Source organism: Pleurodeles waltl, chromosome 11 (genome assembly GCF_031143425.1).
Source record: "Pleurodeles waltl isolate 20211129_DDA chromosome 11, aPleWal1.hap1.20221129, whole genome shotgun sequence".
NCBI classification, from domain to species: Eukaryota; Metazoa; Chordata; class Amphibia; order Caudata; family Salamandridae; genus Pleurodeles; species Pleurodeles waltl.
Window position 1 is genome coordinate 456,169,574 of NC_090450.1, and position 72,089 is coordinate 456,241,662.

Here is a 72,089-nt window from a genome sequence, read left to right on the forward strand (position 1 = left end):
AAGTTCAGTTCGTTTTGCGGTGACTATGGTCTGGAACTTAACCATAGCAAAACTAAACTCATGACTTTGGGTTGTGGCCCCACTAAGAGATATTCAATATTTTACAATGGAACGCCCCTAGGCTTGGTAAGCTCTATAGATTACTTGGGGGTGAGAATTAGCAACAATCTGCATTGGGGGGCCCAAATCGACAAAAGTTTGGCTCGCCTGGTACAGTCATCTGGAGCCATTCTTCGTTTTCATAAGTCTACTTCTGAGAGAGTGATTACTCCAATTATTAAAATTTATAGAGCAAAGGCACAAAGTGCTGCGGTCTATGGGGCAGAAATTTGGGGGTCCTCAAACACTGGCAGGCTTGCAGTGGGGGAAAACAATTTCGTGAGGTCTACTTTGGCCTGCCCTCGCAGTACCCCACTGCTGCCATTGTTCTGGGACCTTGGCCTTTCACGCATCACAGATGTAGTTGCCCTACGACCTCTGCTTTTTTGGGTCCGTGTTTGGTCCACCCCTGAGTTATCTACATACAAGGAGTCTATCCAAGACATCTTGGATAGACCAAATGTACTCACCATTCCCTGGTTTAATCACATCTCTAAATGGTTTCACAAATTGGGTCTTAGTGAGCTATGGAGTCATCCAGAAAGTATAAGGAAGGAGCAGAAGAATCATTTGAAAACTGTATACTGGACTTACGTCAGGGAAAACTATCTGCTGTGCCCTACTCACGGCAGATTGACCTCACAATTTTTTGATTTTAAATGGTATCCGTCTTTTGAATCTTTTATGGATATAATTCTTGACCCATTAAGTAAGAGTTTATATATCCAGTTCAGATATGGTTGTCTGCCTCTCAAATCATATGGCAGTAAGTGGAGTGCAACTACAAGATCTGATTTATGTCCGAGCTGTACCCATAATCCAGAATCCATTGTACATTTTATGTTTTTATGTCCTGCCTATTTGATTGCGCGTCGAAAGTGGTTACGGCCAGTGTGTAGAAATATGGGGGTAAGACATTGTATTGTTGCCTTAAGAATTCTGATGAGGGAAAGTTCCCCCCCCTTGCCCTGTGCGGTTAGTAAGTACATTACAGCTGCCTGGCATGTACGCATTAATCGCTTGGGGAAAGTTGCTGATGCGGAACTTACTTCCAAATAAGGACAACATGAAAAACTGACAATGGAATGTTTTAGTCATCAAATTTTAACCACACACCTAGACTGGAACAAAACCCCATGATTAATTTAAATGACAGTCAGTAGGAGATTAGGTGTTTGGTTTTTATGTGTTTTAAGGCCGTAAAGAATGTTCTTTTTTATTCCTCTTATTTCCTTTTTAACTTAATTTTTACTCATCTTTCATCTTTCTACCGGTGGTTGTTTTGCTTTTATGGTTGAAAGTAACCGAATAAAGCTATGTATGTACAATAGCTCTCAACCACATTTTGCCACCATCATCTTCCAGGTGCTTTTTGGCTGCTTGTCTACTTTGGTTGCCATTATAGTTCTAATTTAGTTTACCTCCTTTGTATTTATTTATGTTTTTAAAGCACTGTAAAAAACCTCGAGGTAGCCTTGGAGTGCCATGGATCAAAAACACAAAAGATTGAAAAGGTATTAAATTATTGGATCATCTGATCTGAGCATCTTTTGAAGTGGTATTATGAACTGAAGGAACAAATCAATCATATCTACAGACAGAAAGAGATATGGCCTTGGTGAAGAGGCCACAGGACGAAGAGACAGAAACCGTTTTTTGCTTTGTGACTCCTGGGAAAATAGGAACAACAGAGGCTGGACTGGAGAGAGCTAAATAGGGGACTGGCTAGCCAGATGTCTGCTAAAAAATATTGATTTTAGCAGACTCCTAAATTTGAGAAAAAGTTAGATTCCAAGTGTAGAAACAGTTGAACAGATGAAGAGAGCTCCACAAAGATGAGCCTTGCGTAGGAATAGTTACTCCTCTGAATTTCTTGTAGCAAGACAAAGGGATAAACAGTAACATTTGGCAAATTCATCACTCCAGCAATAAGTGTCTGAATAGAGTCAGAAACTAATGTACTGGAAGAACGTGTGTGTGCAGCAGCTTTAGTCAATTGGTTGTCAGTTGGTTTATTTTCAAGTTATAACTGCACCACCTTCCACAGGACCTCAGATATGACATGATGCAGATTGCTGCATACCTTGTAAAATACACTATATATGTTGCTCTGTGTGCCCTGTGCAATCTGCCATTGCATGAGCGGGATTGGCTACTAATGCCTTCTAGACTATACTTAAAGTTGCTTACAATACCAGCCCTCACGCAGCCACAAAACTGTCCTACCACACCACAAAACTGGCCCCTATATCATAAGAAAACCAACTGCCACACTGCCCTATTACACTGATCTATCTGGCATTGCCAGATTGTGTTATAGGCCAGTCCAATCAAGTACAAAGATGCATTTTCATTGCTTATGTATCTATGCACACAAGCCAGTGAAAATGGTTCAGTCAGCTAAATGGTCTCCGGTGATGTCTGCTGTGATCTGCAGGTCACAAATTCAAATCCTAGTGGCACCAACTCAGCTTTGCATCTTTCTAAAGTCAGATTCTCAAGAGCACCATTAACTTAATTAGTAATGATATCTAAAAATACAATACCAAGAATGTTAGAAGCAGAATATTTACTTATTTTAAAAACACATATATACCCCAAGGCTTCAATTAACCTGAAAAAAGGAGAGGCTATGTCATCAATATTTCACACAGATTCAGACTGGAGCTATGCACAATTTAATAAAATCATAATTTTTTTATAGTGCTTGATGCACATGTACTAACTCAAAAAGTTCGATAGTTGTTGAAATCAGAATTTAGAAATATAGATCTACTGTCACTAGGATAGCTTTGCTATCTTCAGTTAATTTTTAATTTTAATTTTGGTGAGTTTTAGAAATTGAGTTTCTGGTTGGCAGAGGTATGTACCTTGTCCAAGTATGAACCACAATCCTACTCAGGGTAAATCAGATACACACCATCAATTAACCTGTGCTCCCTCTCTGGTAGCTTGGCAAAGGGCAGACAGGCTTAACTTAGGAGGCAACATGTGTGTACACACCTACAACAGTAAAACAGTGAAAACACCACACAAAAATAATGCACAACAGGTTAGAAAAATAGAGCGTAATTTGAAAAACAAAACAAGACCAAAATGAGAAAAATCCATGAAGTGCAAGTAGAGCTATGAATGTTTGAATAATAAACTTAGTTGTTGTGCTTAGAGGCATAGAGTGCTAACCAGGACTATCTGGTCACAATAAACCGGGTCAAATCAGAAAATTCAGGCCAACAGCGATAGAGTGTGGGTCAGATACAGGGACCAGCCTTGGCCCACTGGAAACAGTACCTTTGTTCGGGTTTGCATTGTCGCTGAGGGATGATGAGTTCATGTGTCATCGTTGATCCTGAGAATGTAGGTGATGCATTGGTTCTGAACTGTGCAATCAAGGATGCGTTGCAGGCGAACCCCTTAGGTGTAGGTGATGCGCAAGTCGGCAATGTGATGTCTCCTGAAGTGTGGATGCATCGGCATTGAAGGAAATGCAGTGGTTCTGGCCAGATCTATGAGGGAAATGCATGGATTTCTGCAGAAACAGCTGAAGAACCCACTTTTAAAGGCCAAGGGCTGGACTGGCACCACTTTGCAGGGCAGGACTCACAGCTGGCAGAGTCCAAATCCTGTAGCAGGGTTGAGTGAAGTCTTTGATGTCCCTGAGACTTCAAAACAAGAGGCAAGCCAGCAAGCCCTTGAAGTCACTTTGGTTCCGGGGATATAGAGATGAAGTTCCAATCTTTCTCACTGCCAGGGAAGGAGGGCACCAGGCAGCAGGGTGGTCACAGCAGAGCAGGAGTCCAGCAAAGCCTGGCAGAGTTCAGCAGAGTGTCAGTCTGTTTAGCAGTACAGCAGTCCTTTTTTCTGGCACAATGTCCTCAGGTCCAGAAGTGTACTGAAGTGTTGGTGTCTGAGGTTCAATACTTGAGCCTTTAAAATGGGAGGAACTTCAAAGAGAGGCCTTTGAAGTGCACAAAGTTCCTGCCATTCCTGCTCTGGCTCCAGACTCACTACAGAGGCATATGCAGCTCTTTGTGTGGAGACGGGAACAGCCCATTTAGGTGCAAGTGTCAGCTCCTCCCTGTATTCTGAGACAGGCAGACCCACAGAATGCTTAGAGTAAGAAAGTGCCAACTTTCTAAAAGTGGCATTTTCAGAATAACAATTTAAAATCCGATTTTACCATAAATTGTGACTTTAAACTGATTCCAGAAACACCAAACTTGGGGGCCCCATCTCTTTCCAATTCCAATTGGAAATTAAACTTACAAAATGTAATAAGGTAATCCCAATGTTAACATAAGGGAGAGAAAGGCCTTGCAATAGTGAAAAATGAATTTAGGAGTTTTTCACTACCTGGACATGAAAAAAGTAAAAAGTACATGTCCAACTTTTTAATTGTACTGCACCCTGTCCTTCGGGCTGTCCAAGCCCTACCTTAGGGGTGACCTATATGTAATAAAAAGGAAGGTGTGGGCCTGGCAAGAGGGTTAAATTGCTAGGTCAACATGGCAGTTTAAAACTGTACACACAGGCTCTACAATGGCAGGGCTGAGCAATGTCTGGGGGGCTACTACAGTGGGAGGCACAATCAGTGCTGCAGCCCACTTCTAGCATTTAATTTACAGTCCCTGCACATAGATAGTACACTTTACCAGGGGCCCATAAGTAAATTAAATATTCAAAATATGGATAGGCCGATATTATCATGTTTTAGGGACGGAGCACATGCACTTTAGCAGTGGTCAGCAGTAGTAAAGTGCTCAGAGTCCCAATGTCAGCAAAAGTCAAGTCAGCAAAACAGGAGGTCTGAAGGTCAAAGGTCAAAGGTCAGGGGAAAACACAGCAAGGATGCCAGGTCCAAGATATAAAAAATAAATAAAACTAAAATATATCAACATAATCAATTAGTATGGCTATTAAAACATGGGTCAATCATCACTTTGATTATTTAAGCTCCAAATTTCCTCCTCAATGTTATACAAAAGGAGAGGGTACTGTTTAAGTAAATACTGCAGATTGCCAATGGAATTTAGCTCATACTTCCCTGTCTATTTCCTCCCCTCCTGCGTCCAATTTTGTATATCAGAGATTAAATCTTAAATATAGAGCACATGACTGCCACCAATATGTATATCTGAACAGCATGTGATACACCCAGTGCTTAGCAAATATTAAACTGGCTCTGTCTTGCTACAAAGCATAACCCTAGGCAATTGGCTGGAATTTTAGACCTTGGTGTCTCATTTGTATCATTTGCTAACAGTATAAGGGATATCGGGGGTAATATCCATAGTCAGCATCTTAGATTATCTTGTTGCTAGTGCCCACAAGAATTCCCTGAACTTCATACAAGTAACAAGCATATGTACATAATTAGCGATCTTCATCGGACATCTGGGGCAGATTTCATTTGCCAGGAATGTCCATGCATGTAGTCTACTCGGTGTATGTTATAACCTGGGAACAGTCTTATATTGCTGAGTCTGAAGGCTGGCAGTAGGTTTCTGTTTGCTCCTTAAAACTGTGTTCTACCATCTCGACTATAAACTGGGTATTCACTTCCTTGGACCATGCGTCAGCTAACTGTGCATTATAATTCAATAATTGCCCACTGAAAACTAAATACATGTTTTGTATGGTAGAAGTTTTAGGTTTACTAAGTACTTCTAGTAAGTCATTTTTGTCCAAATGTATATCTCTTTGCCTCAAAGAATCTCTAATTTGAGTTATTTGTAACCCTCCAACCTTTGGGAATCCGATACTGCTCCCAAATAACTTCATGCGTTCTGATTATTTGCGTTTCATAAGGAATTCTGAGATGTTTTATATCATATTGTGCCCACCTCTAAGCAGTGCTATCATAATTCAAGTAATATTGTATTTTTTACAGTTGGACAGTATCTATGTGTTGGTGATATATTAAGAGTTTATTCTCCACTGCTGCCACAGTTTCGTACCATCCTCTAAGACCTTAAACCGCAACCTTTTGTAATATTCTTGAGAAAACAGCCAAAGGCCTAGATTCCGAAACGAAATTCATGGATACTCGTCCCCTCTTCTTTACATTGATAGCTTATCATTATAGCTAACCTCCTTTTCTCGGCAGCACAATACATAATATAGATGTAGGTATAGCAGTGTAGAGTCAGTTTGGCCCATATTTATACTTTTTGACGCACAACTGCGCCAACGCAATTGTGCGTCAAATATTTTACCGCCGGCTAACGCCATTCCAATGCACCATGCGGGCGCCTTATTTATGGAATGACGTTAGCCGGTGCTGCGGACTGGTGTGCGTAAAAAAAAATGACTCACACCAGGCAGCGTCGGCGTATGGGAAAATGGGGGTTGTGCGTCAAAAAATGGGGCAGGTCAGGTCTGAGGCAAAATTCAGGCCTCAAACCGGATTTGCGGCATTTCTTTTGACGCCCAACCTCCATTGACATGACTCCTGTCTTAGCAAAGACAGGAGTCATGCCCCTTTGCCCAATGGCCATGCCCAGGGGACTTATGTCCCCTGGGCATGGTCATTGGGCATAGTGGCATGTGGGGGGGCCCAAATCAGGCCCCCCTATGACACAGAAAAAATCAGAAAAAAATACTTACCCGAACTTACCTTTACTTCCCTGGGATGGGTCCCTCCATCCTTGGGTGTCCTCCTGGGGTGGGCAAGGGTGGCAGGGGGTGTCCCTGGGGGCAGGGGAGGGCACCTCTGGGCTCCTTCCGAGCCCACAGGTCCCTTAACGCCTGCTCTGACCCAGGCGTTAAAAAACGGCGTCCATCAGGCTGTGTGTCATTTTTTAAGGCCCACCCCCTCCTGTGCGTCAAAATGACATCAGAGTATAAATATGGGGAACAGGCCTTAAAGTCATTTTTTGGAAGGGAACGCCTACCTTGCATATAATTAACGCAAGGCTGGTTCCCCCTTCCAAAAAATGACGCACATGGTGGAATTTTGACGCCCGCGGGGTCGGACGTCAAAGTATAAATATGGGGCAGGGTTTGCGCCGATTGTGAGTCAAAATTTTTGACGCACTTTCGGCGCAAACAGAGTATAAATATGCCCCCTTGTGTCTGTGGTATTTTGCGAAATTTGGCAGCTCGACTGACTTTTTTATAGCCTCACATAAACGCAGATATAGCCACCTCTAGCTGCTATTTTTTTTTTTTTTTTTACAAAAACAACATGATGTAAACTTAAATTGACAGGAATAAATATAAACATTTCGGTAAAATATTCAGGGCTACCACGTTCCATCTTCCAGCTAATATAGTAGGTAATATGTCCCATTGGTACATTAGTGTTATTGACTTTGTTAGAAGTAGGTTATAATTTGACTCAAAGATCTTATGTGGGTTACTTCTTATATTTACATACCAGGTAGTTGACCATTGACTTAATTTTACAATGCATGCGGCTGATTTAATAATTACTGATTACCTCTGTAGGAAAGTACCATCTTGCCTGGCAGGTTTTTGGATGCTGCTGTGGCCCAGGAGGGACCAGGATGTCGCCACTTGGATGGGGAGACAGAGGGGGCGCCCAGCAAGTCAGGAAGCCCTCACAGAAGCAGGCAGCACCCGCAGAAGTACCAGAACAGGCACTTAGAAGAGGAGTGAACCGGAGTCCACCCGAAGTCACAAAAGGGAGTCCAATGATGCCAGAGGAAAACTCAGAAGGTTGTGCACTGCAGGTTAGAGTGTCGGGGACCCAGGCTTGGCTGTGCACGAAGGAAATCCTGGAAGAGTGCACAGGAGCCGGAGCAGCTGCAAATCACGCGGTACCCAGCAATGCAGTCTAGCGTGGGGAGGACAGGACTTACCTCCACCAAACTTGGACTGAAGAGTCACTGGACTGTGGGAGTCACTTGCACAGAGTTGCTGAGTTCCAGGGACCACGCTCGTCGTGCTGAGAGGGGACCCAGAGGACCAGTGATGCAGTCTTTTGTTGCCTGTGGTTGCAGGGGGAAGATTCCGTCGACCCACTGGAGATTTCTTCAGAGCTCCTGGTGCAGAAAGGAGGCAGGCTACCCCCAGAGCATGCACCACCTGGAAACAGTCGAGAAAGCCGGCAGGATGAGCAATACATTGCTAGTAGTCGTCTTTGCTACTTTGTTGCGGTTTTGCAGGCGTACTGAGCAGTCAGCGGTCGATCCTTTGGCAGAAGGTGAAGAGGGAGATGCAGAGGAACTCTGGTGAGCTTTTGCATTCGGTATCTGAAGAATTCCCCAAAGCAGAGACCCTAAATAGCCAGAAAAGGAGGTTTGGCTACCTAGGAAGGAGGAGAGGCTAGTAAGAAAGGTAAGAGCCTATCAGAAGGAGTCTCTGACGTCACCTGATGGCACTGGCCACTCAGAGCAGTCCAGTGTGCCAGCAACACCTCTGTTTCCAAGATGGCAGAGGTCTGGGGCACACTGGAGGAGCTCTGGGCACCTCCCCTGGGAGGTGCAGGTCAGGGGAGTGGTCACTCCCCTTTCCTTTGTCCAATTTCGCGCCAGAGTCCGGCCTTGCTAAATGGTGCCAAATCTAGTCCCTGGGACCTTAGAAATGGAAGCTGGTACCCTCAGTGAAAATACACGCATCGTAGCCATTGCAGTGGAAAAATCAATAAAGCGCCTGTACCGTGGCTGAAAAATCGATGCAGCGCCTGTTCAGCTGCTGCAAAATTGATGCATCGCCTGCTTCAGAGAGAATCCATTGTTGCCGTGCATCTGGATTTTCCATGCGTTGTCCGTGGCCGTCAAGTCTTCAACACCACCACAGGGACCCAAGGCTGCATGTCTGGAAATCGATGCATCGTCCTCCTGTGGGGAAAGAAACAACGCATCATCTTCCAGACGGGGAAAGAATTGATGCACGCCTCACTTGCAAGTAAGGAATCGACTCATCACTTGTCTTTCTGATGCATCACGTGCCTTACGGCTTTATTTTTGATGGTTACCAGGTACTTTGTGCTAAAACAACATAACCATTGACTGTTATGGATTAAGACTCTTTTAACTTTAAAAAAATTTATATCTTTTCTTGTGTAGGTTAGATCTTTGTCGTTTTGGCCTTGTTTGATTTATATAAATATTGGCTATTTTTCTAAACTGGTGTGGAGTCCGTTTGTGGTGTTTTCACTGTGGTGCTATGTGTGTATGTACAAATGCTTTGCACATTGCCTCAGAGATAAGCCTTGCTGTTTGTGCCAAGCTACCAAGGGGGTGAGCAGGGGTTATCTTAGGTGTGTGACTCCCTTACCCTGACTAGAGTGAGGGTCCCTACGTGGCGGGGTGTAAACTGACTGCCAACTGGAGACCCCATTTCTGACATTCGCACACACTTGAAACAGTATTCACCTGCCAACTGAATGTAATAACCTCTCAATTACTTACATTAAGGTTTCCAATCCCTCAGATGCACAGACTCTACACTGTTAAACAACAGGAAAGAAATACTCAGTACCTGATGCAAAGGCGTACTCTGAGTCTTGCCTTTATTAATAGCTCTCAACCACATTTTGCCACCATCATCTTCCAGGTGCTTTTTGGCTGCTTGTCTACTTTGGTTGCCATTATAGTTCTAATTTAGTTTACCTCCTTTGTATTTATTTATGTTTTTAAAGCACTGTAAAAAACCTCGAGGTAGCCTTGGAGTGCCATGGATCAAAAACACAAAAGATTGAAAAGGTATTAAATTATTGGATCATCTGATCTGAGCATCTTTTGAAGTGGTATTATGAACTGAAGGAACAAATCAATCATATCTGCAGACAGAAAGAGATATGGCCTTGGTGAAGAGGCCACAGGACGAAGAGACAGAAACCGTTTTTTGCTTTGTGACTCCTGGGAAAATAGGAACAACAGAGGCTGGACTGGAGAGAGCTAAATAGGGGACTGGCTAGCCAGATGTCTGCTAAAAAATATTGATTTTAGCAGACTCCTAAATTTGAGAAAAAGTTAGATTCCAAGTGTAGAAACAGTTGAACAGATGAAGAGAGCTCCACAAAGATGAGCCTTGCGTAGGAATAGTTACTCCTCTGAATTTCTTGTAGCAATACAGAGGGATAAACAGTAACATTTGGCAAATTCATCACTCAAGCAATAAGTGTCTGAATAGAGTCAGAAACTAATGTACTGGAAGAACGTGTGTGTGCAGCAGCTTTAGTCAATTGGTTGTCAGTTGGTTTATTTTCAAGTTATAACTGCACCACCTTCCACAGGACCTCAGATATGACATGATGCAGATTGCTGCATACCTTGTAAAATACACTATATATGTTGCTCTGTGTGCCCTGTGCAATCTGCCATTGCATGAGCGGGATTGGCTACTAATGCCTTCTAGACTATACTTAAAGTTGCTTACAATACCAGCCCTCACGCAGCCACAAAACTGTCCTACCACACCACAAAACTGGCCCCTATATCATAAGAAAACCAACTGCCACACTGCCCTATTACACTGATCTATCTGGCATTGCCAGATTGTGTTATAGGCCAGTCCAATCAAGTACAAAGATGCATTATTATTGCTTATGTATCTATGCACACAAGCCAGTGAAAATGGTTCAGTCAGCTAAATGGTCTCCGGTGATCTCTGCTGTGATCTGCAGGTCACAAATTCAATTCCTAGTGGCACCAACTCAGCTTTGCATCTTTCTAAAGTCAGATTCTCAAGAGCACCATTAACTTAATTAGTAATGATATCTAAAAATACAATACCAAGAATGTTAGAAGCAGAATATTTACTTATTTTAAAAACACATATATACCCCAAGGCTTCAATTAACCTGAAAAAAGGAGAGGCTATATCATCAATATTTCACACAGATTCAGACTGGAGCTATGAACAATTTAATAAAATCATAATTTTTTTATAGTGCTTGATGCACATGTACTAACTCAAAAAGTTCAATAGTTGTTGAAATCAGAATTTAGAAATATAGATCTACTGTCACTAGGATAGCTTTGCTATCTTCAGTTAATTTTTAATTTTAATTTTGGTGAGTGTTAGAAATTGAGTTTCTGGTTGGCAGAGGTATGTACCTTGTCCAAGTATGAACCACAATCCTACTCAGGGTAAATCAGATACACACCATAAATTAACCTGTGCTCCCTCTCTGGTAGCTTGGCAAAGGGCAGACAGGCTTAACTTAGGAGGCAACATGTGTGTACACACCTACAACAGTAAAACAGTGAAAACACCACACAAAAATAATGCACAACAGGTTAGAAAAATAGAGCGTAATTTGAGAAACAAAACAAGACCAAAATGAGAAAAATCCATGAAGTGCAAGTAGAGCTATGAATGTTTGAATAATAAACTTAGTTGTTGTGCTTAGAGGCATAGAGTGCTAACCAGGACTATCTGGTCACAATAAACCGGGTCAAATCAGAAAATTCAGGCCAACAGCGATAGAGTGTGGGTCAGATACAGGGACCAGCCTTGGCCCACTGGAAACAGTACCTTTGTTCGGGTTTGCATTGTCGCTGAGGGATGATGAGTTCATGTGTCATCGTTGATCCTGAGAATGTAGGTGATGCATTGGTTCTGAACTGTGCAATCAAGGATGCGTTGCAGGCGAACCCCTTAGGTGTAGGTGATGCGCAAGTCGGCAATGTGATGTCTCCTGAAGTGTGGATGCATCGGCATTGAAGGAAATGCAGTGGTTCTGGCCAGATCTATGAGGGAGATGCATGGATTTCTGCAGAAACAGCTGAAGAACCCACTTTTAAAGGCCAAGGGCTGGACTGGCACCACTTTGCAGGGCAGGACTCACAGCTGGCAGAGTCCAAATCCTGTAGCAGGGTTGAGTGAAGTCTTTGATGTCCCTGAGACTTCAAAACAAGAGGCAAGCCAGCAAGCCCTTGAAGTCACTTTGGTTCCGGGGATATAGAGATGAAGTTCCAATCTTTCTCACTGCCAGGGAAGGAGGGCACCAGGCAGCAGGGTGGTCACAGCAGAGCAGGAGTCCAGCAAAGCCTGGCAGAGTTCAGCAGAGTGTCAGTCTGTTTAGCAGTACAGCAGTCCTTTTTTCTGGCACAATGTCCTCAGGTCCAGAAGTGTACTGAAGTGTTGGTGTCTGAGGTTCAATACTTGAGCCTTTAAAATGGGAGGAACTTCAAAGAGAGGCCTTTGAAGTGCACAAAGTTCCTGCCATTCCTGCTCTGGCTCCAGACTCACTACAGAGGCATATGCAGCTCTTTGTGTGGAGACGGGAACAGCCCATTTAGGTGCAAGTGTCAGCTCCTCCCTGTATTCTGAGACAGGCAGACCCACAGAATGCTTAGAGTAAGAAAGTGCCAACTTTCTAAAAGTGGCATTTTCAGAATAACAATTTAAAATCCGATTTTACCATAAATTGTGACTTTAAACTGATTCCAGAAACACCAAACTTGGAGGCCCCAATTCCAATTGGAAATTAAACTTACAAAATGTAATAAGGTAATCCCAATGTTAACATAAGGGAGAGAAAGGCCTTGCAATAGTGAAAAATGAATTTAGGAGTTTTTCACTACCTGGACATGAAAAAAGTAAAAAGTACATGTCCAACTTTTTAATTGTACTGCACCCTGTCCTTCGGGCTGTCCAAGCCCTACCTTAGGGGTGACCTATATGTAATAAAAAGGAAGGTGTGGGCCTGGCAAGAGGGTTAAATTGCTAGGTCAACATGGCAGTTTAAAACTGTACACACAGGCTCTACAATGGCAGGGCTGAGAAATGTCTGGGGGGCTACTACAGTGGGAGGCACAATCAGTGCTGCAGCCCACTTCTAGCATTTAATTTACAGTCCCTGCACATAGATAGTACACTTTACCAGGGGCCCATAAGTAAATTAAATATTCAAAATATGGATAGGCCGATATTATCATGTTTTAGGGACGGAGCACATGCACTTTAGCAGTGGTCAGCAGTAGTAAAGTGCTCAGAGTCCCAATGTCAGCAAAAGTCAAGTCAGCAAAACAGGAGGTCTGAAGGTCAAAGGTCAGGGGAAAACACAGCAAGGATGCCAGGTCCAAGATATAAAAAATAAATAAAACTAAAATATATCAACATAATCAATTAGTATGGCTATTAAAACATGGGTCAATCATCACTTTGATTATTTAAGCTCCAAATTTCCTCCTCAATGTTATACAAAAGGAGAGGGTACTGTTTAAGTAAATACTGCAGATTGCCAATGGAATTTAGCTCATACTTCCCTGTCTATTTCCTCCCCTCCTGCGTCCAATTTTGTATATCGGAGATTAAATCTTGAATATAGAGCACATGACTGCCACCAATATGTATATCTGAACAGCATGTGATACACCCAGTGCTTAGCAAATATTAAACTGGCTCTGTCTTGCTACAAAGCATAACCCTAGGCAATTGGCTGGAATTTTAGACCTTGGTGTCTCATTTGTATCATTTGCTAACAGTATAAGGGATATCGGGGGTAATATCCATAGTCAGCATCTTAGATTATCTTGTTGCTAGTGCCCACAAGAATTCCCTGAACTTCATACAAGTAACAAGCATATGTACATAATTAGCGATCTTCATCGGACATCTGGGGCAGATTTCATTTGCCAGGAATGTCCATACATGTAGTCTACTCGGTGTATGTTATAACCTGGGAACAGTCTTATATTGCTGAGTCTGAAGGCTGGCAGTAGGTTTCTGTTTGCTCCTTAAAACTGTGTTCTACCATCTCGACTATAAACTGGGTATTCACTTCCTTGGACCATGCGTCAGCTAACTGTGCATTATAATTCAATAATTGCCCACTGAAAACTAAATACATGTTTTGTATGGTAGAAGTTTTAGGTTTACTAAGTACTTCTAGTAAGTCATTTTTGTCCAAATGTATATCTCTTTGCCTCAAAGAATCTCTAATTTGAGTTATTTGTAACCCTCCAACCTTTGGGAATCCGATACTGCTCCCAAATAACTTCATGCGTTCTGATTATTTGAGTTTCATAAGGAATTCTGAGATGTTTTATATCATATTGTGCCCACCTCTAAGCAGTGCTATCATAATTCAAGTAATATTGTATTTTTTACAGTTGGACAGAATCTATGTGTTGGTGATATATTAAGAGTTTATTCTCCACTGCTGCCACAGTTTCGTACCATCCTCTAAGACCTTAAACCGCAACCTTTTGTAATATTCTTGAGAAAACAGCCAAAGGCCTAGATTCCGAAACGAAATTCATGGAAACTCGTCCCCTCTTCTTTACATTGATAGCTTATCATTATAGCTAACCTCCTTTTCTCGGCAGCACAATACATAATATAGATGTAGGTATAGTAGTGTAGAGTCACTTTGGCCCATATTTATACTTTTTGACGCACAACTGCGCCAACGCAATTGTGCGTCAAATATTTTACCGCCGGCTAACGCCATTCCAATGCACCATGCGGGCGCCTTATTTATGGAATGACGTTAGCCGGTGCTGCGGACTGGTGTGCGTAAAAAAAAATGACTCACACCAGGCAGCGCCGGCGTATGGGAAAATGGGGGTTGTGCGTCAAAAAATGGGGCAGGTCAGGTCTGAGGCAAAATTCAGGCCTCAAACCGGATTTGCGCCATTTCTTTTGACGCCCAACCTCCATTGACATGACTCCTGTCTTAGCAAAGACAGGAGTCATGCCCCTTTGCCCAATGGCCATGCCCAGGGGACTTATGTCCCCTGGGCATGGTCATTGGGCATAGTGGCATGTGGGGGGGCCCAAATCAGGCCCCCCTATGACACAGAAAAAATCAGAAAAAAATACTTACCCGAACTTACCTTTACTTCCCTGGGATGGGTCCCTCCATCCTTGGGTGTCCTCCTGGGGTGGGCAAGGGTGGCAGGGGGTGTCCCTGGGGGCAGGGGAGGGCACCTCTGGGCTCCTTCCGAGCCCACAGGTCCCTTAACGCCTGCTCTGACCCAGGCGTTAAAAAACGGCGCCCATCAGGCTGTCCGTCATTTTTTAAGGCCCACCCCCTCCTGTGCGTCAAAATGACATCAGAGTATAAATATGGGGCACAGGCCTTAAAGTCATTTTTTGGAAGGGAACGCCTACCTTGCATATAATTAACGCAAGGCTGGTTCCCCCTTCCAAAAAATGACGCACATGGTGGAATTTTGACGCCCGCGGGGTCGGACGTCAAAGTATAAATATGGGGCAGGGTTTGCGCCGATTGTGAGTCCAAATTTTTGACGCACTTTCGGCGCAAACAGAGTATAAATATGCCCCCTTGTGTCTGTGGTATTTTGCGAAATTTGGCAGCTCGACTGACTTTTTTATAGCCTCACATAAACGCAGATATAGCCACCTCTAGCTGCTATTTTTTTTTTTTTTTTACAAAAACAACATGATGTAAACTTAAATTGACAGGAATAAATATAAACATTTCGGTAAAATATTCAAGGCTACCACGTTCCATCTTCCAGCTAATATAGTAGGTAATATGTCCCATTGGTACATTAGTGTTATTGACTTTGTTAGAAGTAGGTTATAATTTGACTCAAAGATCTTATGTGGGTTACTTCTTATATTTACATACCAGGTAGTTGACCATTGACTTAATTTTACAATGCATGCGGCTGATTTAATAATTACTGATTACCTCTGTAGGAAAGTACCATCTTGCCTGGCATGTTACCCCCATATTACACTGTATATATGGTGTTTTAGTCTATGTGTCACTGGGACCCTGTCAGGCAGGGCCCCAGTGCTCATAAGTGTGCCCTGTATGTGTTCCCTGTGTGATGACTAACTGTCTCACTGAGGCTCTGCTAACCAGAACCTCAGTGGTTATGCTCTCTCTGCTTTCCAAATTGTCACTAACAGGCTAGTGACCAATTTCACCAATTCACATTGGCATACTGGAACACCCTTATAATTCCCTAGTATATGGTACTGAGGTACCCAGGGTATTGGGGTTCCAGGAGATCCCTATGGGCTGCAGCATTTCTTTTGCCACCCATGGGGAGTTCTGACTATTCTTACACAGGCCTGCCAGTGCAGCCTGAGTGAAATAAAGTCCACGTTATTACACAGCCATTTACCACTGCACTTAAGTAACTTACAAGTCACCTATATTTCTAACCTTCACCTGGTGAAGGTTGGGTGCAAAGTTACTTAGTGTGTGGGCACCCTGGCACTAGCCAAGGTGCCCCCACATCGTTCAGGGCAAATTCCCCGGACTTTTTGAGTGCAGGGACACCATTACATGCATGCACTATACATAGGTCACTACCTATGTATGGCATCACAATGGTAACTCCGAACATGGCCATGTAACATGTCTAAGATCATGGAATTGTCACCCCAATGCCAATCTGGCATTGGGGAGACAATTCCATGATCCCCCGGGTCTCCAGCTCAGAACCCGGGTACTACCAAACTGCCTTTCCGGGGTCTCCACTGCAGCTGTTGCTGCCAACCCCTCAGACAGGTTTCTGCTCTCCTGGGGTCCAGGCAGCCCTGGCCCAGGAAGGCAGAACAAAGGATTTCCTCTGAGAGAGGGTGTGACACCCTCTCCCTTTTGAAATAGGTGTGATGGCTGGGGAGGAGTAGCATCACCCAGCCTCTGGAAATGCTTTGATGGGCACAGATGCTGCCCATCTCTGCATAAGCCAGTCTACACCGGTTTAGGGATCCCCCAGCCCTGCTCTGGCGCGAAATTGGACAAAGGAAAGGGGAGTGACCACTCCCCTGACCTGCACCTCCCAGGGGAGGTGCCCAGAGCTCCTCCAGTGTGCCCCAGACCACTGCCATCTTGGAAACAGAGGTGTTGCTGGCACACTGGACTGCTCTGAGTGGCCAGTGCCATCAGGTGACGTCAGAGACTCCTTCTGATAGGCTCTTACCTTTCTTACTAGCCTCTCCTCCTTCCTAGGTAGCCAAACCTCCTTTTCTGGCTATTTAGGGTCTCTGCTTTGGGGAATTCTTCAGATACCGAATGCAAGAGCTCACCAGAGTTCCTCTGCATCTCCCTCTTCACCTTCTGCCAAAGGATCGACCGCTGACTGCTCAGTACGCCTGCAAAACCGCAACAAAGTAGCAAAGACGACTACTAGCAATGTATCGCTCATCCTGCCGGCTTTCTCGACTGTTTCCAGGTGGTGCATGCTCTGGGGGTAGCCTGCCTCCTTTCTGCACCAGGAGCTCTGAAGAAATCTCCAGTGGGTCGACGGAATCTTCCCCCTGCAACCACAGGCAACAAAAGACTGCATCACTGTTCCTCTGCGTCCCCTCTCAGCACGACGAGCGTGGTCCCTGGAACTCAGCAACTCTGTGCAAGTGACTCCCACAGTCCAGTGACTCTTCAGTCCAAGTTTGGTGGAGGTAAGTCCTGTCCTCCCCACGCTAGACTGCATTGCTGGGTACCGCGTGATTTGCAGCTGCTCCGGCTCCTGTGCACTCTTGCAGGATTTCCTTCGTGCACAGCCAAGCCTGGGTCCCCGACACTCTAACCTGCAGTGCACAACCTTCTGAGTTTTCCTCTGGCGTCATTGGACTCCCTTTTGTGACTTCGGGTGGACTCCGGTTCACTCCTCTTCTAAGTGCCTGTTCTGGTACTTCTGCGGGTGCTGCCTGCTTCTATGAGGGCTTCCTGACTTGCTGGGCGCCCCCTCTGTCTCCTCATCCAAGTGGCGACATCCTGGTCCCTCCTGGGCCACAGCAGCATCCAAAAACCCTAACCGTGACCTTGCAGCTAGCAAGGCTTCGTTGTGGTCTTTCTGCATGGGAACACATCTGCAAGCTTCTTCACGATGTGGGACATCCATCCTCCAAAGGGGAAGTTCCTAGTCCTCTTCGTTCTTGCAAAACACCAAGCTTCTTCCATCCGGTGGCAGCTTCCTTGCACCCTCATCTGGCATTTCCTGGGCTCCTGCCCACTCTCGACACTGTCATGACTCTTGGACTTGGTCCCCTTGTCTTACAGGTACTCAGGTCCGGAAATCCACTGTTGTTGCATTGCTGGTGTTTGTTTTCCTTGCAGAATCCCCCTATCACGACTTCTGTGCTCTCTGGGGGTTGTACGTGCACTTTACACCTACCTTACAGGGTCTTGGGGTGGGCTATTTTTCTAACCCTCACTGTTTTCTTACAGTCCCAGCGACCCTCTACAAGCTCACATAGGTTTGGGGTCCATTCGTGGTTCGTATTCCACTTTTGGAGTATATGGTTTGTGTTGCCCCTATACCTATGTGCTCCTATTGCAATCTATTGTAACTTTACACTGCTTGCATTACTTCCTTTTGCTATTACTGCACATTTTTGGTATTGTGTACATATATCTTGTGTATATTTGGCATCCTCATACTGAGGGTACTCACTGAGATACTTTTGGCACATTGGGGGTCATTCCGACCTCCGCGGGCGGCGGAAGCCGCCCGCCTGGCGGGAACCGCCAGAAGACCGTACTGCGGTCGAAAGACCGTACTGCGGTCGAAAGACCGCAGCGGTCATTTTGAGTTTCCCGTTGGGCTGGCGGGCGACCGCCAGAAGGCCGCCCGCCAGCCCAGCGGGAAACCCCCTTCCATGAGGATGCCGGCTCCGAATGGAGCCGGCGGAGTGGAAGGGGTGCGACGGGTGCAGTTGCACCCGTCGCGATTTTCAGTGTCTGCTTGGCAGACAGTGAAAATCTTGGTGGGGGCCTGTTAGGGGGCCCCTGCAGTGCCCATGCCATTGGCATGGGCACTGTAGGGGCCCCCAGGGGCCCCACGACACCCGTTCCCGCCAGCCAGGTTCTGGTGGTCAAAACCGCCAGAGCCAGGCTGGCGGTAAGGGGGTCGGAATCCCCATGGCGGCGCTACCTGCAGCGCCGCCATGGAGGATTCCCTTGGGCAGCGGGAAACCGGCGGGAATGCCCATGGGAGCACCGCCAGCCTGTTGGCGGTGCTCCCGCGGTCGTTGGCATGGACCGCCAGGGTCAGAATGACCCCCATTGTCATAAAAATAAAGGGCCTTATTTATACTTTTTGGTGCAAAACTGCACTAAGGCTGTTTTGCCCCAAAAAGTTTTGCCCCGCCTTGCACCATTTTTTAGCACCAGTTGGGCACCATATTTATGGAATGGTGCAAGCCGGTGCAAAGGGTAGGCTAGCTTAAAAAAAAATGATGTTAGGCAGTTTTGAGTCAAAATAAATGATTCTGACCAGATTAGCATCATTTTTTGACGCTAAGGGGCATATTTATACTCTGTTTGCACTGAATCAGCGTAATTTGTTTTTTACTCTAATTCAGTGCAAAACTAACTCCATATTTATACTTTGGTGCTAGACCCGTCTAGCACCAAATTTATGGAGTTAAAGTCATTTTTTGGAAGTGGAAACCTACCTTGCCTTAATGAGATGCAAGGTAGGCGTTCCCGTGCAAAAAAATGACTCTATGACCTTAACACCATATTTATACTCCCATGTAAAAATGGTGCAAGGGAGGGAGGAGGGGTCAAAAAATGTGGCAAAGCTTGCTTTGCCCCATTTTTTAAGACCAGGGTCAGGGCAGGCGTTAGGGGACCTGTGGCCCTATTTCCATGGTGGAACACCATGGAATAAGCACAGAGGTGCCCTCCCTAGGCCCTAGGGGCACCCCCACCCACACTAGAGGGACTGCAAGGATGGGGGACCTCATCCCAGGTAAGTACAGGTAAGTGCATTTTATTTTTTAAAGTGCCATAGGGGGCCCTGAAATGGGCCCCCATACATGGCACAGGGTGCAATGGCCATGCCCAGGGGACCCCTGTCCTCTGTGCTGGCCACTGGGGTGGCATGACTCCTGCCTTTTCTAAGGCAGGAGTCATGTGGCATGGTAGGTTTAGCACCATAAAATGACGCTAATATGGTTAGAGTCTTTTTTTTTTACTCTAACCTGCCTAAAGCCATTTTTGTGGTGCTAAACCTTCTTCTTCTATACTGCCAGCCCCACCCGACTAAAGTCATTTTTTAAAACTCTACCCTACCCTTTGCACCGGCTTGCACCATTCCATAAATATGGTGCCCGGCTGGTGCACAGAAATGGTGCAAGCCAGTGCTAAACTTTTTGGTGCAAAACTGAGTTAGTGCAGTTTTGCAGCCAAAAGTATAAATAAGGGCCAATATTTTGTAAGTTTGCACCACTTTTGCGTCATAAAATGACGTTAATGCGGTGCAAAAAAAGTTTAAATCAGGGCCTTGGTGCTAGATGGGTCTAGCACCAAAGTATAAATATGGAGTTAGTCTTGCGCCGAATTAGAGTAAAAAAAAATGACACTAATTCGGTGCAAACAGAGTATAAATATGCCGCAGAGTATAAATATGCCCCTAAATATGGCGTTAAGGCCATAGAGTCATTTTTTGCACGGGAACGCCTACCTTGCATCTCATTAAGGCAAAGTAGGTCTCCACTTTCAAAAAATGACTTTAACTCAATAAATTTGGTGCTAGAGGGGTCTAGCACCAAAGTATAAATATGGAGTTAGTTTTGCACCAAATTAGAGTTTAAAAAAATGACACTAATTCGGTGGAAACAGAGTATAAATATGCCCCAAAGTACCTTTATTTTTAGTATATCTGTGTATTGTGTTTTCTTATGATATTGTGCATATGACACCAGTGGTATAGTAGGAGCTTTGCATGTCTCCTAGTTCAGCCTAAGCTGCTCTGCTATAGCTACCTTCTATCAGACTAAGATGCTAGAAACACCTCTTCTACACTAATAAGGAATAACTGGACCTGGCACAAGGTGTAAGTACCTCTGGTACCCACTACAAGCCAGGCCAGCCTCCTATACCTCGGTTTTGGTAGTATTGGTAGTATTTAGTGCATAGAACATATCACCACATCTTCCATGTCAGCAGGAATCTTCAATGTGGTGGGCAGACTGTTGCAATTCGTTAGTCTATTTTTTTACTTCCGTAAACACTGTTCCAGATAGAATGCGAACAAGAGGGGTGATAGTGGGCATCCCAGACGGGTGCTTCTTTGTACTGAAATCTTTGCAGATTGTTTGCCCATCATGTTAATGATGACTAGGTCGATTGTACAATCTGTGCACTTGGGATGTAAAATTACTCCAACTTGCACCTGTACCATTAAATGCCTGAACACCTCCAAGATACCTGGCCAAATGCTTTTTCTGCATCAAGTAGGATCATACAGACCTGCTGTGTCAATGTGTTAGTTATTGACATATTGATATATGTGGTGGAATCTCGTCCGAGTATAAATCCATCTTCGACACTGGAAACCATTGTCCGTATTATGCATGCTGATCATTTGGTTAAGAATTTCAAATATAGTGTATCATCTGAAATTCTCCGGTATGATCCTCTCTCTTCTTTAAGTTTTTATTTCCATTGAAATACAGATATCATGGTTCCTTCCCAAGAAGAGGTATCTGGGTAACCTTCATCTTAACACATTAGTAAGCAATGGAAATATGAAACGATTGTACAGAACTGAGCAGAGATTGAGTCTTGACCTGCTTAGCCTTAGCATTAGCTAAAGTTTGCCTAGCAACCATTATCACTTTAATCTTGATAATATATGCCTTCACATTTTGTTCTCTTATCCTATTATAAGTATACCCCCATTGGTTTCATATTATTCATATACAGATGTACAAAATTGAAAAAAATGCTGAGCATTCTTCTTCAAGAATACTCTATTGATTTGAGCTCTAGCATGTAAGATATGCAGATATATGTGGAGGATCTATGGTGATCGATTGTGAAGCTATTGATTTTTTGAGCTAGATGTTTAGTCTCATTATCATCTAATTTTTCCCCACAACCAGTTGTTGTCCCACACATTGCAGCCCTAAAGGTGTTCAATACTATAGAAGGTGTGACTGGCCATCTATTAAAATAAGTGAATTTTATAATCTTTACAGTCATGTATTTCCTAAATTATTGTTCTGATAACAATGTTTTTGGGAAAGTCCAATGCTTGTTAACTAGCTGTGTTTCCAAGGACACCAGTAATGGTTTATGATCACAGCTGATTTTAGTAACTTTCTCCACTTAACTATTAGCATTGATTTCCAAAGAGCAGAAAACATAATAAATTCTCTATTATTGAGCACGTGGGTGTTAATAGTATCTAAAATCCTCTCTATTGTCTGGCCCATGACTATTGAGTCAGCCATCAGCTAATCCTAAAACCTTAATCAAATTTGTCAAGATCCACCCTAACTTTATCTAATCTAGAAGTTCTTTATGAATTAGTTACATCCCATACCCAGTCTAGATGGCAATTAAAATCCCCACACAGTACATACAGTGTCTGCCAGCTAGCCAATTCCAAATTAAAAGAATTGGAAAGTGACAGACCATTATTATTAGCATCATAAACAGTACACACTATGTAGAATTGACTGCTGACTTCAAGTGCTGTAGGAGCCTATCTACAATGGTTTTTGGCCAGTGATTTGATTACCTGAATATCTTTGGAGTGCTTGTTAACAGCTGTAATAGCAACCTCTTTGCTGAAAATGCTTGAGATTAGCACACCACTACGTTTAGGCCCTGCTGCTGAAAGAGTAATTGGTCTGGCTAAGAAATATGTATCACCTGCAGGGATACAGTGTTGGCTTCATATCTGTGCAGCTCGCTCCTAACCTACATTTGCTTACACCTTGAAATTGCACCATTGACATTCAGCTAAGAATGTTTCATTTTTCCATTTTGCCCATATTAAAAAAGTCTAAATATCTGAAAGCAGCAAGTGATGTAAGAGTGACTAAAATATGTTGACCCTTTGTAACACTCCTCCAATATATGTCCAGCTAACCACTATCTCAGTTTTCTCAATTTTCAACCCTTTTTGTTTCCTCAGGTCCCCTCAATCCCTTCCCACCTCTCTCATCCTGCCTCCTCCCCTTCCCATCAAAGGCTTCTCCCAGTGGGCTCGGAAGTACATTTCTCCTCTTCACTGGATGCATTGGTTTTCATCCTACCCCTGGCTAGTTGAGTATCAAAAAATCACTCCCTTTGCTGAATGCTCCTCTAGCTTTGAAAGAAACTCAAAAAGGATAAAAAAATCTATGTCTTATTTTCAACTCTTTTGTCATTTTTTAAACAGAGGCTGGGTCTTATTCCTCATATCCGCACCAGGGTATAATGGCCCCTCTAAAAAATCCTCAGGTCCGACTGCTGCACAATCTGGGCTTTGCATCCCAGAGTCTTGATTTCAGGGATTAGTGCCTGCATCTGCGCTGCATGGTCTCAAAGGACATGTCTGGGAAAATGCTAATTGTGAACCTATTTTTAGCTTTGAAACTATCCTTGTTTATTGCTATGGTAAGTATTTTATCCTTCAACATTTAGGGGGTCATTCCGACCCTGGCGGTGCTTCCTGGGCTATTCTGACCGCGGCGGTAAAGCCGCGGTCAGAAAAGGGGAACCGCCGGTTTCCCGCCGGTTTTCCCCTGGCCCAGAGAATCCTCCATGGCGGCGCTGCTTGCAGCGCCGCCATGGGGATTCCGACCCCCTTCCCGCCACCCTGTTTCTGGCGGTTCTTACCGCCAGGAACAGGATGGCGGGAACGGGTGTCGTGGGGCCCCTGGGGGCCCCTGCACTGCCCATGCCACTGGCATGGGCAGTGCAGGGGCCCCCTAACAGGGCCCCACAAAGATTTTCACTGTCTGCTTAGCAGACAGTGAAAATCGCGACGGGTGCCACTGCACCCGTCGCACCCCTGCAACTCCGCCGGCTCCATTCGGAGCCGCCATCCTTGTTGCAGGGGCTTTCCCGCTGGGCCGGCGGGCGGGCTTTTGGCGGTCGCCCGCCTGCCCAGCGGGAAAGCCAGAATGGCCGCCGCGGTCTCCTGACCGCGGAGCGGTCATTCGGCGGTAACCGCATGGCGGGCGGCGCCCGCCGCCCGCCGCGGTCAGAATGACAGCTCTAATCTGTGAAACAGGTGAGTACTGTATGGGTGTTACATTTTTTGGTTGCAACTAGAAAGGAACTTGGAGGGCTCTTCCTGTAGATAGTTTCTGCTTACCCTGGATTACCAGGACTTCTTCATTTATTAAATCATTCATCATTTCAATGAATATGTTACCCCTCTCAGATCCCTCTGGAATACCCACAACCTGCAGGTTGCTTCTATGGTATTGATTCACAAGATTTTCATTTTTACTCTAAAGTATATATTTAAGGCCATTAATGTCTCATCGTACAGGTTTTTACAAACAATCATATTTTACTTGATTGATCCATCTAAGCAATCCAGGCGATTGGCAAATAGGGACATATTGGTAGCTACTTCCTAAATAGATGTCTTTTCCCAGGTCGAGTTGACCCCATCTTGTATCTTGCACTGTCTGAATTATAATTCACAGTAAGGCATTCTTGCTTTGCTGAAGGGTTTGTGTTTATTACTGTCCTCCACACTTTTGTCACTCTCTGTTGAACTAACCCAGTTTTCTGCCCACCCACCCAGTCCAGTTCAAGATATTCTACTTGCTCACCAACAGTCCTTCCTTTCTCATTAGTTGTGGGTGGGTTGGAATTTTATGGGTCATTTGTCAGGCTCCCCTCCTGTCCTGCTCCATTTCTTATTAATCAAGTGAGATTGGATTTAGCCCTTGTACCTAATTCCATGACTATATGCTCTGCTTTCTCCCAGTGTACTAAACATTCTAATTGGGTAAATCTTTTTTGATGAGGAGGGATAGATAGAGTGTTGCCATTCTTAGCTTGCATTGGTCACTTCCACAAAAAGGTGAACTGACAGGCAGAGGTAGCAAGTACTCTATCTAGTTTTCAGTGGGAATGCCCTGTTACTTCTGACATAATTGATGTGCAATCTGACTGTTATGAGGTTTGACAAAGGGTACATCATCATACCTTTCTTCTGCATGTACTCTGTGCTAGCAGAGAGTGCTAACAGAGTCAGCCAGGTGTCAACATTGACGCTGTGGTTGGAAAGTCTAAATTTTTTCATACCATTAACCTCTCTTATTGTTGCAGTCTCTACTCAATCCTAAAGATGTTTTTCTCAGGACACATTTATTTTTGGAAAGTGCTTCCCATGTTTCCTCTATTTTTGCAGTTTCTTCAGTTACTGTGTAATCTCCCTCACAATCTCCTGTGAGTTATAAGTTTGTGTGCAGTTTACGGTACCCAATCTCAGACCGTAACACACTGAGGTGCTTTGAGTCTTTTTTTAACCTGTGCTAATGTTCATCTGTCATATTAGGCATTCTCTTTTATCAAATCTTTTAGCACTATTAAAGAACCATGTCATTCTTGTAGCTGGGTCTTCAATTGAATAACACTCCCCTTGTGTCTTCTTCCCAGATCATTGCCAAGAAGCAATGCCTGCAGGTCAGGTTGCTGATGACCATCATTTTTGTCACACTTATCAGCATTTTAAGCTGTAATCAAGCTGGTGCTGTCTCGGCCTCCCTTTTCATCTCTTACCCCTGAAACTGAGTGTATGTGTCATCAAGGTGCATTGTGACTAGTGTGTCAGTTTATTTTGGGTTCCTTGACTCTGCCCTGTATCTGTCTTCATGTGGAAATGGAGTCACTAGCTACTTCCACCTCTTGCCCACTTGCCCTCCTTCCCACCACACACCCCTGTTTGTGTCTTGCAGACTACCACTATCTGTGCTGCCCAAAGGTTCCCCCTGCCTATGCTCCTGGGGATTCACAAGACAAGATTGCCATCTCCAAATCTCCCTCCAAGCAGCTCTCTGGGCATCTCCTCACCGACCGATGTGGCGGGCCCTTTGACCAATCTCTACCCCAAACAGGAATACAGGTAGGATGGCTTTAGTGCCAGAGCCGTTTGTCTGTTGCTCATGCATTCTTCCAGTGTCTATATATTAAACACTTTAAAGTTTTGCAGAGCATTCAGTCTTGGGAGCCAATCAGGAGCTCAGGCAGTGAGCTGCCTCCCACGGAGCCCACCATCCATTATCTTGCCCCAATTAGTTGCATATATTTAGTTCATGCACTAACTTTGAGAGCCACATCACTTAAAGGGACCACTACGAGTGCTAATTTAAGACATAGGCCCTCATTATGACATTGGCGGTAAATCCTACCTACCGCCACGCTGATTGCTGCCAACTTACCACGGCGGCGGCAGATATCCGTCCACCATCTTATAACACACACACACACAACAATCTGTCACTATTCAGCCACAGACACAATTTCGCCACACCAAAGGTCAGTGATAAAGTGGCGGTATCAAAACCCACATCGTTATGCCAACAGAACAACACCCATCTCATTATGACCCACGAATCACCATGGCAGACATTCAATGACGGTAAACCATTGGCGGTACATATCGCCGCGCTCAAAATGCACACACTCAAACAAAACACTACATTGGACAATTCAAACAATATTCACCTGACACCCATACACACACCACACCCACACACCCACACCACTATAAAACACACACCCACATTACCCACAACCCTTTACGACTACAAACCATTGGCACGAGACAGACACCAAGATCACAGACAAAACCAGAGCCACACACTACCTACACCTATACACCACCCACGCTCCCCACATCACACACCCCAACACATTACCCTACACACCCTTACCTACACACCTCACACAACACCCATGGCACCACAAAGACACCCCCGATTCTAAGAGGAGGAGCTAAGGGTTATGGTGGAGGAAATCATCAGGGTAGAGCCACAGCTGTTTGGAGCACAGGTGCAGCAGATATCGATAGCTAGGAAGATGGAGCTATGGTGGAGAATCGTGGACAGGGTCAACGCCGTGAGAAAGCACCCAAGATCTAGGGATGACATCAGGAAGAGGTGGAACGACCTGCGGGGGAAGGTACATTCCGTTGCAGCAAGACACCAACTCGCTGTACAGAGGACTGGCGGTGGACTCCCACCTCCTCCCCCAAAACTAACAACATGGGAGGAGCATGTCTTGGCAATCATGCATCCTGAGGGCCTGGCCAGAGTAGGAGGAGGACAGGACTCTGGTAAGTCAACTCTCTACAACTATCACTCCCCTACCTGCATGCCATCACAGACCCTCACCCTCACTCCCATCACATCACCACGTCCCACACCCCCCCACCATCAAATCTGACTCATCCCAATGCCAAGCCCTGCATGCCATACCAATGCATGGACACCACTCACAGCCCTGCATGGACACCTATCACTAAAGCATGTACACTAGAGAGAATCAGCTATCCCACCACATACCAATGTACACAAGTGAAAGCTGCCAAGCCAAATGCAACCAAATAGGGAAAGCCACGGATGCACAGTATGTCAGACACAGAAACACTAACACATCATTTTCATCCCCACAGGCACCCCAGCTAATGTCAGCAGAGAGGAGGTGTCAGCAATATCCAGTCCCCCCACAGAAGAGGCCCACAGTGATGACACCAACTCTGGTCTTCAGGATCTGGATGACCAACCTGGCCCATCAGGGACCTCTGGACAGCCGGTTACCCAGGCCCAGTCACATACCACCAAAAAGCCTCCCTCATCAGGAAACACCATCACATCACCACCACAGCACCCACCCAGCATACCCATACCTCTGTCCCCAGGACACATCAATCAGCAGTGTGTCCACCTCTACAGGAACCCCAGGCCACATCTCATACCAAAGACAATCAGGGACCTGGGGTCAATGGCAGTGGGCACACGGTTCAGGGGACAGAGGCACAGGACAACAGGGAAACTGGGAGGAGTGATGTGTGCCAGGGGGAGGACAGGCCCAGGGAGCCAACTCTCCAGGAGGCACTTGCAGAGATCCTGGGAGCATATCAACATTCCCAGGACACGATGAGCCAGATCCTGGACAATGTGCAGGAGAACAGGTGGCTGCAGGAGGGACAGTAGCAGGGGATCAGGGAGGACTTGCAGGTCATCAACAACACCCTGGTCTCCATAGCAGGGGTGCTGGCAGACATGGCCAAAATTATGAGGGAGGCAGTCTAACAATAGCGGGCCCCTGCTACTAGCCAGACATCTGAACTGCCTTCCACCTCCGCTAGTGGACAGGAGGCCCCGCCACAGGACCAACAGGCCACTAGCACCCCTCCCCCTGCAGAAGGAGAACCACCCCGTAAACGTTCCCTGCAATCCAGACAGAAGCCAGAGACATGAGACTCTCCTGATTGTCACTCTTGTGTCCCACACAGTCACCCAGTCCACCTTGACCTGCCATTGCTCACCTTCCTATGTCCCCTTGGGCAATGCATCTATGCTCCAAATTGACTGGAATAATACCCTGGACTTGCCTCCATCATCACCCCATCCCATTGCACTTGCCCTTCTGTTTCTTAGCACTTCAATAAACACCCTTAAAAAAAAATCGACATATGGAGTATGTCAATTTTTTCAAATATGTATTCATTTAACCTTTAACCAGGTTCAAACATTGCAAATAAATGAGCATATGTTAATGACCAGTAGCTGGCTGCAGTGATCACACCAGGAACTATTGTGAGGCACCAACATCTGTAAAATGAATTGCCAAAGGTACAGTAATTGGGCATAGAAGTTGGAAATAACAGCATGCAAGCGCCACAGAAATTAAAGATAATTACAATGAAATGTAAAGTAACACTGTCTTACCTGTGTGTCATTGGAAGTATTGTCTGATGACTGCTGTTCTGTTGTCCTCATCCTCATCCTCTGCCTCCTCATCCTCACTGTCCACGGGGTCCACTGCTGCCACACGGGCATCTCCAGCCTCCTCCTCCTGCAGAAATGGGACATGGCGTCTCAGGGCAAGGTTGTGCAACATGCAGCATGCCACTATTATCTGCCAGACCTTCTTGGGTGAGTAGCACAGGGATCCACATGTTAGATGGAGGCACTGGAACCTGGCCTTCATGAGGCCAAAGGTCCATTCTATAATCCTTCTGGTTTGCCCATGTGCCTCATTGTAACGTTCTTCTGCCCTTGTCCTGGCATTCCTCACAGGGGTCAGGAGCCAAGATAGGTTGAGGTAACCAGAGTCACCTGCAAATATTGAGGGATAACATTTAGCCACACACTATCCCATATGGCCAACACCATACCCATACAACAAAATATACTGGGTGGGGACCAGGGCACACACTATTAGCCACATCCTCTGTCTCTGTAGTTGGCCCATCACATTTGGAATGCTGCTATTCCATAGGGCAAAGGCATCGTGCACCGACTCAGGATACTTAGCATTGATGTGGGAGATGTACTGGTCCGCCAAGCACACCATCTGTACATTCATAGAGTGGAAACTCTTACGATTTTTGAACACCTGTTCATTTTGAGGCTGGGGAGGACACATGCAATCTGTGTTCCATCAATCACCCCTATTATGTTGGGTATATGTCCCATTGCATAGAAATTGGCCTTCACTGTGGCCAAATCTTCCACCTGGGGAGATACAATATAGCTGCACATGTGTTTAATCAGGGCAGACAACACTCTTGTCAGCACTATCGAGAACATTGGCTGTGACATTCCTTCTGCCAAGCCCACTGTCACTTGGAAAGAACCAGTTGCCAGGAAATGGAGCACAGATAGAACTTGCAACTTTCACAAGAGGGGGGATCCCAGTGGGGTGACGGATAGCAGATATCAGGTCAGGCTCCAATTGGGCACACAGCTCTGTGATTGTGGCACTGTCAAGTCTATAGGTGAGGGGGAGTATTATGTGCCTGTCCTCCATTGTTGCCAAGTCCACCAGGGTCCTGTACATGGGGTATGTCTCCATCTCATATTCATCCGCAGCAGTAGTAATCTGTGGGGCAAAAGAGTGAGGAGCTGGTCACAAACGGAACAATGGGGCTATAACAGAACATTGCATGCTGTTAACGTGTTATGGGTCAGTGTGAATTGTCCAGTATGTTCAAATTTAAACAGTGACGCAGCAATTATCCAGGGCTTGCCCCCCACCCCTGAAATGGCGTCCGCCTGTCCTGTGTGGAGGGACAGGTGGAAGTGAGGTAATTCCGATGACGTTGTGCACCGTTGCAGGAAGCAGTCATGAACCGCTGTGCAACTCCTCATTGGTTAACATTGGGCCCTATGGGTTTACAGTAGCCAATGGTGATCAACGCCGGCGGTGGCGGTGTGCACCACCTCGGACGTGACCGCCATTTTATAACTGATTCCTCACTTGCTACCTGATCTTCAACAGGAGAGGACCTACACTGCATGTGCTGCTGTGACCTGTGTCTGGAACCTACCACTGCCTGTGTGACTGGGGAAAGGGCCCCTGCCTTCACTTCGGTGGAGTTTGGAGAGACTGGTGGATAGGGTCCTACCCCAGTACGGACTGCTGTATGGGCCTCCAGAACACAGGTGAGTACACTGTGGGCACAATGCATGTGGCATGAATGCATGGAGTGGGGTGTGTGAAGGCCTCGTGTAAGGGGGGTGGGTGGATGTCCTCTGGACGGCATATTGGTTGTGTGCTGGGCCATGTGTGTGCAAATGGTGATGTGAAGGGGTATGGTGGGCCATAAGTGTAACAGGCAGGACTGTCTGACTAATACTATTTTCCTGTGTGTATTTCCTCTGCAGGTCTGCGCCCATCAAAAGAAGGGTATATGCCATGCCATCACCAAGGACGTGCGGACCCTGGGGGTCTATGGTAGGCGGAGCACCCACTGTCGGAAACGGTGGGAGGACCTGAGATGCTGGGCACGGAAGACAGCGGAGGCCCATCTGAGGATGGCCTCCCAATGAGAAAGGGGTGCCCATCAAACCCTGACCCACCTGATGGCCCGCATACTGGCGGTGGCCTATCCAGAGCTGGATGGGTGCTTAAGGGCATCACAGAAGCCACCAGGGGATGAGTACAGTGTCCATCATGACTATTAATGCCTGATGGTGTGGTATCCGGGTGGTGGATGTGTGTCAGTGGGTGCCCCTAGGCCAGGCCTGACATTGCAGCGTAGGTCCCCTGGTGGCTAGGGTTCAGAAGGGATCGTCCTGCTACCTAGTTCTTAGGCATCCACTACTGGTCAGAGCTGTGTGGGTCCCAGGTGTGCTTCATTTGGCGGTGTGTGCCCCTCCCCATGACTTGGTGGCTAGCAATATCACTGGTAGTGCAATGCATAGTGCTTAGGGCTGGTCCCTGTGTGTGACGGTCCTGTGTACGCCAACGGAGGTGTTGGTGCAGCCATTGACCAAGTGTATCCTTTGTCTCTCCCCCACTTCTTGTTGTGTCACCCTGTCCTTATGTGCATTAGCATAATCTGGCAGAGGAGCAGAGGCACCGGTGTCAGAGGGAGCTGCATCCTACAGGACCCAGGAGGCAGAGTCCACAGACAGTGAGGGCACCAGTGGGTCAGAGGACGAGGGGAGCACCATGGCGGAGACTGGAGGGGACAGTTCTGAACCGGATAACTCCTTCGATGGAAGCTCCCTGGTGGTGGCGGACACCTCTGTGACTACCCCAGCTACAGGTACAGCCGCCACCCCTGTACCAGCACCCCAGGAGGGTGGGCATCTCCTTCGCCCCAGGCACCTCAGGCCCTACCCCAGTGTGCCCTGTTGCCCTGAGTGAGGAGTCTATTGACCTCCTGAGATCCATCTCTGTAGGGCAGTCAACCATTGTGAATGCCATCCTGGGGCTGGCAGCCCAGATGCAACAGACTAGTGCATTCCTGGTGGGCATTCACACTAGCTTGGCGGCCCAACAGAGATCGATCCAGGCTCTGGCCTCCTCTCTGATGGCAGCCATTGTCCCTGTTTCTACCCTCCCCCTCCAACTTCCTCTTCCCAGTCCCATTCTCCTCAACCCCAGCCTATCCCAAACACACAGGCAGATGAGCATGCACACAGGGCAACACACACAAGAGTGGCACAGGCAAACACAAGCACTACACTTCATCCCACAGGCACTCACACAAACACCATCCAGATGCAGACACACCAACATCCACAATTCCCACTGTCTCTCCCTCCTCCTCCTCCTCCCTCCTAGTTCCGTCTACACTCACACCTGCATGCACTACACCATCATCCCCTACCAGCATCACCACCACACCTAGCAGAACACACACCTCACTGGCAGACACCTCCTCAAAAGCCATGCACACGTCCCCTGTGTCCTCTCCCACTGTGTTTGTCCCCCCCTCCTAAGGTACACATATGCAAGCACTCAGACATCCAACAGCCATCCACCTCACAACAGCATCCAACCCATGCACCTGCACCCAAAATCAGCAGACAGACACCTCCAACAACCACTCTCTCTTCCTCCACTGCAAAACTTCTCCCTCTTCCCGCCCCAGTGTCCCTAAAAAACTGTTCCTATCCACCATTCACCTCTTCCCTCCCCCTCCCACTGTCCAGCACGTCTGGCCAATGTGGGAAGAACCCAGCCAAGCACCTCAGCCACACAGTCCACAGGCCAAGTCGTCACCACACCCACTCGTCGTGGAAAAGGATCCAGGGCACATGTCCAGAGGGTGAAGGAGCCTGCCCAAGGTGCTGCCAAGAAGGGAAAGGAATCTGCCCAAGCTGCTGCCAAGAAGAGAAAGGAGCCTGCCCAAGCTGCTGCCAAGAAGGTAAAGGAGCCTGCCCAAGCTGTTGCCAAGAAGGGAAAGGAACCTGCCCAAGCGACTTTCAGGAAGATTAAGGAGCCTGCCCAAGCTGCTGTCAGAAGACTACGGAGCTTGCCCCAGCTGCCAGGAAGATCAAGGAGCCAGCACTAGCAGGCAGGAAGGGCAAGGGGCCTGGGGCAGGAACTGTGACGGGGCCCACACGACCCACCATGGTTGTGCAGCTGTCCGTGGCTGCAGGGGATGGGCAGGAGCCTCCCCACCCCAGCAGCACCACCACCACCATTAAGCAAGTGTCCGAGACTGCAGGGGATGGGCAGGAGCCTCCCCCCCAGCAGCAGCAGCCGCAGCAGCACCACCACCACCATTGAGCGCCGTGCAAGGCTGCTGGGGATGGGCAGAAGCCTCCCCCCCAGCAGCCGCAGCACCACCACCATTGAGTGGCTGTCACCGCCGGCAGAGGGTATGTAATCCTGCCTCCATGGGCTGCTGTGCGGCATGCCCCCTGCAAATCCAGTGGGTATGACACCCACCTGAGAGACTGTGACCTTGCACTCCCCAGGATCAGGAGCACAGGGCACGATACCCCCTCCAGAACCAGTAGGTAAGACACCGACCTACCCCAGCCTCCCCTGGATCAAGAGCACTGGGCACGATGCCCCCACCAGAACCAGTGGGTAAGACACCCACCTACCCCAGCATCCCCAGGATCAAGAGCACAGGACACGATGCCCCTTCCAGAACCAGTGGGTAAGACACCCACTTGAGAGACTGTGGCCTTGCACTTCCCAGGACCAAGCACAGGGCATGTTGCCCCCTCCAGAGCATGTGGGCAAGTCACCCACTTGAGAGACCATGGCCTTGCCCTCCGCAGGACCAAGCACAGGGCATGTTGCCCCCTCCAGAGCCAGTGGTCTTGTTCCATCTGCCGAATGAGGTGCCCCCCTCTCCAGTTCCCCTGAGGTGCCTGCCTATTTCCAAACTGATGCCCCTGCAGTGTTCTCTCCGTGTTGAGGCAGGTGCCATACGTGGCCTTGAAATTTGGACTGTGGCCATGTGGACAACATACGTTGTGGACTGGGCTGTGTCCCTTTTTATGTACATATGTATATATCGATTATCTAGCCTCATTTATCTTGATGTGTTGCTCTCATTACATTCACTTTTTCTAAAACGTTTTGTCCTTGCATTATTCATCCGAGGTACCGGGTAAAAATGCTTTAGTAATGCAGCTGATTGTGTGTATGGTTTTGGTGGGGGTGTGTGTTGTGCATGTGTGTGTCACTCTTTTTTTCCTCACCCCCTTCCTTGTGTGCTAGTCGGCTGTATTCACCTTCGTCGTCTTCACTGTCGTTGGTGTTCGTGGTGGAGCAGCACGTAGAAGACTATGGGAAAGACATGTAGCTCGGGCTCAATGGCAGCGTGGTTGTTACCTGTGTCTCCAATGGTGAATCCTTTCACTTCTGTGCACTGTTTCCGCCAGACTTTTGATGTCGTTGGCACCACCTCAGAAAAAGTGGCGGTTTCCTAGGTCATAATATGGTGGGAGGAACAGCCACCTGGCTGTAGGCGGCTACCGCCGTGGTGGCTGTTGTTTCCGCCCTGGCGGTCAGTGTGGTGCATTGGCTGTCTATCGGAAATAACACCGCCATGGTCATAAATTTGCAGTAATTACCGCCGGCATCTTGGTGGCATTATCACCACTTTTACACCAACCGCCAGGGTTGTAATAAGGGCCATAATCTTTGCCAATTTTTTCCAAAATACTTGATAAAACGTGTTTAGAGGAACCACTACATTAACTTACATCCAAGGACATGAAATATCATCAGTGAAAAATGCTTTGTGATCCAGACTTAGGCCCTCATTACAACCCTGGCGGTCAGTGTTAAAGAGGCGGTAATACCGCCAACAGGCCGGCGGGAAAAAAATTGAATCACGACCATGGCGGAAACCACCAACATAGACAGACACTTTAAGACTTCGAATGCCACAGCGGTAGAAACAAACACTGCAGCAGTCACCGCCAACAGACAGGCAGAGGACAAAGTACTGCCCACCGTATCACAACAGGCCTATCCACCACCTTTTCCGGGGCGAACCAACGCTATCAAAAGCACGGCTGAAACAGTACGCAGAAGGGAAACCACTCACCTCTCAACACCCAACGAGGAACCAGGACGCCATGTAACCCAAACTACACGTACTGCCTATGCTGGTCTTCCTCCTGCTTTATCAGGAGCAGGACAGACGCTGTCGACGACCACAGTGAGTACTGCACCTACAACACAGGGGAGGGGAGAGGGAAAAGAGAATGACACACACATGCAACACGCAATACCCCCACTCCCACCCTCACCCACAACAACATACACACAAATACATGCAGCAACATTACATATACACACTCCACCCCCTGGAAGAACGCAAGGACAAAATTAAATGATTGTAATGATTGTAATCATGAAAAATCAGATAGTGAAAGTTACAAAATTCAGTATATACAAATACGTACACCAACTACACAAGTCCGGATAGTGTACCAATCATTGTCCGTGGACCAGTGGTCCCAAAATGCATGGGCGAAGCCCACACAAGATACCTGATTCGAAATGGAGAGAACACTCCAGGGGCATCAGATCGAAAATGAACAGGCACCTCAGGGGGAAGGGAAGAGGGTGCACCTCAGCTGGATGAACGCACGACGCCACTGCTGCACGAGCGGGCTCCATGCCCATTGCTGTATCCTGGGGAGTGCAAAGCCACAGTCTCTCAAGTCTCTCCAGTGGGTGGTTTGCCCACTGCTTTATCCTGGGGAGTGAAAAGCCACAGTCTCTGAAGTCTCTCCAGTGGGTGGTTTGCCCACTGCTTTTTCCTGGGGAGTGCAAAGCCACAGTCTCTCAAGTAGATAACAGTCTCCACTGGTTCTGGAGTGGGCATTGTGCCCAGAGTGCTTCATCCTGTCAAGAACTGAGGTAGTGGATGTGAATCTCCACTGGTTCTGGAGGGAGCCCGGTGCCCAGAGTGCTTCATCCTGCCAAGGACTGGGGTAGTTGATGTGATTCTCCACTGGTTCTGGAGGGGGCCCGGTGCCCAGAGTGCCTTATTCTGCCAAGGACTGAGGTAGTGGAAGTGATTCTCCACTGGTTCTGGAGGGGGCCCGGTGCCCAGTGTGCTTCATCTTGCCAAGGACTGAGGTAATGGATGCCTTTCTCCACTGGTTCTGGAGGGGGCATTGTGCCCAGAGTGCTCCACATGCAGTGTAGCCAGTCCTATTTCCTCACCTGGGTGTGTGTGCCACGAGATTGCCTACGAACAGGTAGCATGATACGCCATGGCAAAGACATTCCCCACACTGCTGCGGTTTCGCCTTCCACCTGCAGGTGCAAACAGTGATGGAAGTCATGCCTCATGGAAGCTGGGCAGGGTCCAGGAAGTCTCCTCCAGCTTCAGACGGCTGACCACTGGGGATGGTAGCCATGTCAGCGGTGGTGCCACTGTCCGAGCACATCGTGGGGCTGGTGGCGGTGCTTGCAGCGTTGTCTGTGGCGGCAGTGCTGGCAGTGGTGCATGGGTCAGCACCTGTTGAGGGACACAGCAGGATGTCTCCTGCAGCCTCGGATGGCTGCCCACTGGGGAAGATGCTGGGACTGTTGTTGAGGCTGCAGACGTGCCGGTGGCGGTGCAGGTGGCTGTGCAGGTGGCGGTGCTGGTGGCGGTGCAGGTGGCGGTGCTGGTGGCGGTGCTGGTGGCGGGGCAGCTTGCGGTGTTCGCCACCGTACAGGTTGGTGTAGTCGTGGACAGAAGGGGTGACACTAGTCCCTCAGTCAGTGCCACCGTGCCCTGTCCTGACCTGCTCTTCTGCTTCTGTCCCTTCCCCACCTTTGATGGTGCCGCAGGTGTCTTGCCACTATCTCCTTTTGTTTTGGCGGAGCCCATGGTGGCTGGTAGGTGCGGCTTCTCCCTCCAGGATGTGGGCGCCTTCTTCACCTTGGCAGGTGGCGGAATGTCCTTGCCCTCGCTACGTGGCACACTGGCAGCCCTGATGGGTGGCGCACTCGATGACCCCGCATTTGCTGGGACCACTGTGCCTGGGGATTTGGTGGCTGAGGTGCTGGGCTGGGACCTGAAAAGCCTGGCCCTAGGGGAAGGACGGGGGGGTGAAGGGAAGAGGTCAAGGTTTGTCAGGAAAAGTTTTTTAGACACACTGGGATGGGAAGATGGAGTGTGTTAGGGAGTGGAGGAAGAGGTAGTGGATGTAGGAGGTGTACGTTTGCTGAATTTGGGTGAAGGTGCATGGGCCGGAGGCTGTTGTGAGGTGGATGGCTGTTGGGTGGGTGTGTGACTGCATTTGTGTACTTTGGGAGGAAGGCTCACAGACACACTGGGTGAGGACACTGGGGATGTGTGCATGGTAGTGGGGGTGGTGATTGCACATGAGCGGTGTGTGGTGATGGGCGTGCTGGTGATGGAGGTAGTGGCTGAGGATGTAGTGCATGCAGGTGTGAGTGGAGATGAGACAGGGAGGGAGGAGGAGGACATGGAGGAGGGGGACAGAGTGGAGGCAGTGGATGTTGCTGTGTCTGCATGTGGATGGTGCTTGTGTGAGCGCTTGTGGGATGTGCGGTGCTTATGTTTGCCATGTCCACTCTTGTGTGTTGATGAGAGCGTGCATGCTGGTCTGATGGTGTGCTTGGGACAGGCTGAGGTACAGGGGATTAGGTCTGGGTGGAGGAAGTTGGATAGGGTAGGCTGGACACAGGGACAATGGCTGCCATCATTGCTGAGGTCAGAGCCTGAAATGCTCTCTGTTGGGCCGCCTGCCCAGAATGAATGCCCTCCAGGTATGCATTTGTTTGTTGCAAATGCCTCTCAACACCCTGGATGGCATTCAAAATGGTAGATTGCCATACAGTGAGGGATCTCAGGAGGTCAATAGCCTCCTCGCTGAGGGCAGCAGGACTGACTGGGGCAGGGCCTGAGGTGCCTGGGGTGAAGGAGATGTCCACCCTCTTGGGTGAGCGGGCACGGGACACACGCTGAGGGGCTGCTGGGAGGGCGGTGCTGGTAGGAGGGGTGGCGGCTATACCTGTTGATGCGGTGGGCACAGAAGTGCCTGCCACCGCAAGGGAGCTCCCATCAGAGGAGGAGTCGCTGTCACAGGTGTATGCTCCTGTCCCCGTCGTGGAGCTCCCCTCGCCCTCCATCTCACTGGTGGCTTCAGACTCCGTTGCTTCACCCTCCAGGTGGGTTGCAGTTCCCTCCTCCTCCGGTGCCACTGCTCCTCCGCCAGATGATGCTATTGCACACAAGAACAGGGAGACAAAACAAAAAGGGGGGGAAGACAGAAGAAAAACATGTTCAGTGCATGCAACACCACTACCGTTGGCGGACACAACACACAGGGAGCAGCCCTCTGCACTACGCCATGCACTAACAGTTCCTAGCAAATTCACATGCCCATGGGGTACGAGGCCTAAGCCCAATTACTGCACACCTGGAAGTCACAGAAGCCTGACTAGGTGTAGATGGCTAGTACCACTAGTGGGGTGGGGTGCCACAGAGCCTGCCTCACAAGGGACCTTGCCTACCAAGTTCGCCCTGGCCTAGGGGAACCCACTGTCCACCTCCCCCACCCAGACACCTCGCAATGCGCGCAGAGTCAGCTGAATGAGAGTGTACTCACCCCCTTGTGGCTGCTGTGATGCTCTCAAGCGTCCATCCATTCCAGATAGGCCACTGCCAGGATCCGGTACATCGGGGGGTCATGGTGCGACGGGCACCCCTTCCACATTGGGAAGCCATCCCCAACTGGGCCTCGGACGTCTTCTTGCTCCAGCGGCGCAGGTCCTCCCATCTTTTATGGCAGTGGGTGCTCCGTCTGTGGTAGACCCCCAGGGTCCGGACGTCCTTGGCGATGGCACGCCAAATACCCTTCTTCTGGTGGGCGCTGACCTAGAGGAATGGTACAGGAGGAAAGGAAATTACTCACCCGTCCGGACCATCATAGTCATTGCCCACCAGTTCCCACCCATGCCCTTATGCTCATACACTAACCATCAACAGATGCAGGCCTTAGCCCCCCATGTACCTTCCATCCACACCACTCAAAACAGGCATTGCCCATGCAGCATGCTCACAGTGTACTCACCTGTTTGTCTGGAGGACCGTACAGTTGCGTGTACTGGGGGAGGACCCCATCCACGAGTTTCCCCAACTCCTCCAAAGTGAAGGCAGGGGCCCTTACCCTAGACACTGTAGCCATTGTTGCTTCCAGACATAGGTCACAGCAGCACTTGCAGTGTAGGTCCTCTCCTGTTGAAGGTCAGGTATCAAGTGATGGAGCAGACCGAAAATGGCGGTCACGTCCGCGGCGGTGCATACCGTCACCGCCGGCGTATATTGTCATTGGCTCCTAGGACCCATAGGGCCCAATGTTAACCAATGCAGAATTGCGCCGCGGTCTTCGACCGCCCACCGCAACGGTGTACAATGCCAGCGCAGTTACCTAATTTCCCCTTGTCCCACCTTACAGGTCAGGCAGTCGCCATTTCAGGGGGCCACATAGGATGGATAAAAACTGTGTCACACCTATTGAGGCCGGGAATACAGACAGATAACAGCAGATTCGAATTACCAATGCTTCTGCAATAACATTGTGATACCTCAGTTTTGGATGACTCTCTGCTCACTGTTCTCCTCCATAGGGCACATCTGCTGGGGCAGGTGATGAGATGGCAGCATCCTCCGGTGTACAGACCCCTGGTGGACCTGTTGACAATGGAAGAGAGACACATCATAATCACATACATACTTGATCGTACAACAATCCTGGAACTGTGTGCCCAGTTGGAGCCAGACCTGATGTCAGCTATCCGCCATCCCACAGGAATCACCCCTCTAGTGCAGGTTCTGTCTGTACTCCATTTCCTGGCCAGTGGGTCTTTTCAAACAACAGTGGCCATGGCATCATGGATGTCCCAGCCAATGTTCTCTAACGTGTTGTCCAGAATGTTATCTGCCCTGCTGACACACATGCGCAGCTACATCGTTTTCCCTCAGGTGGAGGATTTGCCCACAGTGAAAGATGACTTCTATGCTCTGGGACATATCACCAACATCATTGGTGCCATTGATGGTACACATGTGGCATTTGTACCCCCCCACAGGAATGAACAGGTGTACAGAAATCGGAAAAGCTACCATTCGATGAATGTGCAGATGGTGTGTTTGGCAGACCAGTACATCTCCCATGTGAATGCAAAGTATCCTGGCTCAGTGCATGACGCTTACATTTTGAGGAATAGCAGTATCCCTTATGTGATGGGGCAACTCGTGAGGCACTGTGTGTGGCTAATAGGTGAGGCCAAGGTCCCAACACAGTTGACATAGGTGTCTGGGTATGGGGTTGTCCCTAAGGGTTAGTGTCTGTCTAACAGTTGTCCCTCAACATTTGCAGGTGACTCTGGTTACCCCAACCTGTCATGACTACTGACCCCAGTGAGGAATCCCAGAACAAGGGCAGAGGAATGCTACAATGAGGCACATGGGCGAACTAGGAGGATTATAGAAGGCACCTTCGGCCTCCTGAAGGCCAGATTCTGGTGCATCCATCTGACTGCTCACCGAAGAAGGTGTGCCAGATAATGGTGGCCTACTGTATGCTGCACAACCTGGTTTTGTGACGCCAGGTGCCTTTTCTGCAGGAGGATGGACCAGATGGTGGTCTTGTGGCAGCTGTGGAGCCTGTGGACAGTGAAGAAGAGGAGGCAGAAGAAGAAGATGTCGACAACCGGAAGAACATCATCATGCAATACTTCCAGTGAGACACAGGCAAGAAGATGTAACTGCTTCCCACATCTCATACTATTGTTGGAGCTAGCATAATTCTGTCATTGTCACTGACTTGTTACTTTGGCTTTCCATTTCACAGATCTGGGTCCCGTTTTGTGCCCTCTGCTATGTTTACTGCTGGCCTACAGCTGTGTTACATTGGTATATAAACAAGTACATTGACATTGCTATATTCCAGAGATATTGCAATCACACATTTGTGAAAGCACAGACTGACTCTAGATTGTTTTGTGATTCAAGTGTGTTTATTTTGAGCAAATAAGTGGAGGGGGTTGTAAAATGGGCTGAGGTGATGGTGGAGGAATGTCCATGGCAGAGTCCAGTCTATTTGTTTCACAGGTGCATTGTCCAATGGGGCATAGGAAGTGGAACAATGGCAGTTTAAGGTAGACAGGGTGACAAAGTAGGACAGAAGGGTTACATTCAGGGGGGTCTTATTTCCTGGTGGCAGTCTTGGCAATTTTCTCTGTCTTGTTCCTGGATCTCAGGGACTGTTTGTGGGGTGGTTCTCCATCTGCAGGGGGTGTGGTGCTAGTGGCCTGTTGTTCCTGTGGCGGTGCCTCCTGTCCACTAGCGCCGGCAGAGGTGGAGGGCTGTTCAACGTCCAGGCTAGTGTCAGGGGCCCATTGGTGTGCCACTGTGTCCCTCCTGGTGTTGAGAAGGTCTGCCAGCATCCCTGCAATGGTGACCAGGGTGGTGTTGATGGACTTGAAGTCCTCCCTGATCCCAGGTATTGTTCCTTCTGCAGCCGCTGGGTCGCCTGAAACTTGGCCAGTACCGTGCCCATGGTCTCCTGGGAATGGTGGTAAGCTCCCATGATGTTGGAGAGTGCCTCGTGGAGTGTCGGATCCCTGGGCCTGTCTTCCCCCTGTCGCACAGCAGTCCTCCCAGCTTCCCTGTTATCCTGTGCCTCTGTCCCCTGAACTGTGTGCCCACTGCCACTGCCCCCAGGTCCCTGATCGTCCTGTGTTAGTGGGGTTGCCTGGGTTCCCTGTAGTGGTGGACACACTGCTGATTGACGTGTCCTGGGGACAGAGGGATGGGCTCGCTGGGTGGGTGCTGTGGTGGTGTTTCCTGGGAGGGGAGGTTCAGTGGTGGTTTGTGACTGTGTCAGGGGAACAGACTGTCCTGAGGTCCCTGAAGGGCCGGGCTAGTCATCTTGATCCAGGCGTGCAGAGCTGCTGTCATCACTGTGGGCCTCTTCTGTGGGAGGACTGGATATGCCTGGTACCTCCTGTCCGGTGACGTTGGGTATGGGTCCTGTTGGGGTGTAAATGCATAGTTATTGTATCTATGTGTGCCATCTTGTGCAATGGGTGAGTTACCCTCTACTCCTGTGCTTGCGTTATTGGCTTGGCCCTTGTGTGATTGGTGATTTTGGGGCATGAGTGAGTCTCTCTACTGGACATGCTTTGGTGATGGGTGTCTATGCATTGGTGTTACAAGCAGGGCTTGGTTTTGGGATGTGTGGGTTGTGTTAGTGGGGTATCTGTGGGTTGTTGGGGTGAAGGGTGTGAGGGTGAGGATGGGAGTATGTGATGGCATGCAGGTGAGGTGGGGGGATAAAGTAGTAAATATTTGCCTTACTATAGTCCAGTCCTCCTGCTACTCTTGCGAGGCCCTCAGGATGCATGATCGCCAAGACTTGCTCCTCCCATGTTGTTTGTTGCGGGGGAGGAGGTGAGGGTCCACCGCCAGTCCTCTGTACAGCAATCTGGTGTCTGGATACCAGGGAATGTACCTTCCCCGTAGGTCGTTACACTTCTTCCTGATGTCATCCAGTGTTCTTGGATGCTGTCCCACTGTGTTAACCCTGTTGACAATTCTGCACCATAGCTCCATCTTCCTTGCAATGGATGTCTGCTGCACCTGTGAACCGAATAGCTGTGGCTCTACCTGGACAAATTCCTCCACCATGACCCTGAGCTCCTCCTCAGAGAACCTGGGGTGTCTTTGAGGTGCCATGATGAGGTGTGGGTGTATCGTGAGGTGGTGTCTGTTGTGATGTGTGAGGGTATGTGTTGGTGTGTGTTGTTTGAGGTGCGTGGATGTTGTATAAGTGATGGTGTTGTGTGTCTGTGGATGCTGGTGTTGTGTTAGGTAGTCTCTCTCTCTGGCCTTCTTTCAAATTTTTGGTTGTAAGGGTTTGTGGGTGATGTGGTTGTGTGCTTTATCTTGGATTGGGTGTGTGGGTGTGGTGTGTGTATGTGTATCAGGTGTGTGCATTTTGAATTGTCCAATGTGGTTGTGTTTTGTTAGTGCGTGTGTATTTTGAGTGCAGTGGTGTGTCCCGCCAATGGTTTACCGCGGTTGAAAGACCGCCACATTGATTCGTGGGTTGTGATACTGTGGGTGTATTCCTGTTGGCTTGATGGTGTGAGTTTTGGTATCGCCACTTTATCACTGACCTTTGGTGTGGCGGACTTGTGTGGGTGTCTTTATTGTGGTGGATTCCAAGCTGTGGGTCGTAATACCTGTAGCAGAATTCCACGGTCGCAACAGTATGTTGGCGGTCTTCTGTTCGGCGGAAAGCGGGATTTACCCCCAGGGTTGTAATGAGGGCCTTAGTAATTCTGAATAAGTGCATGAGCTGTACACGGCACACTTTCCTTACAAAACAGACACAGAGCCCCCTTCTGCTGGCTGCATTCCTTTCATGATATGGCCTCAGACTTGTTTTAACAGAAGATTAAATTGCTGTACTGTAGCCAACGAGTAAGGGTATGAGCGTTCTAAGTAGAAACTGTATGGTTCCCAAATGCCCGGCCCCAGTCTCATCAAAAAGGTCCATTGGAACACGTATGCGGGTTTCAGATAGGTAGGTAATGCCGGAATTTACTGATTAGAAAATCTGGCCTAAACTACTGCCTGCCTCTTGTGCCAATTAGAGCTTTAAATTTGAAGCATGTTTCCTGGTAGCCTGTGACTTGGTTTTGTTGAAGTGTGTAGCCAAACAATCCGTTGGATTCTGCATGCACTGAAGGTTCCACAGCCCGGCCATTGGGAAACGTAATTAAAGGCCATTGAAGCCTTCTGATTTGTGGAGAATAATGGTACTGGCAATAAGATAATGCATGACTTCCATTAGATAGGGTAAGATGACCCATCTTATCTTAAGTTAAAGATGGCATTACTTGAGTACCACACCAATTTGTAGATTAAAGACAGGCCTTTAGCAAGTAAGCATAGAGGTGTCTAATGGCTAAGGACAAGCCATGAAAGATACTCAGCAAATCAGTCCAGTCCCCCATGGCATGAAAGGATTTCTCACTGCAGATAAGGATAATCATTTTATTCCCATTTAGCATCAGAAATTTGATAAGCTTCCATTTAGGAGCAGCCACAAAACAAGATTTCAAGTAGAGCCTGCAGCTAGGTTGGATGTATCGCTGCATAGTTCATTTGGGTGTAGTGTGTATGGGTGATCGCTAATAGCCAGACGTCTGAAACCAGCTTGAAGAGAGGGCTGACAGTGATGCTGGACAATAACTTATTTATCACAAAACTTTGTGGCACCATCAAAGAACACAGACCCAGCGGTGTAGTCCCCCCACTTCACCACTGGGGATATATAAATGAAGAAATAGGCTCAACAACTAACCAGTTTACCTCCAAGAAGTACTGAATGCTGCAGAGATGTTGAAAAGAATCACTGCAAAGCCTTTGTTTGATCTAAGGTGGATATATATATATAGGTGGTTATTATATGGAACACAGTAGATTAGAGTTTTTAAGGACCATAGTATGTCCCCATTACTGGGGAGAGTACTTGGTTTCCAGATTCAACAAATACATCAATCAATTTTAGTTGTGGCCCTGATGTCACAGTGACCATGTAAACATGACATTCTATTCCTTTTGTTAATTAGATAACCAATAGTTTTGCTGCAAAGTGGTATACTGAAATGTACATTTACTGTAGAATAGGTCACTGAAAAACATGTGGTATAGCCTTTAAACGTTATATTTAACAAATGAATTTGTTTCTATGCTGTTCTTCATCATGTTAATTAAAAGTGTGCAATAAAACAACAATAAAATTCAAGAGGGAGATGTTTAAATTGTTACATGCAAAAGAGGAAGTTTGTAGTATTGTGTTATAGTTACATGAATGTATTAAAATCTACTGTAACATGAACACTGACAAAACTTATTAATGTTGAATTCATAATTGTGAATGTTAAACATGCCTTATTTGCATAAATTAATGTGCTATTCTTATTCACTTTGCTGAGCCTAAGTGAGGCTTGCAAGGCCCTGTTTCCTGACTGTGCAGAAAATGTTTAGTCATTCTTGATAACGTTTACTTTCCTTTAAGACATCATTCTCATGAGAATGCTAGCTTGCCAATAAATATTCTACTGTTTTACACTTACTGAGCCTGAGAAACTAACCTTGAGCCCAGTACAGTTAGGAACTGTGATGTGGAATATGTATACAATTCTTTCAACTTGGACGGACGAGCCAAGGTAGATGTTTTTTACATTTTGGTAATGGTAGCTTTCGGCAATGTTGCAGTCCATGTCGCCTGACTAATTGTGATTAGACAGTTACATATTCTGATTCATGTGGAGTGATGGATCAGGACTGTTCATCTTGCACTATGAACTTTAATATACCAATCTCCCCTTGGATCAGTAGCATACCCCACTATAACAGCCCCACTCCATCCTATCCTTCTTGCTGAACCCCTTGGTCTCCCTATCCTTGGCCCTTTGAGATGCTTTACTGAGATGTTGAGATTTTTCACTTTACCCAGAGAACACTAACGCCTTCTCTTTTTACTTATTTTTTGCCAACCTTAGTTAGTAACTTGTTTCCCCAGATTTCCTTTTTCCAAGTTCTTTTTGTCCTTTTTGTGCTTTTTGTCTTTTTGCCCACATGTTTAACCCAGCACACTAACATGGACTTGCTATTCCGTTGGGTTATCCCTTGCCCACGTTACTAAATTGTAGGGTTCAAACTGCTAAATGATTAACAGAATCAGACAGTGTTTCTTTCCTCCTTTTCTAATTTTGTTACTGCTATTATGCTTAGCATTGATTGATTGCTTAGTCTTTTTCATGTTGGTTTGTTTGAACTTCTTTATGAGGTTTATGCAGCCTATTATGATTCTGTACCTTCATACTCTTGTCTTGAGCATTATCTATATTACCCTGAGTCTTAATCTTTAATAAAAACCTTTGAACTTTATTTCAGACTGGAGTTTTCCTTGAGTGACCACATCGGTCATACTTTCATTCTAAATTGATTTGCTGTGTAATTGAAGTCTCATTCTCGATACCCTCACGTTAGATGAAAAGATTTATCAACCTTGTCCGAAGCATAATCCTGAGACGGAATATGCTCCAGCACTACTATGCACTGGAATTGGTTGAAAGCTGTTACAAAAATGCAGTCAAACAGGCTAGGGATTATCGGTTGTGGGAAGAATTTGACTACCCTTAAACCCCTTTTTGATCTCACTGGGTATTGCATTCTTGCAAACATTAGCCTGTATTTCGAATAGAGCAGACTGAACTTAGCAATTGGTGCATGACAACTGGCATAAAATTATGGGGCATATTTACAAGTCCAATAGCCCCACCGCAGCATGACTTTTTTTGATGCTCCGGTGGCACTGTACACTGTGCTATTTTTATAAGGTGGTGCTAAGCCACTTTTTGTGGCTTAATGCCGCCTTGTAAATATGGGCCCCTCCGATGCAGTTTTCTGCGGCAGAGGGATGTTCAGTGGGTATTGCTATGGACGTTCCACTGAAACACCCATTGCTTTTGGCGCTGCCCCAGATTTACAAGGATTCATAAATCTTAGGCAACGCCAAAAACTAATGCCCCCCCCAGGGATGCCATCATCATGGCACAATGAGCAGAAATACTTTCATTTCTCCTTGTTTTTGCTTTTTCCATATGTGCTGCCTTCTGCAGCACACAAAGAAAGAGCAAAACGCCATGAATTATTGTTTATGTGCAGGAAGGTGTCCCTTTCTGCACATAAACAATCATTCAATAAAGATGATTTGATACTTCTTTGTGTGCTGCATTCTGCAGCACACATAGAAGTGCCGAAACTCCTTTGTAGATTGTTTATGTGCAGGAAGGGATATTTCCTGCACATAAACAATCATTTCCTTCAATGCAAACACCCTTGCACTTTGGTGCAACGATGCCTGCGTTGGCAGTTAAAGTTAAATTTAGTGCCAGCACTAGGGTAAACACAGGGATGCACCTCATTTTTGTAAATACTGCACATTCCTGCATTTCAGAATTGATGCAGGTGGTGTGCCAATTCTGGTGCAGCCCTGCGATGTGCCAGTTTCTTGTAAACCTGGCCCTATATCTCTTTTGCAATAGTCAACCACCGGCTCTTTGTGCAAAGAATACCTTCAAAATAAATGCATGTAAACCGCAAAACAGTCCAACCCACAGCAGGTACTTTAGACAGAATGCCAAACACATCCATCATAGTGCAAATATTTCTTATAGTGCTCCATCACCGGGCTTCCAACAGTACTTGCCAGTAAGGTAAGCACACACAAAAATTCAACCTAACGCAAAGGACAGATGACCTCACAAATATCCAACAAACTTCAGATATACTGTATCTATTGTAGTGGTCCCAAAAATACTTAGCACAATGAAAAACCAGACAGAAAATGCAATGTAGTATATTAACTCAGCACACATACCTAACACAGCACCTGCATTCTCTACTGTGAGCCTCATTATCATTTGCGGCATTAGACACAAATAACATAAACAAACAAAAATGAAGGCCAAAACTACTCTATAACCCAATTTTGAATAGCATTCTCTATACACCAAGCACAGCTCAGTTATGAAATATAGCTGGAATATTATCTTTCTGCTTCCAGTGCTGGCTATTTGAGCTTCTACTCAAACACAGAAGACACACAATCAAACATAATCCATTGACACAGAGGGCCATATTTACACTTTTTGACGCAAAACTGTGCCAACACAGTTTTGCATCAAAAACTTTAACGCAAGCTAATGCCATTTCTTTGCGCCACCCAGGCGGCAAATTTATACTTTGACGCACCGTGGCGCAAACCACGGGTTAGAGTAATTTTTTATTACTCTAACCATTGCGCCACGTCGTAAAGCAAAACGACGTTAACATTGAGAAAATGACTGTAATCCTGTTTACGACGTCGCAAACCGGATACGTGCCATTTTTCCCCACAATAGCGCCAAACAGCGGCACAAACGCAGCAAACAGTGCTAAGGAGACCCAGAATGGATCCCAGAAGCCAGGAGAGACCGCAGGGAGACCCCAATCGACCAGGAACCAGCCAGGAGGACCCAGAAAAGACCCAGGAGAGGGAGAAGAACAAAAGGAAGTGTTTGTTTCAGTGCAGAGGAGCAGGAAATACTGGTCAGAGTGGTGACGGAACCACATCATCAACTTTTTGTCACCTCAGAATTGCCAATTGGGAGGAGAGAGGCAATTTGGCAACAAATTGACAACAAGATCAACAGTGTGGCAGAGGTCCGGAGAACAGTCACGGAGTGCAAGAAACGCTGGCATGACTGTAAGCGCAGGACCAAGGAAAAAATGGCAAGGAACAGGAAAGCAGCACTGCAGACTGGAGGTGGGAGTCCAGCACCACAGGAGGCCCTAAACCAGATGGAGGAGATGGTGGGAGCCGTCATCCCAGAGGAGATCATCAGATAATTCAAGGACAGGACAGCGCAGACTACCAGGAAACAACACAGATGCAGGGTAAGTTGCATGGGGGACAAAAATACCTAAATGTTAACTGCAAGCAGGGGGAGGTACATACCTACTACACAATGCATGTCAGCCATGGAAATCAGGCAGTGGAAAGGGCAAAGGGGCACGGGATGGGTGCATGGGCTGTGCAGGGGAAACCAGGGGCGCAGCACAACATTACACCAACAACCTTTACATGGGGGTACTCTGCCATGCCAAGGCTGTTGGAAAGGCCAAGCCAGTCCAGGAGGGTAGGGTAGAACGTAAAATCGGCCTGCTGTCATAGGACAGCTGGTATTGTCGCAACATGAACTAGGGCTCAATTTCCAGTCTCAGGTCATATCCGCAACTGGCATGTACCATTGACAACAGTTGCCACTACCACCTGTGATGTGTGTGCTGGTCAAGTAGCAAATGGCAGTTAGGTGCCCATGGATCAAACACACCCAAAATAGAGGGATCAGGATGTCAAGTTTATCAATCCCCTTTAATTCCTACCAAAGTGTAAATCCTGTCAAATGCTGATGTCTATAGGCGCAATAAACATCATGTATTGTTACTTACATTATGAAGTACACAGCAGTAATGTCATGCCCATGCTACCCATTCCAGGGTCCACCCCGTGCCTGTGTTACAATAGCTGCAATGCCACCTTGCAACATCTCAACTGTCATACTGCTAATACAACAGCATTGAGGGGGACGACATATGTGTCTAGCTAGTGAAACACACCCACACAGTCATAAGAGGAAATGGAACACTGCCAGGCCCATCAGTGCAATGCAATGTAGCACACATTCGCAAACATCAACATGACACTACCAATGATGACACCTGTATTGTGCCATGCCAATGCTCTACATAGTATGTGCTTGGTCTCAGCAACGTATAGGTGTATGTGAAATATCAGAGACTGGGTCAGTCCCATATTGTTAAGTGTGGTACAAGTGGCATCAGAACACCCACAGCTATTGCAATGCCTCACCATGCTAATGGAAGTAGAGGGAGGGTTGAGTAGGACAAGAAGGTGGCAACACACAGTTTTTACAGAACCTACACCTAGCGGATGTGACGCAGACAATTCCCCAAACTGCCCACACTACATGTGACATGGAGGTGGGGCATAGAGCTGTGAGAATGCTAATATTAATGACAGGAACAATGAACAGGAACCAATATTACAATGTCTCACTAATACGAAGTCTGTGACATCACATTACAACTGCCACAACACAGACACACTAATTGTACAATATCTCATTGCAGAGGATGATGGCTCTCCTGTGGCTATGCCTGTCCTGCACTTCCCTGATGACATGGATGACGAGCTGACAAACATTAGCCAGCAAACCCGTCAAGATGTCCTTGGAATCCTCCAGACCCCACCTTCAGTTGCAAGGAGGAGCACAGATGTAGCAGCCATCACAGAGGACCCACCCACCACCCCAATAGTACGACCTGCCAGCTCCAACCCAGCTGAGGACTCTGATGACACTGGTACCACCTTTGAGAGGACAGTAGTGAGAGTACAGTGGGAGATGGCCAAGGAGGTGCAGTGGGGATGCAAAATATGGCAGCCAGCCTTGAGGGGATGCGCATGTGCATGATGTCATCTGCAGAACAGTCAGCAGCCTTGCAAGTGCCACTATCCCTACTGCAAGGACTACAACAGTGTGTGAGGGATTTCACCACAGCAGTTAGGGAGTTGCCACAACACTTGGCATCCTAAACATTTCACTGTGTGCATGACTGCAATCATGAGCCCCTCATGACCTGGCTGCATACCACAGCGATGTAGCTGCTATCCTCAAGAACCAGCAGCTCCTCTTTGCTGCAGTAATGCCTTTAATAGCCCCACAGTTGGCAGCTACCGGGAATTCTGAGTCCACGTCTTCAAACACTGAAGTGTGTGTTGTCCCTTCAAACCCACCACCACCAAGGGCAGAGGAGACGAAACACACATCAGAAGATGATGACGTGGAACAGATCACCTTCACCCGCAGGAGTACCCGGTAGCACCAGTCCATGCCACATGGGCAGTGATTTCCTATGTCCTGTGTTTGTTAACATGCCATTCTTGCTACAGTTGGTAACAAGCACTGTTCTACAGCACACTGTTTACCTTACCACTATGCACTGCAATTGTCTCTCACTACCTCATTGGCAATTCATGTTCCTCTGCACTGAATGACACTTCACCACAGCATGTCCAATGACATGTCCCTCACCAATTCACTTGTGTTGCGTCACAATAGAAGGCGTCACACTAATGGACTTACAATCCTGGACTAGGTACATTTTGCACTACAGCACTTTAAAATAAATAGTACTTACACAACCACTTGTCTCTGTGTAATGTGACACATCAACTGTGTAGGAGATTTGTGATGCATGTAGTATGTCAATGGCCACAGAGTGTCAATACAACAGTGTAGAAAGAATGTGGGTTGAAAACTATGCACAAGGGTCTGGATTTTATCATCATCTGTGCTTCCTTAGGCTTATTTCTGAAGTTAAAAGATCACAAATAGTATAATGCTGTGACTGAATATGTCAGCTCCAAAGTATGTACAAGATGAAACTCAATTTGGCCCACATTCCCTTCAAGACAATCTTTATGTATGTGACATCTGACTCTCAAATTTAATCACGCACACACCCTACAGCAGGAATTGAAGTGTATGAGTGTGTGGACAATTACGTAACCTGGGAGTACAATGTACGAAATCATAGGTGTGTGTTATGTATACTGAACTTCATAAGATTATGACATCACTCAGCTTATCAGGGTTCACATGAACATCAGGCTGCAGGCAGACGTCCCACAGTGCCCAAGAGACCAACACAGGACTCAAATGATGACAGATTTAAAATCACACCAACCTTTACAACACATTGGGAACCATAGTTACCTTGAGTGGTGGGTGCAATAGATGGCAGATGCATAGAAAAGTAGCTTTGTTGTAGCTGCCAATGTGACAGCTCATTTGGAAGTGGGAATAACCATGTCAAGAATGGGATTTGGATGCAGGATCGAACCCAAATGCAAATACAAAAATGACACTGTACACTCATGCAAAGGCCCTGATCCCCAAGCATATGACACATACTGTAAAGGAGTACATAAAACTTTATTACATCGGTTTGAAAGAACACTTAAACTATGGGAAACACCTAAACTAACCTAACCTAACCTATCCTAACTATACATTACCCACAACTGGCCCTAACTACCCTAAGGTAAACTTACTTACCACATGTAACTAAACACTCTAAACATCAACCCCCTTATATGACGGTACACATGTAGGACAACATATTCTAACATAAACACATACTAACTTATCCTAAACAAATATATATATTTTTTAATTTTTTAATATATTTTTGTTTTATACACATAAACCCCAACATCATCCACGACCCACCCACCCACAAACAAACATGTAATATTATAACACCCTTCATCCCCCAACCCACTTACCATAACTAAACTAACAGCTTACTCTAACCTAACACTAAGCCCCCTAAACCCACTAAAGAAAAGAATGAGGAAAGAGGAGGGAGGGGACGGAATTACAGGTGAGGAACAACAAGTCACAAATTGGCCATCCTCAGGATCTTCGTAATCCCCCGCAGTCTCCTGCTAATGCGGGCCACCTCCTGATGCAGCCTGTGCATCCAGCGCAACATACGTTGCATGTCACGTTGTAGTTTCCTGAATTCAATCATGTCCAATACTGCGGCTGGGGTCGTCTGGGTAGCACTTGTCGAAGCTGGTGCTGGTGCTGGTCCCGTGATTGGAGGGGGAGGTACAGAAGGTGCTGCTTGTGGGCCTTGGTCTGACGAGTTTCAGGGACCTGCTGGAGTGGCTGTCATCCCTGGGGCCACTGTGGTCTGAGCTGTGGTGGTGGTGGCATTTGTGGGCAATGCTGCCACCCCTTGGCTAAATGCCCTCCATACCTCTGTGGCTCTCTCATGATGATATCTCCTTGCCATATTGCCGAACCCAGCATCCACATCGAGTATGTGGCGGTACCGCACTGCCGCCTCTGAAATTCCCGTATCTCCTGGGCATTCATGTTGGCAGCTGTAAAAACAGAGACAGGCAAACATTAGTGGCATCATTGTGTGATACATGTACAGATGATATTCTAACACTTCATCAAAAATAGCACATGCACTTCAAATCACAGTACAGATGATAGAATGTCCCTGAGGAATGACATGCCAACGCAGCCTACCCATCAACTATGTAAAAGCCCAGCAATGCACAACAAGGTGTGTACTTAATTAAATGATCTGTGCATATTTGTACTGCTATTAGTCCATAACAAATGCTGCAAGTACTCAACACGTGCCAGGCCGACTAATCACTATCTTCTGGATCAAATTCAAGGCACACAAGACCTGTGATTTGTATATGGAACTGCCAGGACAGTATGCAGTATGGTAATCATGAGGGGGCATTGTAGTTTGGAACACAAGAATGCTTGAATTACATGTCTGTCATCTACACTGTGCTCATCACACCTAGCTACACATATTTTCTACCCCTAACTCTGTGCCTCAGGGGGGGATGGACATGCAACACATAATTTCAAACATCAAGGACAACCACGAAGCTTTGGACAGCTGTCCATGGGTTTAGTCATTCCACCACAGGTAAGGAGGCCTGCCAACTAGAATTGAGTCAACCATTGGACAATCCCATCTACATTAATTTTTCTATTTGCGGACAATTGTCAACCTCATTAGATCTCACTGACACATTTCCAAAATCAAGCACATTGATGCAAGCACCCATCTGGCCTTGACCTGAATGCACGCCTATGACATTTCTCTCAAGTGCCACGTAAATGAAGTACAACATGTGGAGCTCGATGCTGCGGGACAGTCAACCATACAGTCCTACATGTTCATTACTTAAGAGGGATGCGCAAGTCTGTGTGTAAAACTGATACATCACTGTTCTGTGTGAATTAGGGTATGATTATTTGACTAAATTATGACCCTGTCCACCTCCAAATCAATTTCTGGCATACATGTAGCAACAAATCACCTTCTTCACCTGCCCATGCCTGTTGCACAGCACTCAACTCCCAATATATAACTCTCCGCTGCTGAATGTCTAACTCTTCCATGGAACAATATGTCAACCTCCAACAAGTCACATATCAGATCATGTGCCAGCACATCATTTCTTGCAATGAGTCCAACACACAGGAGTCAATCACACAACAGCTGCAAACACAACACAGGACAAACATATTAACACTTACTGGATACATCTGGGTCCGCAAATCAAGCCACTTCACCAATTGTGTAGGGGGCTGGTCCACCTGTAAAACATGGAAGGGTGATACGTGCTCAATGTCTGCTCACTGGACAAAAGTTGGAACAACAAATCAATGAGTGTGACATTTTATATGATAGAGCTGCACATCAGGCATGTAGACACCCCAACAGACATACCACTGCAAACATGCATTGACACTGTTACTCCAGTGAGTGATAGACACACATATGCACACATGCACTGTCCCTAACAATCATATGGTGCCAAACATGATTACTCAATTTTGTGCTTAATTCATTCTAGAGGGAACTCCATTTCATAATTTGTAATTGGGAGACACATGCAATGCCACAATTCTGGTGTACTGCAATACCAGTGACTCAGGTATTGTGGCTTGTGCATCAAGGGACAATGAGTAACTGTGTGATGCTCATGTGGGTTGATTTGCGTTCAGGAATTATTGTGCTTTCAGTGGTCCATTATATGTGTGACAGTGTTGTATGTAGGTTACATATGCCACATTGGCAGTGTACCTAGAGCCGTATATGCCCCCTATGACAACATGATGACAGGTATCCTGTGTGTTACATGATGACAATGTTACACTAAACATGGATTGGCCACTTTTCTCATTCAAAACAACAAAAAGATGTATGCTGACAGTGTCTTATTTGATCATCCTTGACAGAATGCATGGGCACAGGTGTAGCCATTGCACATGAAATGTGTTACTCTGGGCCATGTGTACCTACATCAGGTATTGTAAATCACACTTTCCCAGAATCAGTAACTTAGAATTGCCAAGGTGGGTGATCAGTGGTAGTACAACCGAACTGACACTGTCCGCTAATAAAAACATGGGATAGCAAATGTCCTACTTCTGCAATCATGATGAGGTAGGTTTCTATGTGATAGCACCTTGGGAATGGTGGCACTCACATGAATGCTGGCCTGCTGATCTTAGCATACCACCATGTCTGTGACAGCCTTCATACTGAGAAGTTAACATTTGTACAAATTCTGTACTATGTCAGCAGGGGTGTACCAAAAGTAAATGAACAACCTATTTTGCAACTAAAATGGTATAACGGAAGCAGTCAGAGGTCCCTTGCATAACATCATGCTAAAAAATAGTTTGCGACCATGCATTCACAAAGAGCAGGGATCCCATGATGACCCATTCACTTTACAAAATAGTTAGGCTATAAAGTGACACAGATGATAACTGCACTAGCTCAGTACCAGCAATTGCGCCCAAGCCAAAAATGTTGTTGGGCCCTGCTACTCAAAGATAGGATTTCAATGCCTACTCCGAAAAGCAACAAGACAAACCTGTTTTGTGCTACTGCAATCTGGTAGCATCCTGGCACATTTGGGTTTGGCCATGTGAAAGATTATCTGTCCAGACATAAACACACATAAACAATGAACTTAGGGCCAGATGTGTCATTTTTTTTGTGTTACGTTTGCTTCATTTGTTTGTGCTACAGCTATGGAAATTAGCAAAATAAATTTGATTGTAGCAAGTGTGCTATACTTTTGCATCCAGAAATAACGCAAATGCAGCACAAACAAAGTAGAAATATCGGCCTAAGATAATAGAAGAGGTTAGGAAGAGCTTTGTACTTATGGCCATGAATACTGTTCAGATATGGATAAAAAAAAATGGGGACTACATTGGTTCCTTGTATTAGCATGTGAAATACATCCCATTTCTGGTACACTCGCAGGCCCTGATTCATAATTTTGTTTGTGCTGCATTACCAATATCTATTGATGAAAAAGCGGCACTAATTTACAAGATAAATTTGACTTTTGTACGTTTGTGCGGCTTTTGCATCAACAAATGACGGTAATGCGTTGTAAAAATTGTTTCAATCAGGTCCACAGTTTGTTCAACTTGCATTCCACATGTCCACAAACATTGCATGCAGCATGTCACAAAATCTGCTACTGTCACTCCAGAGCATTGTACTGTACACATTAGACAATTTTTAACTCACCAACAGGGCCACCAATCACCACACCCAGGTTGTCCAGCAGGTCCTGCTCTCAGGCCACCAGGTCAGCCCAGCGATACTTTAGCTGGTGGTCATTGCGCTGGCTGTTGAATATGCGCCGCACGTGGAACAGCACCTTTGCCCACCTGAGCCTTCTTGCCTCCGTGTGATATCCCTGTATCACCCGGCCCCCAGCCTCCAACATCAGGGGGAGGAAGTGGCACACCAGCCACACAAATGTCCCTAGCTCCTCCTCACCCATTTGCCCCAGACCTGGCCTTCCCAACATCTCAACAAAATTAGGAGAGAAAAGGGTAAAGAGGGAAAAACAGGGAAAGGAGTTAGGTAAAGGAAACTTAACTAACCCACAACAATACCCCAACTAACAATACCCACAAACAGACTCCCAAAGGTACAAAGTCAAATCTAATTACAATAAATGACAAAAAAACACTTACACAGGATACCACAGACACTTACAAAACACCAAAATACAATATCAACAGCACACAGAAGACACGTTCACAATATTCACAGAGACAACTCAAGACACAGCCACACAGTCTAGAATAATCACAGACTGCAAAGTAAAAGTGAAAGTACACCCACTGTACCATTTCAGCAAACAGTATATCCTATTACATCACTTCCTGTCTCAATTGCAGGCTGTTTTTTTGTAAAAAATGAAAATTCCCCCGCATTCAAGGATTATTACATTTTACATGGATAACTGCTTTCCTGGGGTGCGGTGGTGGAATTAACGCTAGGGACCAATTGATGTATAATGTGTGTGAGCTTCATTTTTTAATGCCTGTGCGTTATATTTTGGCGCATATGCGTCTTTTTTGACACGTTTTGCATCAAAAAATCTGTCTTAAACTGTGTTTGTGTGATTTTTCAATGTTTTACATGCATGCAGCCTATAACTATACAAAGATAGGATGGTATGACCTGCAGTGTGTATTCTAGTGTTTGGGCACATGGGGCAGACCATACTACTGTGGCCCATAATACTCATGTTGTTGTGCAGGATTAGCTCTCTTAACTGACGCAACAGCAACACAAACTTTGGAAATAAAATAGGTATTTTCTATTTTGAGCAGGGATTGCATCAATAGAGGACAGCAAGGCTACTCTACTAAAAAAATAGACTCATGGCCTGTTTGTTTATGTCTGTGAATTGTCTGTTCAAATTATTGTTGTGCCTCAGTGGCAACGTCATGAGAAAATGTTGGTGTAATGTGCATGTATGAATGTGTTATAAATGTGTATAACCATCAGATGCCTTTCATTGAGGTACATCAGTCATGATATGTGTTTGTTATATCTGTTGCGTCTTATGCTGTGTGTACTTCCTTGACTTTGGGGACAAAACATTTCCCATAACTAACTGTACATGCAGGTTTCATCACAACATTTGGACGCAGAGTGGGCTCTAAAATTCCCACTGCAACAGGGAACATCAGTGCCTCTGTGCTGATTAATCTCACAGCTAGTCACCACGCCAGCCCCATCAAAAGGTGGCAGCAGAAGTGAATCTGTGTTTGGACCGTCAGCGCACAAACATGTTTTGTCCTTACATACACATTAGCAACCCTTATTTGTTGTGCTGGAGGCACAGTACCAAATCCATGCATACAGCCATAGCACACTGTCACTGTTTGTTCATATTATCAGGCACTCACCCAGCTATTCAATTACAGTTCATAAAACTCACAGTACATCAGTGTTCATTGATTTTTTGTTTCATACAATATTTATTGCAATTTTCTGCACAGTCCATATATGTGGCATCTACTGTGATCCTTTTAATTATTAGTAGTCCAACATATTTCCATCAATTATCCATCAAAACCTAGTCATATGGATTTCACATTGCATCCCCAATGTAATAGCAGCCATATGTTCATCAATTTGGCCAGTCCAACATAAATCCATCAAATATTCATCAAAATCAAGTGAAATGGATTTCACATTACATCTCCAAAGTAATAACAGCCTTATGTCCATCAATTTAGCCAACACGTGTTTCATCAGGGGTATCTCCCACTAGACTTCATCAGGGCTGTGATAATAAGAGTTTAGTATAGAGTATTGCATTGGTTCTGTTAGTTTAGTTCACCATGCGGTGTTAAGTGGGTAGTAATATGATATCACCCAAAATTCCAGTTAGGATTATATGTGTATTGTATCACCTGTGTATAACTTTATAATAATATGTAAACTATTATGTGCTATAAGGTAGTCATATTACTTGTGTCTTAAAATGCATAAAGTGAGAATTAAACTAGTTTCAATACAGATAATCACCCTGTTTTTGTTAAAAAAGCAAGTAGTGCATACCCTGTGTACATGCACACCCATGTGAATATTGCCCAAATTGTAATATAAACTGACCTTTATTGATCATACGATTCTTTATTCTCAAGAATTAATCATTAGATTGTCGTGATTTCCTAATTCATAGACAGTTGGTCATCTAAGAGCACCATTGTTTGTACTCCATCTCTCTAAAATATCAATAATAGTATGACTTACTTGTGAAATATACTGTTAATACTCTTTCAAAGCTCTAACTAAAAATTATAAGTCACCCTCTAATTCAATAAATAGGATTATTTATATGTTAATATGCAGATTAGTCAAAATAACCCATGTATATAGTAAGGAGCCACTCTAAGAATCTAGACTGAGGTGTATGGTCATACTACCTCTCTATAAGGTTATAATTCATCATCACAAACTGTACTGCCAGTTAATATTGATAGCGTCCTATTGCCCTTAAAAGAACTCATTAGCCGATGATACCAATGTTGGCACTTATATATTTGTAGAACCACCCCACGTTTGAACTGCAGAGTAAACGATCCTTTGGACTGCTCAATATATTTATATCTCAATCTCCAAACCATCTTTTCTGAGGTTAACAATATGTTTATGGTTGACCCGATCAGCTTACCTTCAAAATGCCACTATTCTGTGTTCCTTATTGTACTATCTTGTTTGTCGACGGATGCGAGTACGCTCATCAAATGGATGCGAAGTACAAACGAAATTAAATACCCGCGTATGCTTATTGCGCATGAGTTCTGGAAACCCTTTTACTATGTCCTTTTTTGGTTTCTATGTCCATACACCCTTGCTAATAATAGAAAGAGGACTAAAAAAAAAAGTGTCCTCTTTCTATATACCGAAAAATATGTATTCCGCTCATACATAAATATTCTACTTTTAGCCTCAAAGAAAGTCCTAAGTTAACAACTCTGTTAATCTGATATGGCAACTGACAATATTAAATAATGTTTTGGGACGTTAGCGCTGAGGTGTGGTAGATGTGTGCTGCGTGGGTGTTTTGGTGCGTTTGAGTGCTTTGGGAGGAGGGGGGGTGGACACAGTGGGAGAAGACAGGCTGCTAGTGTACATGGATGTTGTATGGGTGTCTGCAAGTTTAGTGAGTGTGCTGCATGTGTCAACTAAAGCTGTTGTGGTGAGTGCAGGTGTGGTGTCTGGGTGCATGAATGGATGTCTGATTTTGTGGTGACTGCAAGACTTGGGTCAGCAACATTGAATGAGGGTGCAGTGCCTGTGAGTGTGCATGTAGAAGGGACAGAAAGGGAGGCAGAAGATGTGGACACTGGGGAAAGTGGATGTTGGTGTGTGTGCCTGTGTATGTTGGCTGTGTGTATGCCTGTGGTGGGAAGTGTGGTGCTTGTGTTTTGAAGTGTGCTTCTTGTGTGTGCCTGCATGTCAGAATGTGTGCTTGGGAAGGGTGAATGGAGTGGGGTGCTGGAAGGGGTAGAGGTGGTTGGAGGGTAGACGGAATGACCAGGGACACTGGCTGCCGTCACAGAGGAGGCCACAGCCTGAAAATATCTCTCTAGGCCAGACATGGCACTGTGAATGCCATCCCGGTAGGCATTGGTCTGCTGCACCTCTGATGCAAGCCCCTGGATGGCATTGACAATGGTTGTCTGCCCTACAGAGATGATTCTCAGCAGGTCAATAGCCTCCAATGTGAGGGTAGCAAGGATGACTGGGGCAGAGGAGGAGGTGCCTGGGGCTAAGGAGACACCCACCCTTCTGGGTGAGCAGGCACAGACAACTCGGTGGGGAGCAAGTGGGAGGGCGGTGATGGTATGGGGGTGGCGGAAGATGACACAGAATGGGTGGGCCCACTGGGGTCCGTCACCACCAGGGAGCTCCCATCGGAGGAGGTATCAGAGTCACTACCTACAGTGGTAGTTGCCTCCCCCGTGGTACTCCCCTCGCCCTTCAACCCACTGGTCCCCTTGGAGTCGGACGACTCTGCCTCCGTGGAACCGTGGGCCGTGTATCCCCACTCACCGGTGCCTCAGCTCCCTCGCCAGATGATGCTGATGTACACAGACAACACAAGAGAACAGGGATGGGGAGACAAAACAGGAGAGACAATTGTAAATAGCTGAATGGAGGTACATAAGTGGTTCACACATACACCCACCCTGCAAATATTCCACCAGGCAGCACCTATCGCTATACACATGGCCATGCCCCTGACTAGTGGCCACAACCCTGCTCTACAGCCATTCCCCACAGCACTGAAGGACCTGAAGTACTGCAGACCTGACCATTACAACCCTACTCCCCACAGGGACCATTATGTAAAAGGACATCAGTCAGAGTCCCTGCCACTAGACAGCATACATACCACAGCACACTCACACATTCATCAAGAAGGCATACAATGGTTCATGTACTCACCCCTTTGTGTCTGCTGTGCAGCCTTCATGCGCCAATCCAGGTCCGGATACGCCACCGCCAGAATGCGTTGCATAAGGGGGGGTCATTGCCCGATGGGCAGCCCTTCCTTGTTGGAAGGACTCCCCCAGCTGGGCCTCGCAGAACTTCCTCGCCCAGCGTCGCAGGTCCTCCCACGGCTTCCTGCAGTGGGTGCTCCGCTGGTTGTAGACCCCCAGGGTCCGCACCTCCCTGGCGATGGCCTGCCACAGTCCCTTCTTCTGATGGGCGCTGACCTATATGGGACACACAGAAAAAGTAACACAGAGGTCAGGCAATGGCCATTACATACAGCTGGCAACACGTCCAGTATGGAACGGACATTTACAGCAGCATAACAGCACACACACATGCAGCATGTCAGGAACCCAGGACTGTACAGTGTCAAACGTGCACACATGTTTACAGCCATCTACCACCATTACACACATTCATGCCCCCCAATCCACTTACTCACCTGTACCTCTGGTCAACCGTAGAGCTTGGCGTACAGGGGCAGGACCCCGTCCACGAGCTTCTCCAATTCCTCGCTGGTGAAGGCCGGGCCCTTTTCCCTGCCACACATGCCATTTCCATAACTAGAGCCAGGACACAGCAGCACACTCAGAGGAGTACCTGCATGCACGAAATCCGGGAGTCAAGTGAAGTTGGGGTGACGAGTTAGCGTACGCACTGCGGTGGTGTGCACATTCCCCGCCGGCGGCGATTATGATATGCTAAGAATCCCCATTGACAACCATGCTAAGCAATGAATGGTCGCATGGCGGTGAACACCGCCTTACGCTATTACGTCAACTGCCAGCGGTATGAGGTCACTTCCACTACAACATTTCTGGATTACAGGGGGCAGACATTTTGGCCTTTACTAGGCAGTTATTAAATCCTCATATGCCCAGTGCAGGCCCTATTGTCCCCAATCCCCATAGGCGTGAACAAATATACATTTACTCACCACAACAGTCCTGATCTATCATTGAGGACGTTACTCCAGTTTCACACCTACTATGCATATGTGTCGTCAACTTGTATGCCAGCAGTGCTGAATAGGAAACATTGTGGGGAGATGTATGTGTATTCCTCACATGTGTTCTCAACTCCTCCTAGGTACAGACCCCTGTGGCGAGGGAGGGCCCCATCGGTGTACAGACCACTTGTTGATTTGAGAACCATGGTGGAGCGTCACATCATTATCAATTACAGACTCAACCATGCCACTATTCATGAACTTTGTGCATTACTGGATCCAGCACTGAGACCGACTAATCGGAATCAGCATGCCATCCCAACTGAAGTGCAGGTGCTCTCTGCACTCCATTTCCTGGCCACGTGACAGTGGGCATGGGTGCAGGTTTTTCACAGTCAATGTTTAGCATTATTCTGTCCAGATTCCTGAATGCGTTTGTACGACACTTGCAGTCCTATGTGAGGTTTTCCCAAAGTGCTGACCTCTCTGCCATCAAGTCGGACTTCTATGCCTGTGCCAACATTCCCCATGTGATAGGTGCCATCGATGGCACACACATTGCTCTCATCCCCCCAAGAGTCAGTGAATAGGTGTACAGAAACAGGAAGATGAACATTCAATTGGTGTGTATTGCAGACCAGTACATCTCACATGTGAATGCCATGCTCCCTGGATCAGTCCATGATTCCTTTATGCCGAGGAATAGTAGTGTGCCACACAAGATGGAGCAACTACAAGGGGACAGAGGAAGGATCATAGGTAAGTGTGTCTTTTTGACACATAGCAGACAGACAGGCTGTCTGCCACTGAGGGTTGTCAGTGACAGTCCTGTTCTGCCCCCTTTCTTAGGTGATTCTGGCTACCCCAACATGCGTTGGCTCCTGACACCAGTGAGGAATCCTAGGACAGATGCAGAGAGGAATTACAATGCGGCCCATGAACGTACAAGAAGGTGATAGAGTGCACAATAGGTCTCCTGAAGGCTAGATTCTGACACCTCCATATCTCTGGGGGATCCCTGGCCTATGAGCCTGAAAAGGTGTGTAGAATAGTGGTGGTCTGCTGCATGCTGCACAACGTGGCTGTGCGGAAATCTATCCGCCCCTTGGAGGAGGTGGGTGCTGTATATCCAGAACAGCTTCCTCAGGGAGGGGATGAGAGTGATGGTGATGATAAGGAGGGGGAACAGGTACATTCCAGCCACCAACTGACACAACTTTACTTCCAGTAAATATGTGGGACTATTTGATGATATTGCTATCTGTGCAGCATACTGTCAGTGTGCCTTCTGCTCTATGGGGGTGTTGTGTCTATAGACATTGTCACTGTGACCAGGTTTGATGGGGCAAGTAACATTATGGACAAATTGTTTGACAATTCTGTTGGCACAACCACATGTTATGCCTGGGGTGCAATTCCTGCAATTAAGAAATGAATAAATGATTTTAAAGACTATTGCATCCACACTTCCATTTGATTCTACATAATGACAGGGGACATTGACATTGGTGAACAGGTGTTTTATTCGGTGCAGGGATTACATCGTGCAGTTTACAATGATAGGCGTGGGCTACTGGTGGATGTCCATATTGGCTACATGGTTGCAGCGTTCGTTGGCAGTGGTGGTATGTCCATCTATCATTTACAGTTCTTGGGGTTGTTATTACACAGTGTGGACGGTGGTTCAGTGGCACACTTGGAGGACAGTTCTTGTCAGAGTCACTTCTTTGAGGGGACCTTGGTCTTGGCAGGTGTTCCTGTGCCATATCTGGGCCTGAGGGACCGTTTGGATGCATGGTGTTGGCCTGTACGGGTTGAGATGCAGGTCTCATGTGTGTCCTGAGATGGTGGCACAAGTCCAGTTGCTGCTGCTGATGTTGTTAGCTGGTCTGTATCTTGGCCTGTAGTAGTGGCTTCCTGGTCTGTGGGGGCCTCAGGCTGGGTTGGGACAGGGTGCAGCAGCGCACCTGCTATGGTGGCCATAGTGGCATTGTGCAGTTTTTACTGCTCCATGGCCTCTTGGTGGTGTGCTACCTGCATCCTTTGACTCCAGGGTGGAAACAATCTGGGCCAATCTGTCCTGGGTATGGTGGCATGTTCCCAGAACCTCAGATATCACGTCCTGGTTACAGCATCCATCCTGTGGCCTCCCTCCTGGGCAAGTGATGCCCTCCCACTGGGCCTAGCCCCCTGTGCCTGTGTCCCCTGCACAGGTCTGGCAGCACCACTTGTACTGGGGCCATTGTCTTCCTGCCTGTCGGTAGGTGGTGACTGTGGCCTCTGCCCATGTGTTCCACCAGTCTGTGGCCTGGATACCAAGGTGTGGGGACGGTTGCCCTGGGCTGATGTTGTGGGCTGGGTGGTAGGGGTGTCAGTGGTGTCTTGGGTGGGGCTGCTGAATGGTGACAGTCCAGGACTGTGTGAGGAGCCAGGGTGTTCCTCACTGTCCAGGGGTCCCTCTCCAGTGTCCTGGGTGGTGCCTCTGTCTCCATGTGGGGCACTGTCACTCCTTGTCCTGTCCGTCAGGGTTGCATGGCTGGTGGTGCCTTTTGGGGGGATTGGGCATGTCTGTTACAGTTGCATGATCGAATGGCGTGCACAGGGCTGGGCTGTTTTGTGCAGGTTTTACACTTTGGGGCCATGCAGGGTGTCTTTGTGAAGTTTGCATTGCATTTTGCTTAGGATGTAGAGGTGCATTGTGGGTGGTGTATTGCCTTTGCGATTCCTTGCAGGGATGGGTGGCTGTGCACAGGGGGAGGATGTAGGCCTGTTAGTGGGTTTGTGTCAACATCAGGGCAGTGCGCGTTTTACAGGCGACTGGAATGCAAAAATCCAGCACTTACAAGATAACGTAATTCATGCATTATGCTGATGTGCTGTTGTTTAGCCTTTTGCATTGCAGAGTTTAATCCGAAAGACTTATGTTCAAGGTGCTTATAAATACTGTCCATTTGCATTGTATTGCTACAGGCTTTCAGAGTGTATCAGGGTGTGGTCCCTTTCCAGGGCCTTCTAGAAGCTTTCTCTGCAGCATGACTGGGTGTGGTTTGTGGGCTGGCCCAAGACTCTATATGAGGGAGCCAGCCCAGCTCCACGTGCTCACTATTTAGAGGTCCCGGTGCAGAGCAGCAGCAACTTCCTGAGCTCCTGTTCTGGAGGCCTCCTTTGATCTTCCAGGCCTTGCCCTTCACAGTGTTGGTGATCCTTGATCAGGGCGTTAAGACAGAGGTCGGGCTGGGCCCCCGATCCTGTTCTCGAAAGCTTTCGAGTTCTTGGGCCTAAGTTGCATGATAAACGATTTTACTTTGTGCGTGTGAATGTGCGCTTGTTTTTTTCTGGCATTTGCATACTGATATTCGAATCAGCAAGACGCGCGATTCATTTCTTGTGTGTAACTCTTGATATTCATTGTGCGCTACCATTTCATGGCATTCACATGGTGGCATTCGAATCGGCAAGACGCGCGATTTATTTCTTCTGTTTAACTCGTGGTATTCAGTGTGCGCTACCATTTCATGGCATTCACATGGTGACATTCGAAATGGCAAGACGCGCAATTCATTTCTTGTGTTGAACTTGTGATATTCAGTGTGCGCTACCAATTCATGGCATTCACATGGTGGCATTCGAATCGGCAAAACGCGCAATTCATTTCTTGTGTTGAACTCAGTGTATGCTACTATTTCATGGCATTTAAATGGTGGGTTTCGAATCGGCAAGACGCGCAATTCATTTATTGTGCTTAACTCATGACATTCATTGCGCGCTACCATTTCATGGCATTTACAAGGTGACATTCGAATCGGCAAGACGCGCGATTATTTTCCCGCAATTAAACTTGATGTTTCAGATCGTTTGCAGTGTGCGCAATCATTTCATGACATTTACATATTCTTGTTGAAATCAGCAATGTGCGTCATTCATGTTTCTGCATTTAAAAACTAGGTGCTAGAATTCTAGATGTCACATTATATGTGCATAATAAGTCCCTTAATACAACTCCTATGGTGTTCCAGAAAACGTTCAGATTATTTTCTTGTCCTCATGCAAAAAGACCATGTTTGATTTTGAAAATATCATTCTAGAGGGTTCTTATATTCCTAGTCAATGTGTAACATTTCATTAATAGGTTCATTGAAAAGTTTTATTAATCATTCTTGATTCCTTCCAAGGTAACCAGACATCTTGAGGCCTAGTTTTTTAGTCCATGCTTAAGTTATCCATTGTTACAATATGACAATGCTTAGAATCATAGTCTAGTAAAGAATAATATGATATAATCTTGATATTGTGTGTTTTAACCTTTTGCTTCCTACAGGTCTCCTTCCCAGCTGTTCCCTACCTAATCCCCTTTTCTCCACTTGGACTCTCTTAGACTCTGTGACATTCTAATCAGAGCATTGGAGCTGTCTTGTGGTGGACATGTTGGGAACGTGCACAGACCCCGAGGATCTGGTGACTCTGACAGTTTGTGGGCATGCAGGGTGACAGGATGTTGTGATTGTGGCTGGGTGGGGCAGTGGTCCTGGTGGCTGTTGGAGGGGTGGGGTGGTGCATGCATTACAGGTGTGGTGGATAAGGGGTAATTGTAGACAACTTACCCGAGTCCATTCCTCCAGTGAGTCCAGTGAGGCCCTCCGGGTGCAGGATGGCCAGTACCTTTTCCTCCCAGTCTGTGTAGTCGGGTGGTGTTGGTGGAGGTCCTACCCCAGTCTTCTGGACTGCAATGTTGTGCTGGGATGCTATGAACCTCACCTTCCCGAGAAGGTTGTTCCATCTCTTGCGGCTATCGTCCTTCGTGAGAGGATGGTGTCCCACTTCATTGATCGTGTTCACTACTTTCTGCCATAGCTCCATCTTCCTGGCGATGGGTGTGTGCTGGACCTGTGCCCCGAATAATTGTGGCCCGATGTTCAGTATCTCGTCCATCATGGTCCTTAGCTCCCTTTCTGTGAAGCGTGGGTGTTTGGGGGGTGCCATGGTGTGCGTTGTGAGTGGTGTGTTGTGTGGATCTAGGTGAGGGTGCTGTTGTGTGGTTGGGTGTATGTATCATGTATTGTGGCATTCAGTGTCTGCTTCTGGAGTTCTCTGTATCAGTTGTCTGAATGTCATTGCAAAGGATTGTGGGGTGGGTCTATGAGTTTTTTTATAGTGTTGTGGATGTGTGTCAGGTGTGTGGGTTTCAGACTTGTCAATGTGTGCAGTTCTTACTGTTGGGTCCCATTGCTGGTCGTGGCAGTCTGTACTGCCAATGGTCGGTCGACTTCCACTGACCACTGCGGTGATTTGTGCATCATTATTTGGAGGGCGGGGTTTGTGTGCTCGGTGGTGGCAGGGTCGGAGGTCCTGTATTTCTGCCGACAAGTTCCTGGCGGTGACTGGTGCCTGGGACTTTTTTTTCTGATTCTGATTTTTGTATCTTCATATGGCATGTTTCTGTTCACTGCAAATGGCGGTCTTCTGTTCACGTTGCCACGGCGGCCGACGATGTTTACTGCTGCATTCATAATGAGGGCCTTAGTCTCTGATCTATGAGCAAAAACAGTTAAAAAACTATTCAAGTGCCAAGGTTGGAGAGGGTCGGGAGTAAGGACAGGCAACGAGCGCTGGAGGAAAATTTCAAAGAAGGAACTATAGACAAGTCTAGTGTCTTGAAAAGGCTGATAGTCAGGCCTACTTACTACTATTAAGAATTAGTGTGCTCTAACCTGAAGGGAAGGTACTCAACCTTGTCTTGTACTTTAACTGGAATCCGAAGACAACAAGAGACTTGGTGTAAAGAATTCAAGAGGAGGTGGAATCACAGCTCAAGAAGGAAGACACTGGAAGCGCTGCAGCTGCCTCGAAAGCATGGAAGAAATTTTGGGGTGTAACTAGGAGGTTCCTATCACTTACAACTGACAAAGAGCATGGAGGTAACCCTTCACAGAGAGACACAGATTTTGTCAGAAGAGCTCATAATGAGGTTGGTCCTAAGCAAACTCCAAAGTGAACCTGGCCAATAAGCAAGTAAACCATGTGCATACCTGGGGGACTTGAACATCGCAACAGACTCGCATTGGCAACAGTCTTGTACTGGAAAACCTTCAAAGATGTCAATGATTTACCACCCACCAATAGAAAGAAAGGCAACTCACACCTAGTGTGTGCTCCCAAGACTTGTGACAAAAAATCTTTTGAGCAAGCTCAGACTGAGAACAGGAGTGGGTGCTTAGACTGTAAAGCAAATACTCAGGCTCAGACTCTGTCAGCTGGGGATGCTAATGTTAGCAATGCAGTCAACGCCTTCAGAAATAGAAGCCAATTAGAGTACAGAGTATTCATGGTAGAAAGCCAGAGAGGATAGGAGACATATCTATCCATACAACCCTTTCACCAAAATATCTCCATCCCATGTTTCTTAATCATTGGACAGCCTCTAACCTATATACTTCTTGTTACAACACGAACACCTTGGTCAACCCAGTTCATCCAGGGTTTCCATAAATTCACAACACCTTTTGCACAGGAATGGCTAAGATCTAGCTTACATATTTTTGTTACAGTTGACAACCATTCAAGCCGAGACAGAGGTGTTGAGGATAACCATTGTCTACAGATCTCCCTTCTACCCAACAAAATAAGGTAGAACAGCAAACTCCTCTTATTGCCGACCAAGTAATCTATCTTGGTGGACCAGCCAAATAAAACTAATTCTGGGGAGCACTCTACCTGTACATGAAATACTTTCTTTATAATTTCAAAGACATCTACCCAAAAACCCAAAATCTGAGGACAAAGCACAAACATATGAACATCGTCAGTCTCAACAAGACCAAATTTCCTACAGGCCCGGTTCCCTTTAGAACTGAATTTAGCTATCTTCCTAGGCGTATAATAGACCCTATATAATACACAAAGATGATTCTTCCTCAATGAAGCAGGTTTCACTACTCTGCCACAAAGCTGACCATAAACTGATAGTCTCTTCCCTCCAAACCAAATCGGCCGATAGAGAGCCAGGAAAATCCTGGTCCTGCTTCAGAATATCTAAAAATAAAACCATAATAAGCAGCTTTTTCCTGCTGGAAGGGCCATCAATCAATAATTCCTCTAAGTCGTTTGTATAAGTTCCCACTTCTTGCAAGGAATGTGCCCAGCTTTGTAGTTGGAGATACTTAAATCTAGATAATGAACCCTGTGTTGCAGAAGCAGTCTTGTAAAACTGCTCTGCCCTGTGATGGCAGTGCTCCAGGGGATTAATGAGACCTTGAAAGAACTGTCCTCCCTAATTCAAAGCAAACTACCCTGTCCATCCAAGGGCACGGAGTGCCAGCACAGCCTTCCAGGCAAGGCATCAGGGATCTCTAACCATTGATCATCTACAATAGATGAAAGGAGAGTCAATCATATTGACCTACCAACTGAGACACAGTCTGTTCCTGATAGGCCTGTCTCCCACTCCAAAAGTAAGGCTGTTCTTCTTGCAACTACAAACTCTGACAATGGGTTGACAGACTCTAGCGGGAACCCCCAGATTTTGCAATTACCACCGAAAGCACCCCATATGTGGTAGTCCTAAAAAACATGCTGCTTGTACATACAACCCAACTTGAGACGGAATACCAGTTGAAGAACAAGGTCGTTCATTGGTGAACTATGGCTGTAGGGTGTATTAGTAGTGACACACTCTTTAAAGCTATAATAGGTGTCCGTAGGGTCCAATGGGTCAGAAAACATCCATTTACGGATATAGGTGACTGCATTGTAATAAATGTTTATGATACAATATTGGTGTTTTTGTGCAGTCTTTCCAGTCCCCTTGAACTCTCACGTGGTATAGACCTAGTACCATTGGGTTCTTTTACAGACCTGGATTAGAGGAAATCCAATAAAGTTAAATTATATTCCTGGTGGCAACAGGACAGTTATGGTTCCAACTCATTACTAATTTGCTGCCCTCAAAGAGGTTGACTGACTGCTTTATGACCATGTAGATCCTGGCAACATGGAAGCACCTCATGAAATTGTTGGTTCCACTGAGATACTTTTCCCTGCAGTTGATCAGACCAAGTTGATCCATCTACATAGTACTTGAGACTTTAAGGTTGGATATGATAATCACTGTCCTCTGTCCGGTGTAAGTGAGAAGGCATGGGTTTCTTTTGGACGGTTATCCCACTTCACAACAAATGTTGAGGGTGAATTTTTGCACTACGCTATCTCTATATCTGACAGGCCAGAAGGTACTGTGCAAACTCTCAATCAAGGCCCGGTGCCCCTGGGAGAAGCAGGTATTAGCCCCCCTAACTCATGATTTGAGTCTTCTCTTTTGGAATGTTGCAGGGATAAACAACAAACAATGATATTAATTGGATAACCCTGGTAACCAATCGCCAGATCGTATTTCTGCAAGAGACATGGGGGGTCATTATGACCCTGGCGGTCTTTGACCGCCAGGGCCAAAATGACAAGAGCACCGCCAATAGGCTGGCGGTGCCTCCTGGCGTATTTGGACCGCAGCGGTAGCGCCGCGGTCGCACCACCGGGGCCGCCGGTATACCGCCATTTCAGCCCCGGCGGTGATAATCCGCCAGGGCAGCGCTGCCCTGGGGATTATGACTCCCCTACCGCCAGCCTGTTTCTGGCGGTTTGCACAGCAAGGAAGAGGCTAGCGGTAAGGGGACTCAGGGGGCCCCTGGGGGCCCCTGCATTGCCCATGCACTTGGCATGGACAGTGCAGGGGCCCACAGGCAGAGCCCCGTCGCGCATTTCACTGCCCGAATTTCGGGCAGTGAAATGCGCGACGGGTTCTACTGCACCCGCTGCACATCAGCATTGCCGCGGTTGTAATGACCCCATGGTCTTTGATGAACACGCATATAGATGGTTGTTCTTCAGTGTTTACTCCTGCGACCCTGCCAACATCGGGGTGCCATAGTGGTGGGCTTCTAATCCTATTAGGTACTACCCTGGCAACTAAGATAGTAGAGGTTTATGTTGATTCTGCTTTCTTTCAGATAATTTGTGTCACTTACATGGACTTCTCGTGCAGTGCTCATCAATTTCTACCACAACAACTTTGATAACAAAAATGTTTCTATTGTTGAATCACTTATGAATGTCTTAGATATGGAACTGAGAGGGATGACTAAAGGTTTTATTATACTATCGAGGAGGGGGTTAAACACAGCTTATGTTCTGTCGCCAATGATTTTGTGTGTGGAGTGGGGGACAATGAATATTGTAATCTTTCAAATTTTGAGCACAACCTTGTGGTGATAAATTGAATAAGTTGTTTGCAAACCACAAACTTCTACTTACCATAGAACTGGCCTCCAAAGAAACTCTCAAGCATATAACATACACAGGTATGGCTCTGATTGATTTTATAGCTTTATCAAAGAGTGGGCCAGGAAGGTGTGCAAGTTTTCCATCTTAAAGAGCCCCAAGAGCAACCATAACTCGCTGGTATTAAGTCTATATTTAGAGCTCCCTATGATGATCCATTTTAAGATGGCTGTCCCGATTGAACATACGAGGAACAGGGTAGTATGCAGTAAATGGAGAGATGTCACACCGGAGGTGCTTCTAGCGCTTATTTTGAAAAATCAGAGGCAGCATTTTGAGCTGAGTTTTAGTTCTGAACTTGATCCATCGCATAATGGGCGTCTTCTTCAAAATGTGTAAGAAGGCAATAGAGCTATTAATGGTAACTAACCAACATTGAGCGCTAAGGCGTAAAAAATGGTTCAACAAATTGTGTACCCAAGCACATAGCAACCTTATACAAGCAGTTAAAAGAACGCCTAGGGACTTGCTGGAAGTTAGAACCCGTAAAACATATTATAAGGAAACCATTAAGACAAGAAAAGCGGAGGTCAGGAGGGAGGCCTGGGAGCAAATAACGGCTGCTTGTGCCAGGAATGATGCAACCAATTTCTGGAAGGTAGTCAACATTCCCTTTTTAACGATTGGCTCTGCCATCAATAAAGATGTGACTATCCCTGAGCATGTCTGGGTAAAGCATTTTTCTACTGTGCGTGACCTCCAAAATTCAGCTCAATACATGAAAAGGGACTCTTAGCATGTAGAACATTGACCATTTGACTCAAGGATGTTATATCTCCTGTGGAAATGTGTCCAAGCAATAAAGCACCAGGACCAGACGAGGTTCTAATTTACCTTTTTAAAACAATTTGACTCTGGGCTCCCATTTTGGTGAATGTGCTTCATAGTGCCATTCTTGCCCCCAAATCGTGGCCCAGGGCAATAATTGTCCTAATCTTTTAAAAAGGAGACAGAAGTGACCCTAAATGTTTTTGACCAATATCTTTAATAGATTTAACAGCTAAGGTATTTGGCACAGTACTGCTGGATAGATTTGAGAATTGGACATATGAGAAGGGTATTATAACATTAGCCCCATATGGATTCAGACAGGGACTAGGGACAACAGACCAGTGTCTGAACCTCCATCTATCAATCAGGAAATACGTGGTTGCTAAAGAGTATTGCCTTTTTCTGGCATTTAAGGTCCTCAGTGCAGCTTTTGATAAAGTGGTAAAAGGACGGATATGGAGCATGTTGGCAAAAAGCTTGCTGATCCAGGGATTGTGCACCTACTCTCACAGCCTCATGAGAATGTGGAAGGTAGTGCAAGATTTGTGCCAAATGGGGACTGTTTGTCACCCATAAATATAAGAAGAGGGGTCAGGCAGGTGTGCATGCTGGCCCCCTTCCTCTTTAGTTTTAAAATAATAGTCTTGATGATTATTTGATTGAGGTGGAAGCAGGCCCCTCTTGGGTCCCAATATAGCCTCAATCTCAGTTGCATTTGTTTTTGTTCTCTGAGCTATACAAAGAGTCAAAGATATGCATTTTAAGGCCTATATTGCGGAATCTTAATA